The sequence below is a fragment of the Pinus tabuliformis genome, chromosome 6 (genome assembly GCF_031772625.1).
Source record: "Pinus tabuliformis cultivar Carrire ecotype Pingquan chromosome 6, CPIR1, whole genome shotgun sequence".
NCBI classification, from domain to species: Eukaryota; Viridiplantae; Streptophyta; class Pinopsida; order Pinales; family Pinaceae; genus Pinus; species Pinus tabuliformis.
The window spans coordinates 1,833,121,778-1,833,193,866 of record NC_142292.1 but is presented as its reverse complement, the minus strand read 5'-3'; positions in this window follow the sequence as shown (position 1 = coordinate 1,833,193,866).

The window sequence follows — 72,089 nt, the reverse complement described above, 5'->3', positions numbered from 1 at the left end:
ATGCACTTTACCAGGGTGCGGATGATGAACCTCCCATTTTTCATTTGCGGGAACATAGAGAGGATGAAAAATATCATGTAGCATAAGACCCCTCAGCAGCAGCTCAACAGTGTTTATCACTTTTCTCTTATCTGGATTTTGGTGGATCATCAGTTGGGATTGCAGGGCATTGCTTGGGAGGACTTCATCTCCCGTGACTTCTTCAACACTCCACAGGTAGTATCAGAGGCAGAGCATGAGATAGGTGGTCCTTCTCATCAGTATGAGCGCCATGAGACCGCTACTATGCCAGTATTCATCACCTATCAGAGAGGCAGTAGACATTTGTTTGCAGCGGAAAAGTGAGTGTTATCTCCACTCGGGGTGGAAGGGGCCACGCTTCCGGCATCGATGACACAGGAACAGGATAGAGGTAAGGAGCCAATGCATGATGAGGGGCCTTCAAGTGAGCCATCAGGTGAGTGAGAGACAGAATTCGTTCTCCTTCATGATGATGAGACAGATACAGAACCTACAAATGCAGAGCTTAGAGAGATCATCTTGGAGAAGCAATCAGTGATTGAGGCCTTATCCCTTAACTTAGAGAGGGCTAAGTGGAACATGAAATACCTGGAGCAGAGGAACAAACAGCTGGAGGATCAACGGGCGATCATGGAGCTACAAAACATTTGTGAGCATCCCCAAGCTGCACAAAGAAGAAGAGTTGAGCTCACGTCATTGGAGCAAGAGATCAATGAGGATCGGGAGGCCAATCTAGAGAGAGTTAACATGCACTTGGAGAGGCTGCTGGACAAGGCCAACAAGGACCATGCCTTACTGAGACACATGGCTTTCCATTACAGGGCACGAAACATGAGTGCAAGGGCCCGGATAAAGAGCTTGAAGGCAAAATTGAGCAAAGCAACAAAAGAGGCAAAAGAGAAAGATCGGCTTCGAATCTTGGCTGAAGCTTCCTTGGCACAGCATAGCACTTCATAGAGGACCTCCAGCCCAAATTTCAAGAAATTTGGGGAAATTTTGGTCACATGACAAATTTTTGGGCAAAACACAGGTTTTTTCTCCCTGTGCGCCGTGCCACTAGCGCGGCGCTAAAAATTGGGAGCTCCAAATGAAGAATGGTTTGCATTTTTGGATTCAGCATGAAAAATCACGACTACTAGTGCTTGGACAAGAAATTTGGGCAAGATCTGAGTCTCCAGGAGGTCAAAAACACCCAAAAAATGACCTCTCTGCCCCTATTTTGACACACAAGAAGTAGTCTTGGGAGAATGAAGATTTGGAGGGGCAAATGAGCACCAAATTCAGAAATTCCACTTGGGTTAGAAAGTAGATAGGACAGGCTTTCCAACAAGCATAGTTGGGTACATTTTGGACTCCTGCAAGTGCCTCAAAATAGGCTCCAAAGTGGCGCGGCGCATATAGGAAAAAAGCCCAATTTTACCTCCGTTTCGCGAAATTTCGATTCGCGACTTCTCCAAGTGGGCCCGCTCATCTACATTTCGGTTTTTTGGCACCTAAGGCGGCATTTAAAGTATTTTATCTCTAGATTGGCTTCTATCCAAGTGGCGAAGGAAGGCAAACGGTCACCCAAGCCATTTGTCATGTTTGTAACGCTGCACCTGTAGTTAATGGTTGGCTTTCCACTTCCATTTTGTAATGATTCGAGTAACTCCCCAACCCTTGGGCATTCTATCTCTTCATGGCACATTCTATATATTATATGCAAACTATTTGCAAAGGGTTGGTTGGCTTGTAACTTCTGGGAGACTGTGGGAAAGAAACTCTGTTTCTTCACTGTATATTTTTGACAGAGAATTAATGAAAGGCAGCGGCTTTGTTTCATGAGATTCATGTGGTTGTGAGTGTAGTAAATGTGTCTCTTATGTTTCATATGTATTTTTTAATGTTCATAGTTCAATTCATATTCATTTCCAGTGAAATTTTCTGAGTTAGATAAGGTAGAATTCAATTTTATTGCTCTGCCTGTGGGAAAATTTCATGTTCAGTGTTCTTCTTCTGTTGAAAAGGATTCATGTACTTATGCCCTTTTCACTCTCCTAAGCAATCTCTCCATTCCGCGTTATTTCGAACTAAATTGCTACACTTTCCGCCTGTCTTGCCTCACGGAGTAATCTGTGCCTTTGTATTAAATTCTCTGTTCATTGCTGTCCGTTGGTCCCATAACATCCCAGAAGCTCAGTCATTCATAAAAATTGTTTCTTGTATCCATATTCACTTACTAGCCTAAGATAAATATTTCACTGTAAGTCATCTCAGACCGTTTCGTTTATCCATTCACTGAGCGTGACTCGGAGAGAGCCCTCTCCTGTTCTGGTAGGGCTAGCTACCAGACTGAGCGTGGTTTGTGGTTACCCTGAATTTTGCCTTCCTTCAGCCTAGGGCAGATTTAGGTGCTAACAGTTGCCACTATGTTAGCACTTCGTAATTCCTCGAAGTTCAGGAGAGGAACCCAAAGGTAACCACAAACCACTTTAAAACTGGAATCTAGCCCTTTTAGCTTCAAAGAGGGCTCTCTCTATATGGATGTTCAATCACTTGGATGACTGGTTGTCTTAGATTTTAGGCTATATATTGATATCAGAAAGGGATAACTCTTAACAACTTGATGGCAGGGTTGGGTATAGATAGAAGGTCCCATCTAGCCCATGAAAATATTCTCCCAGATTGATTGCCTTTCCAAAGGAATCTGCTGCAAAGGTTCTGAATTCGGTTGAGAATGCCTCTAGGAATCCATGCAAGGGACATCCAATAGACTGGGGTGGCCTCTAGTACCGTTTTGATGAGCACTAGTCGGCCAGCTCTAGAGAGGTGTTTATGATACCATATATTGAGTCTTCTCTCAAGCTTGGTGATCAGCCATATCCAGTCTGCAATCTTATATCCAAGTGGCTTTAATCTGTAACCCAGATATCTAAGGCCTCCATCTATCTAGTTCAGAGAGAAGGGAAACCTTTGAATAGCAAAGTTTATTTCATGGGGGGAACATTTTGAGACTGTTATAGTGGATTTAGAGTTGTTGATGGTCATGCTTGTAGCCATTTTGAAAAGATTGATGGCGTTCTGGATAGTAGTAAGGTCACCGATTCCTCCACTAAGAAACATAAGTACATCATCCACAAAGAGGAGGTGAGTTATAGTACAATCCTCCGATAGTCTGATTCCAGAGAGTCTACCTTCCAAGTTTCCTCTTTATCCTTGAGAATTTTCCCTCTTAAGGTTGTTAATTTAGTGAGCTTGTCCCTAAGCTCGGGTGTAGGGAAGGTGCCTCCACTATTATCCTCAAGGTTGGCTATCTCCAGTTCGATTTCATTCACCTGATGCTCATCTTCGCATCTCTTGTTGTGAGCCCAGATCTTGGATAACCTCTTTAATTCCTTCAGATTGGCCACGAATCCCTCAGTGGTGTACCCATCTCTGGCCGGTGGGTGAGCCTTCCAATAGTCTGTCACAAGGCTGGTGTAGGAGATGTCTTTCAACCATGAGGAGTTGAATTTGAAGGGAGCTCTAGGTTTGTTAATAATGCCACGGATTTCAAGGTGGATAGGTAGATGGTCTGAGAGTCTGCCAGATCCCACCCATTGGCGATATGTGTACCCCTGCTCCAACAGATGTTCCTTGATGAGGAATTAGTCTAGTCTCCTTGCAAGGCTGGCCTCCCCAATTCTTTTGTTCCTCCAAGTGGGGGCTAGTTTGGCCACAGGGATATCAATGAGCTGATGAGAGTTGAGGAGCTGCTCAAAAAAGCCTGCTAAGGGGTCTGCCTATGCCTGGTGCCCCCAGGATTCCGAGTATCCTAGGGAAAAATTTAGGTCTCCTCCTATGATTATATTGTCCGGCTGAAAAATGTTGTATCCCAGAATCCTTTCCCAGAAGTTCTCTCAATGGTGGCAGGGTCCATAAATATTTATCAATCTGATCTCAGATCCCAGCTCAGACGAGTATATGTCAGCCCCTATGAACCCTATGCCCCCCCAGGCTCCCAAAAGTTTGATAGAGCAAGGGTTGTATCCTAGGGCTATGCCACCCAATCGTCCATTAACATCCATGGCATGGAATTGCCAACCTGGGAGCATAGATTCCAATAGAGGAGATATGATAGTTGCTACTCCCAGGGTTTCCTGCAGAAGGACCAAGTCTCCTGGCTCCTTCCGAAGAAGTCTCCTCAGCGCTAGTTTTTTTGTTTTTTGTTTTTTTTGTTTTTTTGTTTTTTTGGTCTAGATATCCCTCCGCAACTGAAGGAGATAGTCTTCATGGGGGAAACACTAGTGGAGGGCTCTGTGCTCTAAGGACCCTATCTAGAGTAAGTTGTTTCCCAGAGACCACCTCCATTCCTGCCTTTTGTTTTTCTTTAGACAGTGAGGAAGGTCTGCCTCGGGTGGGCTTCGGGGCAGAGGAGGAAGGTGTAGTGCTAATGCCGATGGCATCTGACATAGATGCACGGGAGTGAGAACGGAGATGGTATCTATGGGGCTCGGGGTCAATCCCAGGGATGGGGATCTCATGTGGCATAGGAATGGACAATAGCGCGGCTAGATGAGGGACATCCAGCTGTGTATTGAGGGGGCTAGCCCGGTGGCTTGAACAATGATGAGAAGTGTCAAGATTCGGCCCAGGATGCAAAGGGCTAGTTGATGTTGCAGATGTAAAAATAAAGGATGCAGAGTGAGAGGTTGGACAAGACATACCCGAAGATAGCGCTCCACCAGCGGCTACCTTGGACCTGGTCAGAGGAGGTGAAGGTGGCCGAAGGGGTGTAGTCCCACGCTTCTTTGGCATTGTTTTGTCAAGCCTGTGTCCTTCAGGCTTAGAGTCGTTCAATTCGACCCCATCTTCCTTCTGCGACTGTGCTCCCCCTGTAGCTGTGGTTTTTCCTTTGATACCTGATTTTATTTTTGCAAGGAGAGGGCAATCCTTGAAGAGGTGGCCAACTTTATGGCAGTGTTTGCACCGAAAGGGGACCCCCTCATAGTCCAGTATCTGAGTCCGGTTATAATTCCTCCAGCGAAGCGTAACTTTTTCTTGCAAGCCTCCTCTAATGTCTAGGTGCACCAACAGTCTCGCATAGGCCATAACTCCCATGGAGAGATAGGATCTGTCATAATCCAGGTAAGTCCCCAGGGTATTACCAATTCTTCTGAAAATTTCCTCGGTCCAGAAGTGGAGAGGCAGGCCAGGAAGCCGAACCCAGATTGGCCCTGCCCCAAGTTGCTCTATGTCTGGGTCAAACAACGGACTCCATCTCCTAAGCATGACCGGGGCTTGTTCAATGTGCCAGAAGGATGATAGAACCCAGTTGGTGTGTTCGGCTCGCGCGAATCTAAGAGAAAACCAGCCACGAACAAAGGTTTGAACGATAGGTAGATCTGCCAAGTGATGGCCCCAAATTTCAGCTACCCATTGTTTAAGTCTTGCTGCCGTGTAGTTCCTTCCTCTGACTCTGCCTACTAGGACCGTCGCTGCCATATCCATGGTGTCTTGCCACTGGAAATCTTCTTCCCAGTCGATGAAAACATCCTGTGTCCTAGGCTTGACACACCTTTGTTTCTACCCGCAAGTCGGCTCCGCGACCTCAACTTCTTCCGAGTATTCTTCAGAACAAGGGTTTGGGGGGTTAGGGTTAGGGTTAGGGCTAGGGCTTGGAGGCAGTTGTTCAGATCCAAGCGAGTAGGTGTCCGGGAAGGGGGAATGATGGTGTAGCTTCCAGATGGTTGAGCTGCCTCCAGGGGTGGGAAGGATTGTGAAGGGAGGGCTTCACTGAGCGGGGAGCGTGGAGGGTAGTGGGAAGCCGCAGATGGGTGGAGGGAGGATAAGCCAGAGGATCTAGCCTCTTGAGCAGAGGCGAAAGGGTAGGGGCTAGAAAGATGGGGGAACGGCATCAGTGAAGGCATAGAGGAAACCGTCCAGGTCACAGGAATCTCCAGAAGGTCGATCACAGAGCTGGGTTGTCCTGATAGCGACGGAAGTGGAGCGATAACCTCAGTGAGCTCCCTGCTGAATGAAAAATATTCTTCATTGTTTGTCGGTCTACCAAAGATGGAGATGCCCTCGAGGGGGTCCTTCGAATAGTCTATAAGGTCGCCTTCCATGTTGCTTCGGGGTTTATGCCAGCTACTGTCCTAAACCGGTGTAACCGATGCAGGCTGAGACCAAACCCTACAAACACAAAACCACATACGCTAGCTCAAGTCGCCGATCGGGGGGTAAGCAGGATGAGGAGATTAACGGGGTTCCATGGCGGGTTAAGGGCAGACTGCGACGGATAAAACGGACCGTGTCTGCGTCTAAGCCCCAGGTGTACAGCAGGATGACCTACCCCGTGTCAGGCCGTGGTCGTGCCAGCCCTCTCTGCGTCCTTCTCACCATCCGTTGAGTTAACATAAATATTCCATAACACCCAAAAAATAATATTAAACACAAAAGATTAATATTATAAACCCAAAGGATTGATATTATAAACCAAAAGCACTAATAAACCTAAGGGATTAATACTAAAAACCCATGGGATTAATATTGTAAACATATGGTATATAAACCCTAAGATAAATATTATAAACCCTTAAACAAACATTCTTGGCCATGGTTGATTTTCATATTGAGAAAATCTTTGTCACAATGCAATGTTGCACCGTGGTTGACCATGATTTATTTTCATATTAAGGGAATATTTGTTACAATGCTATGTTGGACCCTAGTTGACCATGGATGAACGTGGTTGATTTTCATATTGAGACAAAATTTGTCACAATGTGACCATGGTTGACCACGATTGACCATGGTTGAACATGATTGAATGTGGTTGACCATGGTTGATTTTCATATTGAGGCAATGTTTGTCATAATGTGACGTTGGACCACAATTTACCATGATTGATGTTTATATTGAGACAATCTTTGTCGCAATGTGATGTTGGACCATGGTTGACCATGATTGATTTTCATATTGAGAAAATATTTGTCATAATGCAATTTTGGACCATGGTTGACCATAGTTGACCATGCTTAATTTTCATATTGAGACAATCTTTGTCACAATGTGACGTTGGACAATGGTTGAACATGGTTGATTTTCATATTGAGACAATATTTATCACAATGTGACATTGGACCATGGTTGACCATGATTATAAACCAAAGGGATTTATATTAAACACTAGGATTAATATGATAAACCTTATGAATAATAATATATGCTAGGAATATGAACCCTTATATTAATAAACCCAAGGGAATAATATTAAACCTAAGGGATTAATATTCTAAACCCAAGGTATATAAACCCTAAGATTAATATTATAAACCCTAAAATAAACATGGTTTACCATGGTTGAATTTCATATTGACACGATCTTTGTCACAATGCGACGTTGGCCCATGGTTGATGTTGGGCGCGGGATCCCCCAAGGCAGGTTTTGGGGCTTAGAGCCCAAGTTTTGGCTAAGTCCAATGTAAAGACCCCGTGATTTATGGGCGCGGGATCCCCCAATGCAGGTTTTGGGGCTTAGATCCCAAGTTTTGACTAAGTCCAATGTAAAGACTCCACGATTTATGGGCACGGAGCACGAAGATTGTAATTGAGTCATAGGGTTGTCCACCCTTACTTTTGTAATGTAATGTCGGCTTGAGAGATCTACCCATGGTCCATGGACCATGGGATTGTATAAATAGAGCGAGGCTCTAAGTTATAAAAGGAATCTAATCTAATAGAATAGAATGGACAAATGATCTAGATGGAATAGAAGTCTAAGTGTAAAGTCGTGTCTTTGGGTCGTAGAGTAGGAGAAGGCTCTGCAGCTGAGTGCACAGAGGCCTAGTAGTCCCAGCTGAGTGCGCAGACCCCTGCAACTGAGTGCGCAGGGTGAGTTGAGTCTGTAACCGATTGGAGAATTAATAAAGAGAAGTTTCTTATCATTCTGTGTATCTTTTCCTATTTTGTGCATTAAAGTATATTGGGTATGACTTGCAAGTTTACTGTTTATATGCTGCGTGAACTTATATGAATGTGTTGAATAAGTGAACATAAAATAAGTATCTGTTTATGCGAAGTTAACTAACTCTTATAAGGAAGATAAGTAAGATCTGTGGTATAATTTGGGGAATTAGCACAGATCATTGCCTTAGTAGCGCGACAGCACTGTAGTCCCTAGCTATGGCTGCGCGAAGATATCGCAGGTCAGGAGAGAGCGCGAAGGGACCTGCACGAAGCTAATTCACAGTTGGACTAAAGTGACACCTCAAACATCTCAAGGGTGCGAAAACTTGGTTCCAGCATCCCCCCATACTACTTCGGGTGAGACCTCAGTCTGCTCTCTGCGGGCTGTTTCCGAAAGGGCCAGTAGTACAGGGATTTGTTTGGCTAATTAACTCTGAACTTGGGTCAAGCCTCATCAAGCCAACAATTGACCATGGTTGATTTTCATATTGAGACAATCTTTGGCACAATGTGATGTTGGACCATGGTTGAACATAGATGACCATGGTTGTCATAATGTGACGTTGGTTCAAGAGACAATCTTTGTCATAATGTGACCATTGTTATTGATGATGGTTGACCATGGTTGATTTTCATACTGAGAGAATCTTTGTCACAATGTGACGTTCGACCATTGTTGACTATCGCTAACCATGATTGACCATAATTGACCATGTTTGACCTATGTTAACCATAATTGACCATGGTTGATTTACATATTGATAAAATCCTATGATAACCCCTAAGATAAATATTATAAACCAACATATATAAACCCTATTTTCATATTGAGACAATCTTTGTTAGAATGCGACATTGGACCATGGTTAACCATGGTTGACTATAATTGATTTTCATATTGAGACAATCTTTGCCACAATGCCGCATTGGACCATGGTTGGCAATGGTTAACTGTTAGGCCCCTATACTAATAGTGTAACCCCTTATTGTTATTAGTATAACCCACTTATTATATTGATGTACCCATGTAGTGCCCATATTGTTACTATTATGCCACATAAAAGCCCACCATTGTTACTGTTGTGCCCTACAATATTATTGTTATGTAGGCTTTGATTGTATTGGGACCACTTAGACTCCTATATATAGAAAGGAGGTATTTTCATTTGTATCATCCAAGAATTGTTCATTTATGTAATGTAAAGGAGGTTGCCCCCTTGAAGAGGCTGAATTCTAAGGCGTTGATCTTTCTTTTCTATCTTTTCTTGAGCTGGTTTCATAACATTTGGTATTAGAGCTTTGGATTCTAGGGTTTCGCTGCTCCAAACAGGTCATCGTGGCATTTTCGCTATAACATTTTTTCTGTGACGTTTCAGAAGTCGCAAAAAAAACCCATTTGAGAAGAATTGGCGCTGAACCTTGGGTCCGAATTTCAGAGCTTTTCGCGCTACATTTTCGGAGATATGATCTGCGGAAGTTGGTCTTTTTGCAGACTCCTGAATTACACTCAAAACAGGTGACCTGGGGAAAATCGTCATAACTTTCTTTCTGAGCATCGGATTGAAATTTCGTAAGAAGTTACAGAAAGAGGACGGACTGCAGTTTCTTTTTATATATTTTTCAGAGTCAAAGGTTGAAACAGTGACACGTGGTACTTCATACAAGTTTGCTCTACTGAACTAGTCTATAATCAGGTCACTGCGGGAGATTGTGCATAACTTTTTCTTGGAGAATCCAATTTGGATCAGACTTGTGGCATTGGAAAGAGGACACAGAGGGATACTACAGATCACAAGTTCAGAACTTAAAGATCCGAAAGTACAGAGTTACAGTCGTTTCAAGGTAGAGCTCCTAAAATCAAGAAAAGCAAGATGAGGAAGTTTGATGGCAAGGATCCGGTAAATTGGATACTTCAGATGGAGCAATATTTTGATATACATGGTGTACAACTATTACAAAAGGTATGTATTTCATCTTCATATTTAGAACCAAATTAATTTTTATGGTACAAAGGGCTTTGTTCTCGTAAAAAACTTGTTACATGGTCAATTTTCACGGAGGAAATGATAGCACATTATGAGGATATAAAGAGCAACACCTTCTTTAGAGCAACACCACAACAATTGGAAGGAGTAAAAGGGCTTTGTGACATAATGGAAAGTAAAATTATGGAAACCAGGAAGCATACCCCTCACAACTATAAAGATGGAAGTGTTGTTTCTCCCAGCCTTCCACAACCTACAAGGGTTACACCACAACAATTGGAAGAAAAAAGAGAAAAAGGGCTTTGTTACAATTGTGATAGCAAATGCACTAAAGGTCATAGGTGTGCTGAGAAGAAATTATTTTACATAGAATATGAAGAGGAGGAAGAAAAGGATCAAGAAACATCAAAAGAAGAGGATATACGTCAGGACACCACCCCAGAGAAAGAAGAAATGAATCAGACCATATCTTGTAAAGCATTGGCAAGAATTACCACTCCTCAAACTCTCAAGATAGAAGGACATATCAAGAAGAAAAAGGTGCAAGAAGTGAAAGATCACATCGAGAAAGAAGAAATGAATCCAACCATATCTTGTAATTCAATGGATGAAATTACCACTCCTCAAACTATCAAGATAGAAGGACACATCAAGAAGAAAAATGTTCAAGAAGTGAAAGATCACATCGAGCATCAAGAAATGAATCCGACCATATCTTGTAAAGGACTGGAAGAAATTACCACTCCTCAAAAGATAGAAGGACATATCAAGAAGAAAAAGGTTCAAGTAGAGAAAGATCATATCGAGCATCAACAACAAGTTCTCCAACTTTTAAAGGATAACGCCACTTCGGTGCAAAATCAAATGAAACAACAACATCGTAGTGAAAAATGTTTTGATGTGAGTGATTGGGTATTTTTACTGCTACATCTCAAGCAAGCTATTTATGAGAAGGAAATGTTGGCAATACTACATGCACTTAAAAAATGGCGACCTTACCGAATGGGAAGACGCTTCAAGGATGAGGATGTGGAAGCATTGTTTTGTGCTATTTATATTATCCAACCAAATTGGATAAACGAAGCAACAGATGAATGGAAGAAGAACGAAGAAGTATGGCCACTTATTCAAAAGTTGCAAAAGATCCCAATTCAAGCAATATTGCCAGAAATTGAAGAGGAAGGAAAAATCATATTGGAACCTGGAGCAGTCACAGAAACAAGAACCCGACAGCTACGAAATCGATCAATTTCAGAGTATCTCATCAAGTGGAAGAACTTACCCGCTGAATATTCCACATGGGAGGACAAGAATTTTATATAGAAGCATCAAGAACTACTCAAGCATTGAGGACAACGCTTTTTGAAGGAGAGGGGCATGTTAGGCCCCTATACTAATAGTGTAACCCCTTATTGTTATTAGTATAACCCACTTATTATATTGATGTACCCATGTAGTGCCCATATTGTTACTATTATGCCACATAGAAGCCCACCATTGTTACTGTTGTGCCCTACAATATTATTGTTATGTAGGCTTTGATTGTATTGGGACCACTTAGACTCCTATATATAGAAAGGAGGTATTTTCATTTGTATCATCCAAGAATTGTTCATTTATGTAATGTAAAGGAGGTTGCCCCCTCGAAGAGGCTGAATTCTAAGGCGTTGATCTTTCTTTTCTATCTTTTCTTGAGCTGGTTTCATAACATTAACCATGGTTGATTTTCATATTGAGACAACTTTTGTTACAATGTGATATTGGACCATGGTTGACCATATTTGACCATGATTATAAACCCAAGGGATTTACATTAAACCTTAGGATTAATATTATAAACCCTATAAATAATATTATAACCTAGGAATATGAACCCTTAGATTAATAAACCCAAGGGATTGATATTATAAACCCAATGGAATAATATTAAACCCAAAGGATTAATATTATAAATCCAATGTATAGAAACCCTAAAATAAATATTACAAACCCTAAAATAAATATCAAAAACCCTAAAATGAACATGGTTGACCATGGTTGATTTTCATATTGAGACAATCCTTGTCAAAATGCAATGTTGGACCATGGTTGACCATGATTTATTTTCATATCGAGACAATCTTTGTCACAATATAATGTTCGATCATGGTTGACCATGATTGGTTTTCATATTGAGACAATCTTTGTCACAATGCAACGTTGGACCATGATTGATTTTCAAATTGAGAAAAACCTATTATAAACACTAAGATAAATATTATAAACCAAGGTATATAAACCATATGATAAATATTATAAATGCTAAAATAAACATGGTTGGCCATAGTTGATTTACATATTTAGTTTTGTCGCAATACGACATTGGACCATGGTAAACCATGGTCGACCATGGTGGACCTTGATTGATGATGGTTAACCATGGTTGGCCATTATTGATTTCCATATTGAAAAATATTTGTCACAAAACCAAGGGATTAATATTATAAACCCAAGCAATATAAACCCTAAGATAAATATTATAAACCTGAAAATAAACATTAAACCTTAACATTAATATTATAAGCCTTGGAATTAATATTGTAAACTCAAAGGATTAATATTAAAAACCAAAGGAATTACAAACCCAAGGGAATAACATTGAACCCTAGCATTAATATTAAACCATAGGAATATAAACCTAAGAGATTATTATTATAAACCTACGGGATTAATAAACCCAAGAGATAAATATTTAAAACCCAAGATATTAATATTGAGAACCCATGAGATTAATATTATAAACCCTTGGGATTAATATTATAAACATAAGCGATTATTAATATTTTTTTTCTCAGTAAAAAATAATTCTATTAAGAGGAAGCATGGTACAATAAGAAGTTACAGCCAAGAGAGGCAAGAACACAGGCTGCCGGAAAGGATAGGCTATCCACCTCGGCCCCTAAAAAGAAAAGGAGAAGAGAGCTGTGCTGAGCAAGAAGAAACAAGAAGAACAGATGAGCCAGAGCAGAACAGAGGATTCTACCCAACATGTGTAGAATCAATTATACGACATTTTTTTCCTTTCTTTTTACCAACTTTGACCCAGTCAAGAGGACTTTGCTGAACCGGCATGATTTGCAAACTGAGCTGTGCTGACGGGGAGGACTCCTTGTCTGAATCCGAGGTGGAGGATTCATGATTCCTTTTCTGTGAGATTGGTGGGACAGACGAATCCTCAGTGTCAATCAAGGGCGGATCCTGTTCCAGCTTTGCTTCCATTCCTTCCTCAACCTCTTCCTCTTCATCCGAGCTGAAATCAAAGTCGTCCATGGGGGGAGGATCATGAGGCTTCCAGCTTTTGGATTTCTGCTTAGGACTGAATTTCTTCTTTTGGGCAGGCATCGTGGGACAAGAGCCCTTAAGGTGCCCTGTGTGATGGAAGTTACAGCAGCAAAAGGCTGTGTTCTCATAGTCCAGGGCTTGATTCCAATGGAAGTCTCCAATTTTGAGATTGATCTGGTCAGGGAGACCTTTGCTCATGCCTATTTCTGCACAGATTCTAGCAAAGGTATATATTCGCTTTTCCCCTCTAGAGACGTCTGTGTCTAGAAGGCGACCTAGAGAATTTCCGATCCCTTGGAATACTGCAAAATGCCATAGGTGCGCTGGGAGATTTGGAAGTCTGACCCAGATGGGGAGCTTGGTGATGACTGCTGTAGTGGGATCAAAATCTGGGAACCAAGGGGTGAGGAATAAACCTGCTGAGCCCCAGAACCATGGGCCTGTAGTTAAAGCTTTCTGGTAGTCCTCATCTAGAACGAACACTACAATGAAGAAGCCCTTTGAGCATAACAACACCTTGCAATTGTTGGTCCAGTTAGAGTGAATCCATTGGTAGAGGTCTGCTGTGCGCGGCCATAGCCCATTGAACCTGCAAATAATGGCTTGTTCTGCAAACGTTTGGGTTTGCTCATCCAGCGTTGGATGCATGATTTCAATGGAGGGGGTTTCCTCCAGTTTGTCCACCAGAAAAGGCTTGGGTGCCTGAACTGGTGGAGCTGTTTTCTTAGGCATCTGAGCATGGACAGCGTCTTTGTATGAAAACGTCTTAGCTGAGGATGACTGTCCAACAGCTCCCCCTCTCAAGCGAAGGGTAAAAGTAATGGATGCATTTCTCTTAATGCTGTAAAAAGACAGGGGGAGAGGATCCTCAAGTTGTTTACCTTCATGGAGAAGTCGTTGAGCTGCAGAGGGAATCCCCAACTTGAGATCCAGAGCATGCTTGAGGTCTTGCACAAGATCCGACGAGCTCACCCAACGCAGAAGAGTTTTGCCGAAAATAAGCCTGATCTGGATCTGGAACGCGGCAGAAAGATCAGGGTTCTACTTTCCTTTGCAGATCCAAGACGAGAGAAGGCTGGAGCTTTGAAGGGCCTTCTCCACCTGAACTTGCCGTAGGGGTTTGTGAGGATAAGAGGAGAGGGTCCAAATATCATTGAATCTGTCAATGCGTTCCGCCCAGAAGAGCTTCCAGATGATCTGTCCAGGCAGATCCAGAAAACTTAAAAAACTCTGAAGATCTAGAACAGAGTATTGGCTATTATGGGGGGACAGAGAAGGCATTGATATGAAAGAGTAGCCTTCCAAAGCAGAGTATTTCTTCCCAGGAGCCACCGCCTGAGGAGAGACGAGAGTGTATTCTGCGCGTTCATCCTTAGCCACTACATTTGCATTCTGATGGAGGCGGCTGGCACAAGATGCGGCAGTAGAGGTCCAAGATCTGGCGGCTTCAAGGCCAAAAGCGAAACAAATGAGGGGGAGGGGAGCTTTCAGAATATATGTTATGCTCTTAACCTGCAAAATGATACTCAAATACAGAAAATGCGAAGAAAAGATACCTAGAACACAGAATAGCAATGATTTTATTATTCAGAGAGTAATGTTCACTTGCCTCTTCGAGGGGGCAACCTCCAATAGAGCAGAGCTCGATTACAAAATAAGACACGATGCTCCTCGCAGGGAGTCTCTGTCCTTTATATATGACTCATACATGCAATACCACGGGCCAATACCGTGGGTTTTATTAATACCATCTATCTAATACTACGACCCATTTGCAACTAACCGTGGTTCCGTCATTAATTGCAGATTAACCACTTACAATTTTTAATATGGGCTTTATTGACTCTTGACTATGACGTGATCCCATTACATAAATAAGGGGGTTAGGGTGGGACCCTAACATGACCTCCCCCTTAAGACTAGCCTTGTCCTCAAGGCTGAAGCTGCGGAAACTGCTGAAGAATAGTGGTTGGTTCCCAAGTTGCATCTTCCGGAGAGGTGTCTTTCCATTTGACGAGGACTTCCTTAATCATGCGGCCGCGCAGTTGCTTGTCTCGTGTGTCTAGGACCTGTTCGGGTTGAAGCCAGATGGACCCTTCTTCGTCCAATTCAGGTAGATTGGTCAGAATTCTGCAATTGTTCCCAATCACTTTCTTGAGGCATGAGACATGGAAAACTGGATGGATTTTTGCAGTAGGTGGCAAGGTCAACTTGTAGGCCACTTCTCCAATGTGCTGAACTACTTGATATGGTCCGTAGAATTTGGGAGAGAGTTTGACACCCCTTGTCTTTGAGTGATGTTTGCTTATATGGTTGTAGCCGTAAAAAGACCTGATCCCCTTCTTGAAATTGGCGCTCTGAGCGATGCTGATCTACCTGTTGCTTCATGCGGTTTTGAGCTTGATGAAGATTTTCTCGAAGATGGGCGAGCATGGTTGTGCGGTGTTGTAGGAGTTGATCCACTACTTGTACTTTTGAGCATCCCTTGAGATACGAAGTAGGTGAAGGCGGGAGTTGACCATATACTGCTTCATAGGGAGTCATTTTGGTGGTGGCATGATAGTTGGTGTTATACCACCATTCAGCCAGAGGTAACCACTGTACCCAAAGGTGTTGTTTTTCTAAAGTGAAACACCTAAGGTAGGTTTCTAGACATTTGTTGACGGCTTTGGTTTGACCATCTGTTTGCGGATGATAGGAAGTACTGAGTTTTAGTTGAGTGCCTTGTATTCTGAAGAGTTCCTGCCAAAAATTACTGGTGAAGATCGGGTCGTGGTCGGACACAATGGAAGTGGGCATGCCATGCAATTTGAAGATCTGATCCATGAAAGATTGAGCAACCAAAGTTGGTGTAAATGGGTGGGGTAGGGCACAGAAATGAGCATACTTCGACAGTCGGTCCACAACCACCATGATGACTGACTTGTTCCCTGACTTTGGAAGACCTGTAATGAAATCCATAGAAACCTTCGTCCAAATTGATGTCGGAATGGGCAATGGTTGTAATGTGCCTGGTGTGTTGACGGTTTCCCCTTTGTGGCGTTGACAGACATCGCATTCTGCTACGAAAGTAAGGATGTCCTTTTTCATGCCTGTCCAAAAAAATGATCTTCTGGTGCGAGCATACGTCTTCTGAAAGCCTGAATGTCCTGCAATGGGAGATGAGTGCAATTATGCCAAAATGCGACTTTTGAGGGTGGATGTTGGTGATATTACGACTCTGTCCTTATAGCGAAGAATATCATCCTGCCACAAGTAGCCCTTGGTGGAATTTGGATCTACCTGCAATTGAGAAATGAGTTGGGAGAGCCCGGGGTGTGAAAACCATTCCCTACGAGCCTCTTCAATCCATTCTGGAATGGGGAGGGAAATTGCTAGAAGAGTACTTTCCTCCTCAAATTGGCGAGATAATGCATCTGCTACACTATTGTCTTTCCCTTTCTTGTAAATGATCTCATAATCATATCCCAGCATTTTTGCGAGCCATTTATTTTGTTGTGGGGAGGATAGGTGTTGCTCCAAAAAATATTTAAGAATGTGATGATCTGTGCGGATTTGGAAACGTCGACCCAATAAGTAAGGTCGCCAAGTCTCGACTGCATGTAAGATGGCCATCATTTCCTTCTCGTAGGTAGATTGGCCCAGATTCCTCCCACTGAGTTGTTGGCTTGTGAAGGCCAACGGTCGCCCTTCCTGCATTAAGACCGCCCCAATACCTGTACCCGAAGCATCACATTCAATGACAAAAGATTTGGTGAAGTCAGGTAGTGCTAAGACTGGAGTGGAACAAATGGCATTTTTTAGAGCTGTAAAGGCCTGTTGTGCTTCCTCATTCTAGAAGAATGAATTTTTCTTTAGGAGTTGGGTGAGGGGCTTCGCTATGCGACCATAGTTGCAGACAAATTTACGATAATAGCCTGTGAGACCCAAAAATCCTCTCAAGCTCTTCAAGGTCTTAGGTTGAGGCCATTCCTGCATTACCTGGATCTTTTTGGGGTCCACCTTTACACCTTCACGCCCCACAATGTGGCCCAAATACTCTACTTCTGCCATGCCAAACGAACACTTGGACATCTTGACAAATAATTTATGCTTGCGGAGCAGTTGCAAGAGTAGATCTACATGCTGAAGATGTGCGACCCAAGTGCAACTATAGATGAGGATGTCATTGAAGAAGACAAGGACAAATTTCCTGAGATATGGTTTGAGAATATGGTTCATAAGGCTCTGAAAAGTAGAGGGGGCATTACAAAGACCAAATGGCATGACCAGGAATTCATAATGGCTTTCATGAGTTCTGAAAGCAGTCTTGGGAATGTCGACTTCCTTCATGCGAATTTGGTGGTAGCCTGAGCGAAGATCCAGCTTAGTGAAGAATTGAGCCCCATTGAGTTCATCCAGCAAATCATCAACCACCGGGATGGGAAATTTATCTTTGACTATCAACTTATTGAGGGCCCTGAAGTCGGGACACATCCGCCACTCCCCATCTTTCTTGAGCACCATGACCACTGGGGATGAATATGGACTAATGCTGGGACGAATGACACCTGCTTCCAAAAGTTCCTTGATGATTTTTTCTATTTCATTCTTTTGGGTGAACGTATATCTGTATGGGCGCACATTTGGGGGTTGGGCCCCTGGAACCAAGGTGATGCTATGATCATGTTCCCCTCGCGAGGGTGGAAGCTCATGAGGCTTGTCAAAGACCGACAGATGGTTATTTAAAATCTGTTGCATCTCAGGATGAATTGGCAGAGGCTTGGTTTCGACTGCCTGGATGGCATTAAATTGAGCTACAACTCCATGATTGCCCTTTTTTAACAATTTTTCCATCCTATGCGAACTAATGATAGAGGGGGCTCCCGCTTGGAGTCCACAGAGGGTATGTGTGTAGTTGTTCTACTTAAAACTCATATATAACTCCTGGAAATCCATTGTGATTGGCCCAAGAGTGTGGAGCCATTCAGCGCCGAGGACAATGTCGCAACCCCCCATGTGTATGGCAAACATGTGGGTTTTCAACTGATAATCCCCCATTTGAAGTTTGACATTTTCACAGCGGCCTTCACATTTCATTGTGCCTCCGTCCGCAATTTGAACTTGGAAGTTAGAAACTGCTCATACAAAACAATGCATTGCTTCTGCAACTTTTTGATGGATGAAATTATGTGTACTTCCACTATCAATCAAGACTACTACTGGGTGATGTTTAATAAAACCTCTGATTTTGAGAGTTTGAGGGGAAGAAATTCCTGCCAAAGCATGCAACGAAATAACTGGTTCGTCAGAGGCATTGTCCTTTTGGTTGTCTTCTTTTAGCGGCTCATGTTCCTCCAGTGGTGGATCTTCCTCTGTTGAGCTGTAGTCAGTGGCATCAATTTGAAAAAATTTGGGCTCCTTGCATTTATGACCTGGGGAGTATTTTTCATCACAGTAGTGACATAGGCCTTGCTTTCTTCTTTCGGCCATTTCCGCAGGTGACACCTTTTGGACCTTAAGTGTTTGAGTCGTGTTGTGAGCCTGTGGGGGGCGACCTTTAGCGGAGAAATTTGGGCGACTGTATTGGGCTGCTAATGCACGTTCCACGTTACGAGCTACCTTGCAAGCCTCCGTCCATGTGGGAGGGTGGTGCAGTAGGACTTGGGCTTTGATAGTTTCTTTAAGACCACTGATAAAACATTCCGTGTAGAACACATCTGAGAGACCCCAAGTGCGGAAGGCTAAGGCTTCAAAAGCTGTAGTATATTCATCCACTGTACCAGTCTGTCGAAGCTTAGTAAGACAACCCAAAAAAGATGATTCCTGGTCAAAGCGGTCTTGAAGAGCTTTGGTGAATTTGGTCCAAGTCCTAAAAGGTCTAGTGCAACGTTGATGCCATTCCCACCATTGCCACCTTTCATTGTCCAAGTACATGCTCCCCAACATAAGTTGAGTCTCATCATCGAAGATGTGATTCAGTTTGAAATACTACTCCATTTGTGTTATCCATGCCGACGGGTGAGAACCGTCAAATTTATGCATATCCAACTTGGGAGGTCGCTGACTGGGTTGTTGGTGGGTGTGCCAGATGTGAGGAGAGTGGCTAGACTCACCCTCATTGTGTTCATTGCCATTATACGCCTCCTCGTGGGCTTGCTCCTTGCCCTTCGGGATTATTTTCTCGACCATGCTACATAGTCCGCTAAGCTGAATGTGGAGGGATTGCACTGATTCTTCAAGTTTTTGCATCCTTTCATTGGCCATCGCTTGAGCTCTAGTTTCTACCATACACCAACCTGATTTTTTTGAAAATTGGGACCGCCTAAAAAAAAATTCACGAAGAAGTGAATGGTACCACCGTGCTCAGCTCGTCGTCCTGATTTTGATGGGCTAGGTCACCAACTCCTAACGAAGTTTTACTCCTTCCTTATCAATACTGCAGTGGCCAAATCCTCAAAATGTCAATGCGGCCAAAAGTCTTGCGAAAATTATACCCTGGTATAGGAACCCTTCACAACGACTCCGATCTGGTGGATCTGAGAGATCTGAATGGCGGATCTGATAGCTCTGGGCGGTGGAATAGACTACTTCTGCGGATCTGATGGATCTAATAGATCGAAATGGCTGATCTGCGAACTCGAGACTGCGGGACTGATGTCTGCTGCTGCTGCACCCCTTTGCACAAGTGGATCTGAAAGAGATGATGTGTGATCCCCTGATAGAAAAGGGAACTATGGTCTTGAGGAGTGTCAGGTGCTACAGATCGCAATATACATAAGGGTCTGGCAGTAGTACTCGGCCCAATGTTTCAGGGCTCTAACTAAGGAGGATCGACCGTACCCTTAGCCGTACAACCCGACTACCCTATCGTACGGGCGAGTAATCTCTCCGAGTGCTGTTAACGGTGTACTGTAGCCGCAAGACGGCCGACGGTTTATCTATGGCGAGGTTTCAAGGGAGCCTAGGGGGCTTCCTATATACCCAGAGGGTACGTGGAAGACAGTCCGTGCGTGGTTCTGTCTAATGCGCTACTACTTGAAGGGGTACCCATAGGGGTTACAAGGGAGTCCAACAGACGTGACCACCTCTTGTATTTCCTGCGTGCATACCTCCCCAAATCCGCAGGTTTATGCGCTCAACAACAGATCCCGTGGTTTAAAGACGCCAGAACACGTCTCTAGCCAAAAAAAATAAAAATTTGCTAAGAAATGGAGATCCCACCGGCCCTGGAAAGTGCTCTGATACCACTTGTTATGCTCTTAACCTGCAAAATGATACCCAAATACAGAATATGCGAAGAAAAGATACCCAGAACACAGAATAGCAATGATTTTATTATTCAGAGAGTAATGTTCACTTGCCTCTTCGAGGGGGTAACTTCCAATAGAGCAGAGCTCGATTACAAGATAAGACACGATGCTCCTCGCAGGGAGTCTCTATCCTTTATATATGACTCATACATGCTATACCACGGGCCAATACCGTGGGCTTTATTAATACCATCTATCTAATACTATGACCCATTTGCAACTAACTGTGGTTCCGTCATTAATTGCGGATTAACCACTTACAATTATTAATATGGGTTTTATTGACTCTTGACTATGACGTGATCCCATTACATAAATAAGGGGGTTAGGGTGGGACCCTAACAATATATTGGAAAACATGCGTATCAAAGATGAAATAGACCGGTAATCCTTGCTTGAATCGCACATCTCCTACATCGACAGGGCTGACCAGAGGCCAGACGGCGGCCGAAGGCGAGGAGGCGGCGACAATGCAAATAGGGTTCATCTTCGGCTCCGCTCCAATCTCCGTCAAGCGATTATTAATATTATAAATCCAAGGAATTTATATTATAAAACCAATGGATTATAAACCCAAGGTATTTATATTAAACCATAATATTAATATTATAAACTTTATCAATAATATTATACCCTAGGAATACACCCAAGTGATTAATACTAAAAACTCAAGGGATTAATATTGTAAATCCAAGGTATACAAACCCTAAAACAAACATGTTGACTAAATTGATTTTCATATTGAGAGTATCTTTGTCACAATGCAACATCAAACCCTGGTTGACCATGGTTGACCATGGTTGACAATGGTTGACCATGGTTGATTTTCATATTGAGACAATATTTGTCACAATGTGATGTTGGACCATGAGACAATATTTGTCACAATTGACTATGGTTATTGAACATGGTTGATTTTCATAATGAGACAATCTTTATCACAATGTGACCATGGTTATTAAACATGGCTGATGTTCATATTGAAACAATCTTTGTCACAATGTGACATTGGACCATGGTTGAACATGATTGACCAAGGTTTACCATGATTGGTTTTCATATTGAGACAATCTTTGTCACAATGCGACGTTAGACCATGGTTGACCGTGATTAAATATGGTTGATTTTCATATTGAGACAATCTTTGTCACAACATGACATTGGACCATGGTTGAACATGGTTGATTTTCATATTGAGGCATTCTTTGTCACAATTTGACACTTGATCATGGTTGACCATGATTATAAACCCAAGGGATTTATATTAAACCCTACGATTAATATTATAACCCTATGAATAATATTATAACCTAGGAATATGAACCCTTAGATTAATACACCCAAGGGGACTAATAAACCCAATGGATTAATACTAAAAACTTAAGGGATTATAAACTTGAGGGAACAATATTAAACCCAAGGAATTAATATTATAAACCAACGACATATAACCCCTAATGTTATAGACATATTTGGGCACTGCAACCCCAACCACATATGTCCATAAACCCAGGGCTTCTAAGTCCCTAAAAGTGTTGTTTCATACCCTAAAGGAGCAAGGTCAGTTGATTACATTATCTCCTAGAAGTTCTCCATGAAAAACTACTCAGAACTGGTCAAAGCAGGACCATACAGACTGCCCAGTGCTAAGGGTGCAATGCATCTCACCTGCCACATGCAAAAAGTGCGATGCATACTGGAAAGCCCTTCTGTAGGGTGCGATGAGTGAGAGTAGACAAATGGCACAAGAAGTTTTCTAAGTGGAGACCCTAAGAATCTTCTAGAACCTGCTCATTTGACACTTGCCTCCTTGAATTCGCTCAAAGATGAGTAAGAGATCATGGAATCTCCAAGTGGAACCAAGAATTATCAGAGAGATGACACTAATCAAAATCCCAGAAGCTGACTCACCCCTCTGCAAACATCTATATATGGATCCCTCATCCCAGAGATCCAGAGGTTGGAATTTGGTAATTTGCAAAGAAGTGTTGTTGGTTTCTCTTTGAAGACATTGTTGGGTGATCTTGCTTTGTATGAGGTGAAGAGGGCTTTCAAGCTGGGAGGATGGTGTTGGGTCAGACCAAGTGGTTGTAATCCTCTCTTCTACTACTTCTATCAATAAAGCTATTTGAGTTTTCCTCCATATTCTTGTGTATCTCTGAATATTGTGTTGATATATGCATTCGTATGGTCAATATATATCTGATCCTATATTGTTTACAGTGATAGATCTCTATGCTTTGATGGTATTATGCTGCTGTGACTCTACAGGTGCTCTTTGAAGCGGGACAAGTAAGGAAGCAGTGGCAAGATTCTGTCGAAGGGGAAAGGAAACAAGCAAGGAGCCAAGCAAAACACTGAGGTTGGTACTCTCTGCTTCTTTCTCATCTATCTCTCATAAAGGAAAACACAAGTGACTTTAGTTCGTTTGTTTCTAAGATAGCTACCCATCTTAGTGGGACTAGCAGTTCTGAATAGACACTAGTTTTCCATAACAAAATGGCAACTCCACTGGGGAGTGAATAGTTTGACTGCTTGTGCCTATTTTTTTGATTCATAAACCACAGACGGAGCCTGAAGTTAAGCCAGCTAGCCTTCGAACTGCATTTGCTATGCAAGTGCAAAGTAGATCAACGCTGCTTCGGTCAATCTTCGGGTTTGTTTATGAACTGAACAATTGACTTGCAAACATTCTAAGTACCCTAGAGGTAGCTCAAGTAACCTCATTATATCATCCCCTATACTTTGTAGTTACTGACTATCATTAGCTCAGCCTAAATTCCTGAACTAAGCTGCAAATTGTGACCAAAAACCAAGTTAAAGTCTCGTTCCTGGACCATCGCACTGTCTCCTTTTGGCAGACTGGATGCATCACACCTCCTGTGTGCAGTAGGTGGGATGCATCCCTGTTTCCCTGTGTTACAGGTGCGATGATCAGGTACAACTGTTTCTGCCTCCAGATTTTGGTTTTTTCTTCACAGTCTTCAGCTTTATTCAGGAGTTTTGCTATCTGTGATTAGTAGACCACTGTTGAAACCCCCTTCCTTTGCATCATCCAGCCTCCATTGTACAAAGAATTGTGAATGTTTTTTTTTTTTTTTTTTTTTTAATGTATTTTTCTCCATTTACAGTTCTCCTTTAGAAAATAGTAGCTTAATCGAAATGTCGTTTGAAAGTGTCGCAAGTGTCGTTTTTAGTCAAAGAAAATAATCCTCCTGTTTTTGATAGGCGATTACACCATTACTCTTGTATTTGATCTGAATTTATAGTATTTCAAGTGTCGAAATTAGTTTTCAATTCAAAATCGCAAAGTGTCGTCTTGCCTTCCTGTCGTTTTTTGAAAAGAAAATAGTTAGTACTGTCGCTTTGAAAGAAGAAATAATTAAGAGTTGTACCTAGCATTCTTTTTGTCATTCACACATTAAGGAAGCGGAAAACAAATACATGCATGTGCATTTGCATTTAGACTGCTTGTTGATTTTGATTTAGGACAATGCATCTAGTGTGTGCTCTCTGCTCTATGTTGAAAGGATTTCGCTTCTCTTTCCTTAGTAGCTAGGATTTTCATTGCAAAAAGAAGAGTAAACGACTGTTTATCATCTTAGATTGCATATTTAGGAGTTGTATATCTACATCACGTGGTGAACCTTAAAGGCAAACTTCTTAAGAAAGATCAACTGTAAAATAAATTCAATGAACATAAAAACGCTTTGGAACCTAACGCACAACATCTAGAAGTCTAGGCTAGAGACGTATTCCGGCGTCGTAAAGCCTAGTAACTATCGCTTTCATCGTAGGTTGGGTGATTCCTCCTCTTTGAGATGACAAGTGCTAGTACGGACTTGTGCTCCCATGTACCGTCGAGTATATATTGGGAGACCACAATAGGCTATATCCTTTATCCTTAGGAAGCCGTGTCTGCCGCCCTATCGATCGCAATGCACTGAACACAACATTCGGGAAGATTGACTGCCGTACCATAAATTATTCTGTAGTTTTGCGATTGGTTTGGTAATCCCTCTGTCTAGATTTCCAAAGTAGTCTCTTTCATTCCTTTTCAGACTCCTTAAAGGAAAAGGTCCATCTGAGCACTTGTCACTTTAGGCTCATTAAAAATCAAAGGCGACTAGAGTCATCTTTAGCTTTTTCTTGACTCTTAAAAATTGAAAAAGCAAGTTGTGTCAAAGCGTCTAAAAATTATTTTAATCGGAATTACGTCATTGTTCCCTCGTTGATCTTAGGTTGAGAAAATGGAGTCCACCAACTAAGGCCTAGTCCTTTCTCCTCTTGGGGAGATGTTGGTGCACCTCATATGGCCACATTGTCCCTTCCAGGACTGACAATTGGCCTGCTAGTATGGCTTTTCTCGACCTCTGTCGTTCAAAGCACCGTGATTCCTGAGCAATCAAATCAGCAACTAGATGATAATAAGGTTACCCCCAAACCTTCTACTTCGTTTGTTTCTCTCTCTCCTTCTTCCTCTTCGCTTGGTGATATCAAAACTAAAAACCAAGTAACTGAGAAGAAGAAGAAGAAAGGGAAGGAGAAGAAGAAGAAGGAGCCAACGACAAAAAGGGGCAACCGTACATCGTCTAGCGAAAATCCACACACTGCACCATCCAAACCTAAATCTCCATGTGTGATCTGCAAAGAGGACCACTATCGTCGATATTGTCCTTGCATTCCACGGATCTTAAGGGACTGGTCCCCCCGCTTGCGCAATCCAGTGTCATCAACCTCTGACGATCATGTTGAGAGTACACCGTTAACTAGTGAAAACGAAGTCACCGGACATATATCAAAATCTAAATTTCCTTGTAGACTGTGTGAAGGCGATCATGCCCTCCACCATTGTCCCTTCCTGGATGAAGCTAAAAGAGTCTTGGATAACCATCTTGCATCACCACAGCAACTCCCTCCTGGATACAAGAAACTCTTGCCGAATCCATTACTAGTTGAAAATCTGACTGACGCACCTTTGTTGTCGGTCGAAGCACCTATCATTGAAAAAGAACCCTATGAGTCCACATCAGACCAAAGTCAACAGGTCGAGACGGTAGTCGACCCCATCTTGTCTTCAGAGGATCTACCTTCAGATGATACAGTTACCAAAGAGAATGAGAACGACATCGTTCAAATTCTTTTCGTAAACACAGACTCCGATGAACAAGGGGCCAATCTACCCATTCCTTTACCGCAGGAAGGAAGTTTGTTAGAGATGTATCTGGCCGTTTATTTGGTCCCACCTCCAAGCAACCTAGTTGTCTCCTTCGATTGGAATCTACTAGGCAGACCCCGATTACCATCTAATGTACCATTCTGAATCATAGTGCAAACTTACCGAATGGTCATGGTTGGTACCATCATAGATGAAGGGGCTTCTGTGAGTATCCTTTCCTCAACTGCTTAGAAAGAAAATATTCTTATGGAATTGCACACTTCTCAAGAAAAGATAGAAAAGATAGATCAACACCTTAGAATTCAGCCTCTTCGAGGGGGCAACCTCCTTTACATTACATAAATGAACAATTCTTGGATGATACAAATGAAAAGACCTCCTTTCTATATATAGGAGTCTAAGGGGTCATAACATAATGAGAGCCGACATAACAATAATAATTTAAGGGCACAATAATAACAATAGTGGGCTTCTATGGGGCACAATAGTAACAATATGGGCACTACATGGGTACATCAATATAATAAGGGGGTTGTACTAATAACAATAAGGAGTTACACTAGTAGTATAGGGGCCTAAGATGCCCCTCTCCTTCAAAAAGCATTGTCCTCAATGCTTGAGTAGTTCTTGATGCTTCTGTATAAAATTCTTGTCCTCCCATGTGGAATCTTCAGTAGGTAAGTTCTTCCAAATGATGAGATACTCTGAAATTGATCGAATTCGTAGCTGTCGGGTTCTTGTTTCTGTGACTACTCCAGGTTCCAATATGATTTTTCCTTCCTCTTCAATTTCTGACAATATTGTTTGAATTGGGATCTTTTGCAACTTTTGAATAAGTGGCCATACTTCTTTGTCCTTCTTCCATTCATCCCTTGCTTTGTTTATCCAATCTAGTTGGATAATAGAAATAGCACAAAACAATTCTTCCGCATCCTCATCTTTGAAGAGTCTTCCCATTTGGTAAGGTCGCCATTTTTTAAGTGCATGTAGTATTGCCAACATTTCCTTCTCATAAATAGCTTGCTTTAGATGTAGTAGTAAAAATACCCAATCACCTACATCAAAACATTTTTCACTATGATGTTGATCTACCTGTTGTTTCATTAGATTTTGCACCAAAGTGGCATTATCCTTTAAAAGTTGGAGAACTTGTTGTTGATGCTCAATGTGATCTTTCACTGCTTGAACCTTTTTCTTCTTGATATGTCCTTCTATCTTTAGATTTTGAGGAGTGGTAATTTCTTCCAATCCTTTACAAAATATGGTCAAATTCATTTCTTGACGCTCGATGTGATCCTTCACTTCTTGAACATTTTTCTTCTTGATATGTCCTTCTATCTTGATAGTTTGAGGAGTGGTAATTCCGACCAATGAATTGCAAGATATGGTTGGATTCATTTCTTCTTTCTTGATGTGATCTTTCACTTCTTGCACCTTTTTCTTCTTGATATGTCCTTCTATCTTGAGAGTTTTAGAAGTGGTCATTCTTGCCAATAGTTTACAAGATATGGTCTGATTCATTTCTTTTTTCTCTGGGGTTGGTTCCTGGAATATATCCTCTTCTTTTGATGTTTCTTGATCCTTTTCTTCCTCCTCTTCATACTCTATGTAAAATAATTTCTTCTCAGCACACTTATGACCTTTAGTGCATTTGCTATCACAATTGTAACAAAGCCCTTTTTCTCTTTTTTCTTCCAATTGTTGTGGTGTAACCCTTGTAGGTTGTGGAAGGCTAGGAGAAACAACACTTCCATCTTTATAGTTGTGAGGGGTAGACTTCCTTGTTGCCATAATTTTACTTTCCAATATGTCACAAAACCCTTTTACTCTTTCCAATTGTTGTGGTGTTGCTGTAAAGAAGGTGTTTCTCTTTGTATCTTCATAATGTGTTATCATTTCCTCCGTGAGAATTGACCACGTAACAAGTTGTTTACGAGAACAAAGCCATTTATACCATAAAAATTGATCTGGTTCTAAATAAGAAGATGCAATACATACCTTTTGTAACAATGGTACACCATGTAGATCAAAATATTGCTCCATCTGAAGTATCCAATTTACCGGATCCTTGCCATCAAACTTCCTCATCTTGCTTTTTCTTGATTTTAGGACCTCGGTCTTGAAACGACTATAACGCTGTACCTTCAGATATTTAAGTTCCAAAATTGCTACCTGTAGTAGCCCTCTGTGTCCTCTTTCCAATGCCACCAGTTTGATCCAAATTGGATTCTCCAAGAAAGAGTTATGCACAATCTCCCAAGATGACTTGATTATAGACCTTTCCAGAAGAGCGAACTTGTATGAAGTGCCACGTGTCAATTTTTCGACCTTTGGCTCTGAAAAATATATAAAAGAAACTACAGTCCATTCTCTTTCTGTACCTTCTTACGAAATTTCAATCCGATGCTCAGATAGAAAGTTATGATGATTTTCCCCAGGTCACCTGTTTGGAATGTAATTCAGGAGTCTATAAAAAAGACCAACTTCCTCAGATCATATCTCCGCGAATATAGCGCAAAAATCTCTGAAATTCAGACCCAATATTTAGCGCGATTTCTTCTCAAATGGGTTTTTTTTTAAACTTCTGAAACGCCGCAAAAAAAAAGTTATAGCGAAAATGCCACGATGTCCTGTTTGGAGCAGCGAAACCCTAGAATCCAAAGCTCTGATACCAAATGTTATGAAACCAGCTCAAGAAAAGATAGAAAAGATAGATCAACGCCTTAGAATTCAGCCTCTTCGAGGGGGAAACCTCCTTTACATTACATAAATGAACAATTATTGGATGATACAAATGAAAAGACCTCCTTTCTATATATAAGAATCTAAGGGGTCATAACATAATCAAAGCCGACATAACAATAATAATGTAAGGGCACAATAATAACAATAGGGGGCTTCTATGTGGCACAATAGTAACAATATGGGCACTGCTTGGGTACATCAATATAATAAGTGGGTTGTACTAATAACAATAAGGGGTTACACTAGTAGTATAGGGGCCTAACATGCCCCTCTCCTTCAAAAAGCGTTTTCCTCAACGCCTCAGTAGTTCTTGATGCTTTTGTATAAAATTCTTGTCCTCCCATGTGGAATCTTTAGTGGGTAAGTTCTTCCACTTGATGAGATACTATGGAATTGATAGATTTCGTAGCTTTCGGGTTCTTGTTTCTGTGACTGCTCCAGGTCCCAATATGATTTTTCCTTCCTCTTCAATTTCTGGCAATATTGTTTGAATTGGGATCTTTTGCAACTTTTGAATAAGTGGCCATACTTCTTCGTCCTTCTTCCATTCATCACTTGCTTCGTTTATCCAATCTGGTTGGATAATAGAAATAGCACAAAACAATGCTTCCACATCCTCATCCTTGAAGAGTCTTCCCATTCGGTAAGGTCGCCATTTTTTAAGTGCATGTAGTATTGCCAACATTTCCTTCTCATAAATAGCTTGCTTGAGATGTAGCAGTGAAAATACCCAATCACCTACGTCAAAACATTTTTCACTACGATGTTGATCTACCTGTTGTTTCGTTTGATTTTGCACCGAAGTGGCGTTATCCTTTAAAAGTTGGAGAACTTCTTATTGATGCTCGATGTGATCTTTCTCTGCTTGAACCTTTTTCGTCTTGATATGTCCTTCTATCTCTAGAGTTTGAGGAGTGGTAATTTCTTCCAATCCTTTACAATATATGGTCGGATTCATTTCTTGATGCTCGATGTGATCTTTCACTTCATGAACATTTTTCTTCTTGATATGTCCTTCTATCTTGATAGTTTTAGGAGTGGTAATTCTTGCCAATGCTTTACAAGATATGGTCTGATTCATTTCTTCTTTCTCTGGGATGGGGTCCTGGCGTATATCCTCTTCTTTTGATGTTTCTTGATCCTTTTCTTCCTCCTCTTCATATTCTATGTAAAATAATTTCTTCTCAGCACACTTATGACCTTTAGTGCATTTGCTATCACAATTGTAACAAAGCCCTTTTTCTCTTTTTTCTTCCAATTGTTGTGGTGTAACCCTTGTAGGTTGTGGAAGGCTAGGAGAAGCAACACTTCCATCTTTATAGTTGTGAGGGGTATGCTTCGTGGTTTCCATAATTTTTCTTTCCATTATGTCACAAAGCCCTTTTACTCTTTCTAGTTGTTGTGGTGTTGCTCTAAAGAAGGTGTTGCTCTTCGTATCCTCATAATGTGCTATCATTTCCTTCGTGAAAATTGACCACGTAAAAAGTTGTTTACGAGAACAAAGCCCTTTATACCATAAAAATTGATCTGGTTCTAAATATGAATATGCAATACATACCTTTTGTAACAATGCTACACCATGTAGATCAAAATATTGCTCCATCTAAAGTATCCAATTACCCGGATCCTTGCCATCAAACTTCCTCATCTTTCTTTTTCTTGATTTTAGGAGCTCGATCTTGAAATGACTGTAAATCTGTACTTTCAGATATTTAAGTTCTGAAATTGCGACCTATAGTAGCCCTCTGTGTCCTCTTTCCAATGCCACCAGTCTGAGCCAAATTGGATTCTCCAAGAAAGAGATATGCCAAACCTCCCACAGTGACTTGATTATAGACTAGTTCAGTAGAGCGAACTTGTACGACGTGCAACGAGTCACTGTTTCAACCTTTGGCTCTGAAAAATATCTACAATAAACTATAGTCCATCCTCTTTTTTTAACTTACGAAATTTCAATCCGATGCTTAGAGAGAAAGTTATAACGATTTTCCCAGGTCACCAGTTTGGAATGTAATTCAGGAGTTTGCAAAAAGACCAAATTCCTCAGCTCATATATTTGCAAATATAGCGCGAAAAGCTCTGAAACTTGGACCCGAGGTTCAATGCGATGTCTTCTCAAATGGATTTTTTTTTAGCTTATGAAACGTCGCAGAAAAAAAGTTATAGCGAAAATGCCACTATGACCTGTTTGGAGCAGCGAAACCCTAGAATCCAAAGCTCTGATACCAAATGTTATGAAACCAACTCAAGAAAAGATAGAAAAGATAGATCAATGCCTTAGAATTCAGCCTCTTCAAGGGGGCAACCTCCTTTACATTACATAAATGAACAATTCTTTGATGATACAAATGAAAAGACCTCCTTTCTATATATAGGAGTCTAAGGGGTCATAACATAATCAGAGCCGACATAACAATAATAAGTTAAGGGCACAATAATAACAATAGTGGGCTTCTATGGGGCACAATAGTAACAATATGGGCACTACATGGGTACATCAATATAATAAGTGGGTTATACTAATAACAATAAGGGGTTACACTAGTAGTATAGGGGCCTAACATGCCCCTCTCCTTCAAAAAGTGTTGTCCTCAACGCTTGAGTAGTTCTTGATGCTTCTGTATAAAATTCTTGTCCTCCCATGTGGAATATTCAACGGGTAAGTTCTTCCACTTGATGAGATACTCTGAAATTGATCGATTTCGTACCTGTCGGGTTCTTGTTTCTGTGACTGCTCCAGGTTCCAATATGATTTTTCCTTCCTATTCAATTTCTGGCAATATTATTTGAATTGGGATTTTTTGCAACTTTTGAATAAGTGGCCATACTTCTTCGTCCTTCTTCCATTCATCCCTTGCTTCGTTTATCCAATATGGTTGGATAATATAAATAGCACAAAACAATGCTTCCACATCCTCATCCTTGAAGAGTCTTCCCATTCGGTAAGGTTGCCATTTTTTAAGTGCATGTAGTATTGCCAACATTTCCTTCTCATAAATTGCTTGCTTGAGATGTAGCAGTAAAAATACCCAATCACCTACATCAAAACATTTTTCACTACGATGTTGATCTACCTGTTGTTTCGTTTGATTTTGCACCAAAGTGGCGTTATCCTTTAAAAGTTGGAGAACTTGTTGTTGATGCTCGATGTGATCTTTCACTGCTTGAACCTTTTTCTTCTTGATATGTCCTTCTATCTCTAGAGTTTGTGGAGTGGTAATTTCTTCCAATCCTTTACAATATATGGTTGGTTTCATTTCTTGATGCTTGATGTGATCTTTCACTTCTTGAACATTTTTCTTCTTGATATGTCCTTCTATCTTGATAGTTTGACGAGTGGTAATTTCAAACAATGAATTACAAGATATGGTTGGATTCATTTCTTCTTTCTCGATGTGATCTTTCACTTCTTGCACCTTTTTCTTCTTGATATGTCCTTCTATCTTGAGAGTTTGAGGAGTGGTAATTCTTGCCAATGCTTTACAAGATATGGTTTGATTCATTTCTTCTTTCTCTAGGGTGGGGTCCTGGCGTATATCTTCTTCTTTTGATGTTTCTTGATCCTTTTCTTCCTCTTCTTCATATTCTATGTAAAATAATTTCTTCTCAGCACACTTATGACCTTTAGTGCATTTGCTATCACAATTGTAACAAAGCCCTTTTTCTCTTTTTTCTTCCAATTGTTGTGGTGTAACCCTTGTAGGTTGTGGAAGGCTAGGAGAAACAACACTTCCATCTTTATAGTTGTGAGTGGTACTCTTCCTGGTTTCCATAATTTTGCTTTCCACTATGTCACAAAGCCCTTTTACTCTTTCCAATTGTTGTGGTGTTGCTCTTTGTATCCTCATAATGTGCTATCATTTCCTCTGTGAAAATTGACCACGTAACAAGTTGTTTACGAGAACAAAGCCCTTTGTACCATAAAAATTGATCTGGTTCTAAATATGAAGATGCAATACATACCTTTTGTAACAGTTGTACACCATGTATATCAAAATATTGCTCCATCTGAAGTATCCAATTTACCGGATCCTTGCCATCAAACTTCCTCATCTTGCTTTTTCTTGATTTTAGGAGATCGACCTTGAAACGACTGTAACTCTGTACTTTTGGATCTTTAAGTTCTGAAATTGCAATCTATAGTAGCCCTTTGTGTCCTCTTTCCAATGCCACCAGTCTGATCCAAATTGGATTCTCTAAGAAAGAGTTATGCACAATCTCCCAAGATGACCTGATTACAGACCTTTCCAGAAGAGCGAACTTGTATGAAGTGCCACGTGTCACTGTTTCGACCTTTGGATCTGAAAAATTTATACAAGAAACTATAGTCTGTCCTCTTTCTGTAAATTCTTACGAAATTTCAATCCGATCCCCAGAGAGAAAGTTATGACGATTTTCCCCAGGTCACTTGTTTAGAATGTAATTCAGCAGTCTGCAAAAAGACCAACTTTCTCAGATCATATCTCCGCAAATATAGCACGAAAAGCTCTGAAATTCGGACTTGAGGTTCAGTGCGATTTCTTCTCAAATGGGTTTTTTTTGAAACTTCTGAAACGTCGTATAAAAAAAGTTATAGTGAAATTTCCACGATGACCCGTTTGGAGCAGTGAAACCCTAGAATCCAAAGCTCTGATACCAAATGTTATGAAACCAGCTCAAGAAAAGATAGAAAAGATAGATCAACGCCTTAGAATTCAGCCTCTTCGAGGGGGCAACCTCCTTTACATTACATAAATGAACAATTCTTTGATGATACAAATGAAAAGACCTCCTTTCTATATATAGGAGTCTAAGGGGTCATAACGTAATCAGAGCCAACATAACAATAATAATGTAAGGGCACAATAATAACAATAGTGGGATTCTATGGGGCACAATAGTAACAATATGGGCACTACATGGGTACATCAATATAATAAGTGGGTTATACTAATAACAATAAGGGGTTACACTAGTAGTATATGGGCCTAACATGCTTGGTTCGCCATCGCTTTTGCCTGAGATGTGAAATCTGACAGGCTTCGACAAAGGAACCAATCGACCGTTAGGGATCCTTCCAAATTTGCCTATAACTTTGAGAAGGAAAACCGTTTATCTGAACGTGATGGTAGTCCAAGGACCTTTAGATTACAATCTACACCTTGGGCGTGACTACATTTATTTTCCTCACTCTTCTGAGTGATGTGTTTTCCGCATGAAGGCAGAGTGATCCAGCTCATAGACCAGCTTTCATTCCCCGGTTCACACATAAATAATAGTCAAATTCCATCCCTAACAGGTCCTTTTGTGCAAGAAATGTCTCATCAATCTCCATTCCGTCCACCTGATGAGCGCGACTGATTTGGTGGTTGTGACTGAAACCCAGGGGGCATGCACCCTGGTTTGCTTCGGCAAGAAAAATTCAGGTATAAGGTAGGTTTCCGCGGAGGATATATGACTGGTTTGACACACCCGACCGTTTAGGAAAATGGGATTAGACCAGAATAAGATACCCCCGTCAGAAGGTATGTCTTTCCCGACAGACCAAATGTTTTGTTTGCAAATTGAAGGGTAACCTGGAAACTCTACTTCGCTATACCTGGGGGCATGCAAACATTTTTTCATGAAAGTGAAAAGCGGCCATTTATTTTCCTAGTTTGTAGATTCTTAACCCTTTAAACTCGTAGGATTGGTCATTCCTAGCTTACATAATAAAAGGAGTCGGAGCAAAATTTCGAATGGTGCAAGCTCCCTAAAAAATGAACCTATCAATGAGACATCCTTATTATACGACTGGCACGAGCAGTTTTACGCAAAGTTCAAGCTCGTTAAAAATTAAACCTAGCAATGAGCATATGTTCCACCAGAGTTTAAGCTCATTAAAAAATGAACCCACCTCCAGTAAATAACCATTGTGAACGCATTATCATTAGCTTTTGAGCCTTGGTCGTGTTCTTACTATCACCTCCACTCTGTTTTAGCCGATCATACGCCTCCATTTGATTGTTTACCCCTTTTGAGGAACAGCTGCGACGAGTGATTCTGTTAGCCATCTTCTTAACACTGCCATGATTGGAAAGTTCCAACCCTCACTTGGAACTAGCTGCTACCCGAAAATATCACTCGTTCCTAAAAAACAAGTCTCCTTTAAGCTCTTTTCATCTGACTCGTAAAATATGAAAAGATTGTCGAGCAATTGGCCTCTCCAGCTCGTTAAAGTGATTGGAAGTGCCATCCCTCCTCTAGATTTTAATCTTTTTGGACCTAAGGGATTATTACATAAAAAGATCGAACATTTGTCTTGTTCAGCTCGTTAAAACTATTGAAAAGTCATCCCTTTCGCATTGTTTTATACTTTTTCGGACTTAAGGGATTATACTACGAAAAAGGAATATTGGAGTTTCCTTTCCATCTCTTTTCAGACTCTCTAAAAATTGAAAAGGACCGAGTTATCCTTGTCGTTAAACTCGTTAAAACAATAGCGACAAACTTGTCCATTCAGACAAGAGCGAGTTTCACTGTCGCTAGGCTCGTTAAAACATAGTGACGGGTTTGCCTGAAGGGAAAATTATAGAACAAGCATATGTTATCCTCCTCAAGCTTGAAAAAAATAAAGAGGTGCTGGTCAGAAATTACTGGGGAAAATTGGGAAGAAAACTTGAAGAAACTTTATTGGTAGCAGGTCACTCTTGAACATGACACTTTCACTCCATCACCATGATTGAGTCGGGTTGGGTTATTTCGTTCATTGGTCATATCACCATTGGTCCACCGTACCATCCATTTTTGGGGTTAATGCTACCAATCCATTTCAGTGTCGCCGATATGTTCAAGAAGTTTCTCAGAGAATTCACCAACCCAGCTTGTGTCTCATTCGCTGCAATACCTTCACGCTTCATTCTTTCATGACCGCCACCCTGAACCTTGTATCATCAGATCGTTTTCACCTCCACAAAGTCATTTGCTCCATTCCATGTCGTAGATGTGGGATTCATTAATGCCCTCCTACGACGGGTCACTTCTTGTCGACATCAGCTCATTATCCAAGAAGCCGACCTAGGAACAACCCTTTCAGTACTTTGAAGCTTGCATGCCTCAATGGCAAGTTTCTCACTTCCGGCGATAGGTTTACATTAATGGCCTTCGACCGAAAGATTTTGCGTGGTGTTCGACATTGACTCATGTATTCACACCACATGAATTGCATTACAATACCTTGAGGGTCATCATAATCATCAGTGATTTCTCTCACACCAGTTAACAACTTACATCATTGGCTGGTAATCAGGCGATGTCTTTCCATGTTCGACATCAGAACATCTTTTCACATGGATCGACTTGTACTTTCGGGTGAAGATTGAACGAGTTTTGAAGACCTCGGATCTAGTTTCATCCATCCGGGCTGCGATATATTCAGGAAAATAAAGACATCAAAGATACATCATTGCTGCACAGATAATCATCCAAACTAAGGGATGATGGCTCTACCAGAATCATCAGTCTGCATAAAGACGATTGTCTGTCCTGTGTACATGAAAATGAATTTAACAAGCTGAGCATGGGAATGCCCGCCTCAGCTAAGATCATGAAAATATTATGAAGATAATGTATTGTATTGTATCTTATTACAGGTCACCTTCCAGTTCGAAAAACCTCGGATCCTCATTATAAAGCATTTCACCCGACATCAAAAAGATTTACGAGCTCATGCTTTAGGGGGCAACTGTTATAGACATATTTGGGCACTGCAACCCCAATCACATATGTCCATAAACCGAGGGCTTCTATGTCCCTAAAAGTGTTATTTCATACCCTAAAGGAGCAAGGTCAGCTGATTACATCATCTCCTAGAAGTTCTCCATGAAAAACTACTCAGAACTGGTCAAAGCAGGACCATATAGATTGCCCAGTGCTAAGGGTGCGATGCATCTCACCTGCCACATGAAAAAAGTGCGATGCATACTGGAAAGCCCTTTTGTAGGGTTCGATGAGCGAGAGAAGACAAATGGCACAAGCAGTTTGCTAAGTGGAGACCCTGAGAGTCTTCTAAAAGATGCTCATTTGACACTTGCCTCCTTGAATTCGCCCAAAGATGAGTAAGAGATCATGGAATCTCCAAGTGGAACCAAGAACTATCAGAGAGATGACACTAATCAAAATCCCAGAAGCTGACTCACCCCTCTGCAAACATCTATATATGGGTCCCTCATCCCAGAGATCTAGAGGTGGGAATTTGGTAATTTGCAAAGAAGTGCTGTTGGTTTCTCTTTGAAGACATTGTTGGGTGATCTTGCTTTGTATGAGGTGAAGAGGGCTTTCAAGCCGGGAGGATGGCGTTGGGTCAAACCAAGTGGTTGTAATCCTCTTTTCTACTACTTCTATCAATAAAGCTATTTGAGTTTTCCTCCATATTCTTGTGTATCTCTGAATATTGTGTTGATATATGCATTCGTATGGTCAATATATATCTGATCTTATATTGTTTACAGTGATAGATCTCTATGCTTTGATGGTATTATGCTGCTGTGACTCTACAGGTGCTCTTTGAAGCGGGACAAGTAAGGAAGCAGTGGCAGATTCTGTCGAAGGGGAAAGGAAACAAGCAAGGAGCCAAGCGAAAGATTGAGGTTGGTACTCTCTGCTTCTTTCTCATCTATCTCTCGTAAAGGAAAACACGAGTGACTTTAGTTTGTTTGTTTCTAAGATAGCTACCCGTCTTAGTGGGACTAGCAGTTCTGAATAGACACTAGTTTTCCCGATAACACTTAAGATAAATATTGTAAACCCTAAAATAAACATGGTTGACCATGGTTGATTTTCATATTGACACAATATTTGTAACAATCCATGTTGGACCATGGTGTTTTTGGAATTTTTAGTGTCTATAGATAAACACTTAAAACCCTAGACTAGTAGCTAAGTCCAGAACAAGAGTTTAAAGAGTTCTCTACTTTTCCTATGTTCAATAGATTAAATAAGAGGCAAAGAAGCCTACCTGTAGCCTTTGCTTGCTCCTTATATCCCTTGATCGATTCTGTCGCTTCTCTCCGTACTTAATCTGCTTGAAGAGTACCTGCACACAGATAGAAGACAACAACCAATCAAAGCATATGATAATGATCTATTGATTAAACATAGCATGGAATCAAGTACATGATACACATATGAAAGCATAAATGAATAACATAAGCATATGGAAAAAACTTTGAACACTTTTTTAGTAAAAGGAAGAGTTACAACCCATTGCTCGATTCAGCATCACTCCTCCAGTTCAATACCATCCTCTCCTCATAACAAGCAAGACATTTTGACATCATTATAATACTTGAAATCAACTCAAGTCTCATACTAACAACATCTCCCTATAATTCAATAAATTACCACCCCTGATCACTTAGATGAGTGGTCTTTTTATAGGTAAATGAAGGAAGTTATGCCATAAATGGTGATCATGAATGCCCTCCCAAACTTAGAATTTAGTTCCATGGAGGAAGGGATACGGGATTGATGTTCCTTAACTCCCTTCCTCATTCAAATACGAGCTCAAAGGAGTAGATAGGTTTGAGAAACTTCTAGAGGCATCCAATGGATAAGGAATCTTTCAAACCCCAACGGAAATTCGCTAAAATTCGCTCAGCACAGGCTAAAGAGAGACCAAGTGCACTGCATAGCACCCTCTCAGTGTATGGTATGCATTGCAACGCACCCTAATGAAGTCCTACCTGCACTGATCTTCTTAGAGACAGTTTCTGGATGATTTTGGTTATGGAACTTCTTGGGAAGCTAGGCATTCTGATGGTTGAATTCTTTAGGGCATGTAACAACTGACTTAGGGGTTGATGAGCCCTAATAGTACTGATCTGTAAGTTGGGGTTGATGTGCCCAAATGGATCTGTAACAATGGTATACCATTATTATATTATTATACAATGTGGTTATAAAAACGTAACATTGCAACAAGGTTTCTGACATTTCAACTTTGGTAATAATTTTGTACCATTGTGACATCACAATATTAATACTAAGGTTGAACAATTATGATTATATTGACCATATTCTAAATATTCACAATGTGGTTGACCATACTCTAAATTGTTTTTATTGCTTGTCACATTGAAATAATGTTTGTTGCAATGCGATGCTAGATAGTTTTTTGAACCATTTTAATGTCACAACATCAAACCTAAATACAAAACCCTAACATTATAAAACCCAATATAATAAACCCTAAGATTATTATTATAAACCCTAACATTATAAACCCTAAATTTAATATATTAAACCCCATGATTAATATTATAAACCTCAGGATTAATATCATTAACCCTAGTCATCCACTATAAGCCTCCATGGTCAGTGATGGATATCAACTATGGTTCACTATAGCTCACTTTTAAATAGAACATGATTCCTGAGGTAAATATGGTTCACCATGGTAGTCATGTTGACTATTGTTGACTATGATATCTGTGTTGACTATAGTCGATCATGTCAACAATCAACCATATTTAACATATGTTACTATATACATATTATAAACCCTAACATGGTCAATCACATTTATCCCTTTGGTTCTTAATATTAATCCCCATGGGTTTATAATAGATATATATATATATATATATATATATATATATATATATATATATATATATATATATATATATATATATATATATATATATATATATATATATATATTGTGTGTAAGCTTGGTAGTTCTTCTCTTTTCTATTAATTTTCCATAAACAGGTAGTAATATATGTCTTTCAAAATATACCTGGTGGCCTCAACCTGCCTGCAGGAAACCAGGTCTGTTGGCCACCGGTCGGCATCAAAGGTTGTCCAAAATTTAAACAGTTTAATTCTTATCATCCAGGCTACATTTGCTGCTATGTCTATTATATGCTTAATTCTTGAAAAGTAAATGCTATTCGACATCATAACAAAATTTAACTAACAATATCATTGTTTCATTCATCTGAAGAATCTATTGGAGCCAGATCTTTTGCACTTGACTTGGGCACTTCACTCTGTAGCAGTGTCTGAATCTATTTTTCCATTCTCTTTAAGTTTAAGTTATGGTGGTATTGCTGCATCTGTACTGATTGGATCTCCTTTTGGATGTCTTTTAAGCTGAGCTCTTCCTGTCTGTCCTCTTCTGGCTCCTCTCTATCTTTATACGTTGTCATTGCCTTTGCCAGAAGATTTTTCATGACCCAATATAGCTGAATGGTCTGTCGGAATAATGTTTGGCACCCGTGGGTGTGTCCCGTATCCTAAATTATGTGCTCCCAGCTAGATTCTGGGATTTCTTCATTTACCACGTTGGCATTGAGCTCCACTTCCCATGAAGCTATCACTGCCTTAACCTCTGCTAGGGTTCCTACATGGTAGGCATGCATTAGATTTTGCATGCTCTCCTTTCCTGTCCATCTTCCTCTTTTCCTCAAAGGTCTGCTCGTGGATGCCTCACTGGTGGTCTTATTTCCTGTTCTGCCTCCCCTTTTTCGTCCCTGTATTCCGGCTTTTACCATTTTCTCCTTTTCTTTCCAAACACGATCTCTGCTTACCTGCAACTTTTCGTGTTTGCGTTTCCAACATTCCAAGGACCGGTGAGCACTTAGGTTAATGATACATGTAATGTGAACTAGTATTAGTTTATTAAAACCAATAATTTTATCATCTGTAATATTCTGCCATTGTTTTTTGATTTGGTTTTATGCCTTCTCGTTCTCAGTTTGCTCTTTAATCGCTCTTTCTCCCTCCCATTGAGGCCTCTCTAATGTTTCCTCACTCCTCTGCTCACTTCCCTCCCCAATTCTGATTCCCCAAGGCTTCCCTAGGTATCCTCTTTCCCTGTCATGGTCAAACGGGCTGGAGGTTTTCTTGCTGTCCTCGTAGGAGTTATGGTTTTCTTGCCAATTCGCTACCTAGACGAACCCCCACTAGATCATTTTCCCATGCTCAGGAGATTAAAATACCTTTAGTCTCCTTTCTATCTCTCCCCCCATATGGATTTTTTGCCTCCCCCCTCCCTGGTTCTGGGGGAAGTAGCTTTCCTTGCAGCTCACAAAAGTTTCGGGGTTTTTTCTCTGCTCGCTTTGACCACAAGTTCTAGCGGCAGGCAATCTCGTTTTCTCTCTGGTTTCAGAATTCATTATAGGTTTCTCCCAAGTCCCAAGTTATCGCCCTCACACCCCTCCACGGTGGCCAACCAAGTATACCTAAACACTGTCAGGAAACAATTATAATTGAAACCACTAGATTTACCACGACTTTCCCCTGCGACGAGACCAGACAATCTTATGTTGCCCCGAGACCAGCTAGGCCCCTTGTAGGGTTCGAAATGCCCCCCCACCCTTCCAGGAATTCTATCCACTCAAACCCATATATCATAATCAAGAAATTATACTTAAACCTACGGAGTTTTCCATTTCTTTCCTTAACTGAACTAGACATTCTTATCTTAAGAAAGACCAGACATTCTTTCCTTATTTTCCACATTCTTCTCCATTTGCAAGGCATTTCTACTCTATAACCACAAGAGGGAGATGTAACTACATACCCGTTTCTACCGACGAATTCCAGTTGTTGTTCGTCACCTTCCTTCTCCTGGTTTTCACCACCTTCTTCGTTCGCGCGATCACCCTGTATGCAAATTTCCTGTTGCCTTGCCATCTTTTCCTTTAACTTGCTCCCCCACTTACCTGTCCTCATTACTAAGGTACCTGCCCCTTTCCCTTTTTTAATTTCCACCTCCTCTTCCTCTGTGTGAGGTCCTCGATTAAGGCGCCCACCTCCCGTCCATTGATTGCCCTCCGTCATTTCCTTCCTTTCTCCGGCTACTCTAGCCACCTTCTTTTCCCCCGTTCCTTTTGCCACCTGTCCCGTCCTCCTTCCATCTATCCCAGACTTCCTCCACCTGCTGGCTCCCATGTCCCTACGCACCCCGATCGGGGATCCTCGGGTTTATCATATATATATATATATATATATATATTTAACAAGTTCGGGTAGTTTATATATTACCAAAAGCTTTGATGGAGCAAGCTCCTATTACATAGACTGTATCATGAAAAACCTAAAATCCATGAGATAGGAACGCAATCTCTTCTCCTAGGCTTATATTAAAGACTTCCTAAGTTTTTTTGTGGATTTTAATGTATTGTCTAATGAACTGACCTACTAGAAATAAAAATTTACAAGTCATGAGCTCTGTGATAGATGTTCAAAGCTTAAAGACTGAATGCTCCTGATTTGACTAGTTCCTCTTAACAAAAATTGTCCAAGCTCTCTCCTTCATTGTTCAAAGATTTCTCTCCTTTATTATGTTGGATACCATGTGATTTGTATGCTTGTTCTTCCCATGTCTCTGCTTTCTTCTCCAGGTTTTGCTATAAATCTTTGGTTGTGGGTTGCCTGAGATGCTTCTTCTTTTGCTACGGTTGTCCACTTTCCTTTTTGCATAAACGACGACCGTTAGGTGAGCCAACGGACGAGGTTGTCAGAGGATTAGCAGCCAAGGTTAAGACGCAGAGGTTGGGATTAGAGGTTGTGCGGAAGGGATAAACCAGTGGCACTGATGGCTAGAGGGTCCGTCGCGACTGTCGATGGCTGAGATCGACAGTTCACAGGCGCAAACAAGTCCACAAGTTAACCGAGCAGAATGGTAGTATTAAACGCGGAGGTGGTATATCGGACAGGATAAAAACCGTAAGCGGTAAAAGGGGGGGTCGCCCCATTCCATTGATTGAGTGACACGTAGCATTAGAGGAGAGAGAAAATATCGCTTTTCGGGCAGGTAATCTCCGTGCTTGTTGACCGCCCAAAATTGGTGAGAGCCATCCAATCCTATGTGTACAAATCGACGGTGAGGGTGGTTCGCGCAGATTTGGATGGTCGAGCTAAACAGTGACTGTCGGATCGAGCTCCCGATCAATGGTCCTGATTTGATCGGAAGTGTGGACCCGACGGTAGTAATAGGTGCAAATGAAAGGTTTTTTGAAATTTGGTTGAGACGTGGGTAAAAAAGGGATGGAGGCTTAAGATGATGTTTGCACACTGTGAAGAGGAAACACTGCTGGCAATGAGATAGGACAGGGGGGATCTTGGAGACCAAAGAATCACTATAATAACACGAAATATGGGAATTTCCTTGCTGAGATTGTTGCTACAATTTTTATGAATGTACCCTTTGTTATTATTGTTATTTATCTCAACTCGAAACCTGTCTTCGATGAGATATATTGCAGTGTAGTTCTTGTGACTTGGATCGATGCCTTCATTCCTGCTGTTGCTCTTGTGAAAGCCTGAAGTTTCATGCTTTTTCTTTTTCTTTCCCATGTTTTCCTGGCTGTTGCTGTGGTATTGTGTCCTTTGTTGATTTGTAACTGTTATTTTTTGATTTATTGCTTTCTCATTGTGATTTTCCTTTGGATTTGGTTAACCTTACACATAAGTCTTTTGCTGGTTATTAAGGAACTGAGCTATGGTATTCCTCCTGGTTTTCACGAATAAGCCCTTCATTTTTTTCACTACTTGGTTTGCAAAGTAATCTGCCTGTTGATTGTGAATTCTCAAGACATGTCTGTAGATTACATCACCAGAGCCTTCCAAGTTCTTCTTGATTCTTCTAAATATTCTATTCATGTGCTCATTGCTTGGTTTTTGTTTCTTGCCATTGCCTCTATTATTATGGCTGAATCTCCTATGATGATGGGATTTTGAATATATATATATATATATATATATATATATATTTAATTATTCTTGTTCCCATCAACAAACTGTATGCTTCTGCCTTGTTATTTGAAATTTGTCCCAAGCCCCATTCATAAGTGACATTTTCTTTCCCATCAAGATCGAGGATTATTCCTCCTGCCCCTGCCTTTCCCGGATTATGCTTTGAAGCCCCATCAAAGTATAGACAATATCTATTTTGGTTTTTCCTCCAGTTTGTCAGTTCCTCTTCACTCATTCTTATTTTCCATGTACCTCATGTGCTTATCTTCTTCTGTCCTCTTTGCCCATTATTATTTATTATGGCTTTGCTTAGCCAATCCATCTCTTCCTGTTGAAGGATTTGATTGTCAGTTGGAGTTGTTCCTTTGACATTGAGTATTTCAGAGGTTAGACCCCAAGTTTTTGAAAGGGTCTTCCCTATCCTTGGAATTTGATTTTTCAAAATGCACTTGTTTCTTATTAACCAAATTTGCCAACATAGAACCACTGGAATACATTTCCATATCCTCTGAATTGTGGCTTTTTCTTTGTTGTGTATGGGTAGGCTTTCTCAAAGGTCTGAAGAAAATCTGGCAAGGGCTTTTCGAAATTTATTCTTATTTACAAAGGACTTATCAGCTACTGCCAACATTCTTTGGCGAAGATACATTCTTGGAAAGATGCTGAATATTTTCTTCAGCCTGCATGCATAATGGGCACCGTGTTGGACCTTGAAAGCCTTTTTTTCTTAAGTTTTCACTAGTCAATACTCTCCCTTTCAAAAGAGCCTAGATGAACATTTTTATCTTAGGCAGGCTTTCTGATTTCCATGCTATTTTCCAAGAATCCCACTCTTGTTGATTTGGTTGTTCTTGAAGGATTTTGTATCCAGTCCTAACTGTATAATGTCCACCGCTTGGATCCTAGAGATATTCATCTTCCTCATCATGATGGATTGGCGCTGCCCCTTTTAAGAGCTGCCTGATTTTGCTCCATTTCCCTTCTAGGTCTACCAGAATTGCTGAGATTTTCCAGTCTTACCACTCGTTTTAGTTCCATAAAGAGATTGAGTGTAAAGTGTTAAAACCTTTACCTTTCATCCACTCTTGTATGTCTTCAATTTCTGGATGGGTCTGAAGTGGTTCTTTTCCCATGGTTTCGTCCTCCCAGATTGAGATTGTTTTTCCATTACTTGGGATTTTAGAAATGTATCTGCTCATTAATGGAATTGTTTTTTTAACTAGCTTCCAAACTTGGGTACATTGTCTAATTGGGATATTTCCCTTGTGCCATCCATATATTTTGATAAGAGAGTCTTTTTCCACCAACTCTCTTTTCCTGTAATTAGTCTCCATATTATTTTCATTCCCAGTGCTTCATTCATAAGCCCAAGTATCTGAATTGATAGTCCTCCTTGTTCATAAGGAAGAACTACTTTCTCCCACCTAACCAGGCTAAATTTTTTGTTTTCTTGCTTCCCCCCTGCCACAAGAAACTTCTTAAGACTAATTCCATTTGTTTGTGTGCACTTGCTGGAGCCATGATTATTGCATATTGGTAGATACGTAGAGCTGCAAGGAGTGATTTGATTAGAATTACCCTTCTTGCCATATTCAACCACATCATACCCCAGCTTTGTATTTTGTTTTTCATTTTTTCAATTTGTCTAGTCCATATTTCTGTCTTCGTGTTCTCTTTTGAGATTGGAAATCCCAGATAGAAGAAGTGTGTCCATTTTTCCTGTACAAGGATGTTTAAGATTTGTGAGATCCTTTGCATAGTTCTTGGGGGGGTATTCCATCCATATATCTTGCATTTTGCATTATTTAATAGCCCACCTGATACCTGTAGGAAATCATATAGAACTTTTTTGAACCTCCTTGCTATTATTGTTGAAGCCCCTCCCAACAGCAATGTATTGTCAGCAAAAATAGAGTGGTTTATTGTTTTAACTCCTCTTGCTATTCTAATCCCTGCGATGCTTCTTTCCTTTCTTTGGTTTTCCAAAACCCTACTTAAAGTTTCTGCCATTATAATATATAGTAAGGGAGAGAGAGGACAACCTTGCCTAAGACCTCTTGTGCTTTGGAAGAAATCAATGGGCCTTCCATTTATAAGGGGGGCAATCCAAGGGGTAGAGATGCATGCCTATATGACTTCCCTTATTTCTCTTGAGAAACCAAGTTTCTTGAGGACAACCATTAGATATGGATGGCTGACTCTATCAAAAGCATTAGCCATATCTAGCTTGATTATGAGGCCTTTCTCTTGGCTTAGCATACTAGAGTGAACAACTTCCTGTACAATAATGGCATTATCTATGATTTGCCTATTGGGCACGAAACCTCCTTGATTTTCAGATATGATTATTGGGAGTACTTCCTTGATTCTATTTGCAATTATTTTTGTTATTATCTTGTAAGAAGAATTGCAAAGAAAGATATGGTGAAACCTATTGAAAGTTGAGGGGTTTGCTTCCTTTGGGATTAGAGCAAGATAGGAGGATTTTGTGTTGCGTCCTATCTTGGGTTTTTAATATTAATCCTTTAGGTTTATTAATATTAATCCTTTAGGTTTATTAATATTAATAATCCCTTGAGTTTATAATATTAATCCTTTCGATTTAATATTGTTTTTTTAGATTTATTAATTCATTAGATTTATAATATGAATAATTTGTTAATATTAATATTAACATTTATCCCTTGAGTTTATGATATTAGTTATCCTTTACTAACACCTATATTAAATTTTTTTAGTAAATTAAATTAATTGTAAATATAAATTACTAAAACATGTAATTTAAATATAATTTAAACACTAAATAATGAAAACAAATGAATCACCCACATAAATTTTATTTAAAATGAAGAGGCATTTAAGGTAGTTGTGTATACAAATGGCCACAGTCTAAATCAACTAAATGGGTGGAGGTATCCTTTGGCAACAAACAAAGGCAAATTCAAATGACAAATTCAACTTTCGGCAACTCCTTAAAAAGTGAGCACGTGGCATCCAATTAAAAGCAATGCTAAGAACATTTAAATTTATTATCATTATATTTATCTTTGACCCTGGTTGTTCAATGTAGTTGGTGGCTATTTATCTTTGAGCACGGTTGTTCAATGTTCTAAAATATCTTGATGCATGTCCCAGTTATGGCGGTGGTAATTCACAGCCGCTAAAAGAATATAGCAAAAGATTGATTCACTTTTATAAAATTTTATTTAATTTATTATATATAGATATATTATTTTTTTTAATTTTTATTTTGGGTAGATATGAGTAAAATTTCAATTTTGATGACCAATGATCGACAACGTTACACATTATACTGAGCTGTAGAATGAACTTCTCGCCTCCAGTTTCATTGTATCTTTTGTTGTAATTTTTATTAATAAACGAATCAAAGTAAGAAGCAAAAACATGTGGTGATTTCGTTTAAATTCAGAGTCTCTACATGCGACTTACCGTCAATCATATAAGCCGGTCACGAATTAAGTCGCCCACCATTACAATCTTATATTGTATGTATTTGATGACATATTCAGTGTTAACTTTAATTTCAGGCTAAATTTTCATCACTACCAACATTACCAATTTGACAGGTATTAAAATTATAAAATAATTTTGTTTTAGTAATTGACGAAAAATTATTTTCCCCACATCGTTGTGCACCATTACAATCTTATATTAACACATTAAAATTATTTTCTTCGATGATGGGCAACTCTCTGAATTCAAGATATATATTTAAGTTATTTTCCACTAATTAGCCAAAGGCTTTCTTATTTCAACCCTAGGTGGATGCGCTGGTGTTGACTTTTTTTTTTAATATTTTTTTTTTAATGGATAAGATTAAATCTGAAGAAAATATGCTTTGTGTACGAATGAGATTAAATATTGCACGAATATGTTTAGTCTCAGAAATATATCTATGACTATGCAGTGATGGAACATAAAGTGACGCACTGAAAAAGGTGTATAAGTTAGTAAAATTTCACACTCTTATTAGTCCCTACCATCTGGCAATGGCATGGGACTATAGTAATTGGAAACGAGGTGGTTACTATTAGTTGAGTTGTTTATTAGGGCCGGTTAATCTGGTATAATCAAAGTTTTCAGGCATATAGTCATTTATCGTCTTATTTGGCCTCTTCTTGAGGCGGGGAGGCAAAAACATTACATTATAATTATTTATTTGTTTTTGATCATGGTTAGACAAGTGTGATAAGCACAATGTTAGCTTAATGCTAACATTAATTCTCATATCGTCTTATTTGGCCTCTTCCCGAGGCAAGGAGGCAAAAACATTACATTATAATTATTTATTTGTTTCTGATCATGGTTAGACAAGTGCAACAAGCACAATGTTAGCTTAATGCTAACATTAATTCCCAGACATTTAATGTTTGGGATAATGTTCACTGATATCTCATATCATTTTGTGGAGACAAATGATATATTGTTGTCTTATTTCAGACAGGTGGCCTGCATGAAAATGCACGTGGCGAGACTGCATGAAAATGCTGGCGAGACTACCGTGGCGAGAGTGGCGAGTGTGCAACAACTACCAGCTACCAGCAACAACTACTAGCTTATGCAGATGATTATCTATAGCACAAACATATGACATGCCACAAACATGCCACTAGACCTGTTATAGATCTAACCCATGAATATATGATAATATAAATAAACCCAAGAATAACAATATCTGAATATAAATAGAAATGATTCACTTTATTAATCAAACCCTTAAGGTAGCGCAACACCATACATTCACTCCTTAAGGAAGGAGAACACTCCATAAGCCATATGCTTGTTCATACAATATTCCTTGACATCTCTCCATGTGGAGTCTCTAGCCTCTATATAAGCCTCATACATATAATACCATGGGTCATTACCATGGTTCCCTCATACCATCGAACTAATACCATGGGCCCATTACCTTATTACTAACTACTTGTGGTTCTTTACATGATAAAGGTTAACCACCTTATTTATTACCATGGCCCATCCTATTATTACATTATTCTCTTGGGTACCTCCCTTTGTACCCCACATTATCCCCCCTAGGTATATAACATTCCACCCCCCTTAGCATGTTTCGTCCTCAAAACATGGGAAGACCATAAATAATAAGATCTACTCAAAAGAGTAGTCCACTGGTACCATGCACGTGCATTTAGGCATCCAAGAGAAAGGTGAACCCTCGATCTCGCTCGTGCCTCGCTCGCTTGAGATGGAAGTTGACCATGGCAGCTCTTCTGTGTTGATGTGTAGTAGGTGGATCTTCGCTCTGCTCTATCTGTCATGCAAAGGTTGTTGTCCTTGTGGCTAATTGGTTGCCATCTTGTTGGTTGTTGTCTTGCGGGGTGATGTGGGTGATGATATGTTGAAGTTTTAACCCACGGTGTCTTTTTCTTTAATTCACCCTTTACTAGAGCCTAATTGTTATCTGGTGCATGTTGGGGTGCTTGCTGTGGTGTCTTATCTTCCAATATTACTTCAACCACTGAGCCCTCATCTAATGGATAAGCACCTGTAACCTTTTCTGTTTTAGCCTCTGTTTGTGTTTGATTGTGAATCATCACTGGCTCATCATCTGATATGTCAGTCCTTGGAACATTTTCTGCTTCAGCGTCCATGTACTCTACCCGTTTATTGATGGAAATATCCTGTAATGTAATTTTCTTCTTTTTATACCAGAGCTTCAGGAATTTCTTCTGCACATTAATATTGATAGTACCCACAGATTCCATCCAAGGATATCCCAAAACAACATCCATATTATCCATCTCTGAAGTATAAAAATCACTTTGCAACACATACTTATCTATAGAAATCTTCAAATCCTTATACACTTGAACATCCTCATCATCCACCTATGTGTTTTCAATGTGTTTTGCTGGAACTTGCATTTTTTTTGCCAAATTAACATTGATAAAATTATGCTTGCAACTAGGATTTATAGAAACAATGATATTCTCCTTTTGAATCAACCCATGAACCTGTAATAAGGATATACCAGTAGGAAATAACTCCACATGTTCCCTTTATCTTTTTTTTTAGTCAGAGACCATTTGTCCATAAGGAGTTTTTTCAACTCTTCATTCGAAAATTTGGATAAGTCTTTGATGCCAAGTGAGTTCCACCATATGGTGGCCTCTTCTTTCAAACCAATTGGTACTATATACTTCCAAAATACCCCATATATGCTCTTTAGTTTTTGTATGAATTCTTCAATAGTAGGGCTATCATCTTTTCCTGTAAAATTTTCCATGAAGAGGGTTTGAGAAAAATTCACTTACTTGGCGAAAATTTGAAATGGCCACAATTCCGTCAATATTGCTCAGAATCCCTATTATGACCTGTTTTTGGAAATGGAACAACCATTCTGCATCTGCCCATGTGATAGAAATCTTGATCTAGACATTGGAATTTCAGATCTGCACTACAACTCTCCCGCTGTCACCAAAATTTATGAAAAAAGAGCTGATTTTAAATCAACGATATCTCCCTCATCCGGACTCTGATTCCACTTTTTTTTTTTTTTTTTTTTTTTTTTAAATTGGGTAATTTTTCTCAAACAATCCAGATATGCAATTAGATTTTGTAGATATTGCACCAAGATGTCCAGATCTGCGCCGCAAACTCGCTGCCCCAAAAAATTGTCTGCAACACCACTGATTTTTAGATTAGCGATATCTCCTTCATTCGGACTCCGATTCGGCTGAGTTTTTTTTTGAAATCGGGTATTTTTTTCGCAAAGAATCCAGATATACAGTTAGATTTTGAATATTTTCCCCAAAACATACAGATCTGATCTACAAACTCGCCGCCCCAGAAAGTTCCTGCAAAAAATTAAAAAAAAAAAAAATTTCTCTGCTTTGCCCAAGAAAGTGCTCTGATTCCACTTGTTATAACTCTGATACCAATTTTTATAGATTTGATTAAAAAATATAAGACAATAGAAATAAACCCAAGAATAACAAGATTTGAATATAGAAATGCTTCTTCTTTATTGATATCAAAACCCTTAAGGTAGGGCAACACCATACATTCACTCCTTGAGGAAGGAGAACACTCCACAAGCCATATGCCTGTTCATACAATATTCCTTGACATCTCTCCATGTGGAGTCTCTAGCCTCTATATAAATCTTATACATACAATACCATGGGTCATTACCATGGTTCCCTCATACCATCGAACTAATACCATGGGCCCATTACATTATTACTAACTACTTGTGGTCCCTTATATGATATGGGTTAACCTCCTTATTTATTACTATGGCCTATCCCATTATTACATTATTACCTTGGGTACCTCCCTTTGTACCCCATATTATCCCCCCTAGGTATATAACAAGACCAAATAGAATGGCACCATACCACATGACTCTGTGCATGTACTGGCTCATCTTTTTGCAACATGAATCATCAATGAGTTGGCTCATCTTTCTGCAACATGAATCATTAATGAGTTTGAAGAACATGGACTCTTTTGATGGGTAGGATAAAACTTCGGTGCTCGTCGTCCGATCTTCTGGATCTTTGGGAGGTCAAGTTTAGTATTATCAACGTTATTCCGAGCTCCTCCACCAGTGCAAGAGAGGGAAAACAGGGGTGGCTGTGATTGGGTGAGATAGTACTATACCATTGCTTGATAGTTATATTAATAGTACTATACCATACTTTGCGCGACAGTTATATTAAGGCATTCACAGGTTGAAGGATCGGTGGATGGAAGGTAGTTGGCAGTGCACTGGAACTGACTAAGGCTATCCATACCATAAGGCTAGCACTCGGCGATGCACTCTAAGTCTGGATGCAGACAACCACTGTAAGGCTAGCACTCGACGACGCACTCTAAGTTTGGATGTAGACAATGACGTCCAGGCTAGCACTCTATGGACAATGACAAGCAATTTCTCTCTATGAATTGGTGGAAACCTAACCCCCCACCTCCACCTTGAACATCGACCCTAGAATTTGACCCCCCATCCTTGGGTTCATAATTGATGAGCTCACAAGAAGATTTGTCCATTTTTCATCATGGGATACAAAGGCTCTTTTTGGACGAACCGGAATATAAATGCAAATAGGCTCTTCTTGGTCAGGCTCCTCCAGATGCAACATATCGTACTTACACCCATGACATTCATTCCTAGTGTTACAATAGCTTTGAGGGACTTTTGCATCTTTTAAAATATCGTATTTCAGTACTGACTGCACATCATGGGAATTGTATATGTACTCCATGAATTGCTTATAGAAGAATTGCTCATACCTGCCGAATTTGAGAACATTACAGCATAAGCCTCTTCAATATTAAAGGTGGTGCATTGTCCAATTAACTGTTTCTGAAGCCACCTTCTTAAAAAGCTTGTACTAAAAATTGTAGGTGAAGCCGCATTATTAAAAAGCTGCTACTAAAAACTGTCGATTTTCGGATGCAAGTAACATTTTTCATTGACTTCTCATTCTCATACTCCTCCGTGGATATGGAACAACCTATGATGACAGCCAAAAAATCCATGGCACCCATCTCTAGATGAAGCCGCTTTCTCAAAAAACTTGTAATAAAAACTGCTAGATTTCCTAGGCTAGTCATTTGAAAACTAGCAAAACTGCTACTCATATCGCCGATTGTGCCACTTATCTCTAGCTATTCTAGTGCCACACAAGACAACAATCCAAACCAAATGCCCAGCTGTGTAATCAAGAATTTCTTCATGTTTCAGATTCACACTCATATACAAACGTTTAGTGTGAAGAACTGACACGTGGTTTGCATGCAAGCCTCAAGAAGGAACGCTTTATTTTTTATATTAGTTAGTAATTCTTATGTTAGGTTAGTTTAAATATATTTATTTTAAAAAAATTATAGTAATATATTTCCGGTTTATTTTAGGAGATATCATCAAATCTAAGGGATGCAATTTACAAATTCGAATTAATGAAATGCTAAATAATATTGAGCTGACTCTTTAAACCACCATAGCTAACCATCTCAGCTGCTATTCTAGCTATTCGTCAACTTCATCAATATTTTCAGGCATTAGGAGTGTCGTCTCCCTATTCCGTGGAGGACATTAGGCCGGAAAGGTTCGATGTTATAAAGTGGCTCGATACAACCAGCCTGCGATGAGAGCGACAAAGGCAAAACAAGATGGCACAAGACTGTTAAAACGAGACCAGTGCTGGTTAATGGGAAACAAAAGGGTTGTAATTTTTTTTAGGTACTATACACTCATTTTCGGAAGCATGAGAAACTCGAGAAAATAGACTGGGTGATGGAAAAACTAAACTGCCTTGAGTAAGGTATACACGAATTCGCTATAACATAATTTATAATGGAGCTATGCTTTTGTCCATAACCTCTATATTCACAATGATGAACTTGTTAACAATACACGAGCTTTATCAAGAGTGTATCTGTATTCATTCCATTAGTAATCATGTTGGGATTGGCTCCTTAACCATAGGATTCGCGCCTCGATATGGAATTAAATCACAAGCAACTGGTAGAGTCACTAGGTAAACCACCCCTACGGATGGTGATAGATTAACTGCGTTTGCTAACATGTAAGGGAAATTGAGATAGGAACTGCGTATGGATCGATTGGTTATCCAACGGGATCAACGAATGGCCTCGTCTTTGATGTAGCTTTTTATTCCACCTCTCAGGTCTTTGATCCTGCTTCTTGCTGCTTAAACCCCTACCGAAGCTCTATCCGCCTCTCCTACCTCTTCAAGGTCAACATATGGCATTGGATGCAAGACTAGTTCTAGGTAAACAAGGTAACTCGAATCTGGAATGAATGCTGGGTCTAAAACCTGTAGCTTTACTACTATTGGCATGGGAACTTAATTTCCAATGGGTGGATCCCAATGTCAGTTATTGAATTTGGGATTGGCAGATTTGCATATGGATCATTCACTGCTTATAGCTAAACTGAGTCCTCTAGTATGGGATCCCACTTTAGAATAGGATCTTAGTAAACAAGATCAACTGATTCAACCGTTGCTTTCGGTGCTGCTACCTCCTCTCTTGTGGGTAGTTCCAGATGAACTGAATCAAGGTCAATCGCAGGCGCTACCCCCGCCTTAGCTAATGATGGTGAAACGGTTGCTATATTCATCTTCGGTTTATAGGTCTGTTCACTCTGAATCTTAACCTAGAACTGAGTCAACCGCTACTGTTGCTGGAATTGACTTTGCAATGGCTGGTGCCAATATGGATTTGATTTAGGTGGATCAATTGATGCTCGCTCTACCTGTGATTATTCCTATAAGCTATTGTCTCTGCTGCCTATGTTGGTCATAAATCAACAAGAGAGGATTTGTCATTGTTTCTACTACATCTGGAGAAACTACTGGACCACCTGGAATTGCAACTACCAATGCCTTTGCTTTCGTTGTTGGGGATCGATCTGGAACATCCCAATCTTGATCTCGAACAACTGTTGGTGGCAGTGGGTAAGCTAGTGAGGGTGCTGGATATAATGAAGGTAAGAATCAACGGCTGTTGGGTCTACTACTGTTGGCTCTGCTACTAGTGGATCTGGATTGACTTATGCTACTGCTGGATCGACTGGAGGATTTGGGACTAGGTATGGAACTGCTACTGTTGCTGCTGGAACTAGTGCTTTAGTATGTTCCCCACGCTTTCATCAAAGAAAATATGCAGTAACACATATAGCCTTATCCCAAAAGTGCTTACTAAGAAGAGCAGGCACTTGTTGCTTGCAACCCTCTCGTTGATTATAAAGATGGGTTCATTAACATAATACTTTATATTTCAACGCTTCAGCACATCCATGATCCCACCCACCGGTTTAAATAAATGCAGGAATATGAGATGTTTGATTTCTTTAAGCAAATACTCGTCTTGCTTTTGTCGTATTGTATCTCTTTATGTAACTTCTCTCTACTATGCATATCTTTGTATATATTTTAATAATTTCTCACCACTATGTATATGTATATATTAAAAAATGTATATGTATATAAACTTGTGATTAACTGTTTCATGTGTTTAAATTATGTTGTTGATGTTAAATGTAAAAAATATATCATGTATAAATATATTTGAATATATAAAAATGGATATATATGAAAATGGGGAAGTGTATAGAGTTATTTAGTTCATGTAGTTGTTTGTTTTGAATTTCATACAAGATGCTTTGAATTTCATATAGGAAAAAGTGACAGTGAAACAAAACAACAGAAGTAACAAAGACCACAACTAAAAGGGCCAAAAGCACTAGAAGACAAGCAAGATACATAAAACGCTTGATATCATATCAATTGTCAGAAGTGATGGATGCTGGGTTGTCCGGGGCTATTCCAATAGGTGGAGGAGGGCAAAAGGCACATTTCACATGCTCTTCGAAATGGGCCATCCAGGCCTCCAACTTTTCAACTTTCTCAGAGAGTAGATTCTGGCCACGCCAGACCACCACCACATGTTCCTGAGTATGGCACTGAAAATAGTGCATCTTGTTCAGTGTTGCGATAAGCTCTGCATGTTCCTCTTGCCTCACACGCTCTGCGGTAGCCAATCTATCCATAATTGTCTGGATGAGGTCCCGACAATGATCCATGCAACATGTCTGTTGCTGCCCCCTTCCTCCATGGCATGCCATCCCTAACTCCTTCCTCCTCCACGACGAGTAGAACCTCCTTAGTGCTGACCTCTCATGGTGTGGCCACCTCAGCCACCAATTGAAACTCCTGGGCCTCTGCCTCCCCGAACCTCCGAACCATCCTTGCAATTTCTGCCAAATCTTCTGCCCCCATGACTTGCTAAAGGTGACGAGTGAAGACAACCACTCTTAGAACCACAGCGTCCTATGTGTTTTCCATTGGATGCCGGTGCCATCAGGGATGGGCTCTTGCCACCCACAGGGTCTGCCGAATTAGGCTTCAGATGGGATGACCTGTGCGAAATGTGAGGTGCTGACCTCATTCAAATCCACCAGAAAACACTGACCGAAAGAGAAATGGAGGGCTTCCCTCCTACCACCCCCAAGACCATTTGCCTACTATCCGAGCTGAGCTATTTGGCACTCGGTCTCACCACCAACAACATAGAGCCACTGATGTGTAAGGGGAAAATGTTGCTCACCACCCAGTCTTCCAACCACGGTGTGCTACACAACCAGGATGAAATTACCCTAGTTGAAGGACCACTGAGGGCGTTAAGAACAAAGTTTCTCTATGCCCAAACACGCACCTCCTTACCCCAATTGCTCGACAAAAGAATTCCCCACCCTCTGGTGAAGCACCATTGCTCCAAGATAAATGAATTATCCCATCAGCTACTCCAGCCCACTAAACGTATGTGTAGGCTTAACCAATACTTCACCAGGATATACCCTTGTGGGAGTCGGAAGGGCCGTCGACGACAAATATGCCACCTTTCCCACACTAATCGCGCTCGCGACTTAGCGATTTCCACCTACAACCTCACACTCCAGGAGCCGTAATAACACCATTCACCATGAAAGATTTCGAAATTGAGCCAAGCCCTGTCCAAGTTATAACAGGCCTCCTCCTTGGCCATGAACGCTCCCCTGATGCCACCACCTGCAATGTACCCTTCGAGAAAATGATTCACACACTTAAGGTTCAGTGCCCCCGATCTCAAGGTACTTCGAGAAGGCTTGGGAGCAGGCCTTCGTCCCTGCATCCACGTGCCCATCATCAATCCCCACGTGGTCCTTCAGGGCTTGCAATCACATCATTCAACACCCCCATTAGGGAAATAATAATTAATCATTATTAAATCATAAGGATTCTTAAATCAAAAGTTAATTATCAATTAAGTTGATATTATTTTTAATCTATTAATAATTTTAATAATATTTACTAATAATAATAATAATAAATAATGATAATTTTTAATAATAATACTTTAAATATATAACAATATTCTATTAATGAGCTTAAATGAATAATTAATTAATTAATTAATTAATACTACTTAATAAATTAATAAAAAAAATTAATAAATTAATAAAATTGAATATGGTCAACCATGGTTGAATTCGGCCAAACATGCTCAACCATGTTTAACCATTGCCAATCAATGTCAAACATCGTCTACCATGATTAACAATGATCTTCCATGGTCAAGAATGCTCCACTGTCATCAACCATGGTCATAATGATTAATCAATGTGATATGAAATTAGATTAAGTGATTTCTTCCTCTTTTCCAAAATCAAATAAAACAAAAAATAGGACTGTGTTAATGCTTTGCAAGTTTAAAAATGGGTTTTGAAACAACAGGTTTTTCAAATGTCTCTTCTTGTCATGAATTAGTCTTCATATGTAATTTAACATAATGAACATAACAACACATTATCCATGGAGGCATATGTCTAGTCAATTTAATGTCTTAAATTGCTCTACATAAATTATCAATCCGGGTATCGTAAACTGATGAAGTGTGGTGCACTGTATGTGCTTAGTTAACCTTTCTCTTACTTCGTTGTTTTATAGTTTATGTTGTTTTTGGGGTTTCGTTCTTGTTGGTTTTCTAAAGTGTTTAATGCAAATGGAAATCCTATTCTAAGGTCTTAAGAATACTTTTAAAGGACAAGTATGGATAAAGATTTCAAGACAAGGCCTATGTCCCTAATGGTGACTTCCAAAACTTAGCACTTCAAAAGAACTTAAAACATGTTATTGATGGAGTTAGTATTTAAACAAAAGTGTGAATATACAACTAGTTCAATCGAAATAAAATGCAATAATCAAATAATGAGAGAATGACTATGAGACCCAGTATCCTTGCTGCTTCAGAAAAAGGACAAGATGATTCTATCACGTCATTAGTTCATTAAAAGGCTATGTGCATCACTAATCTACAATCAACTTGAAAGCAATTTATGTACAACTAATATACATGAGAAAAATGTAAAACAACAGTAATCAAAAAGCTTTGTTATGTACAGCTAATATACATGGTGAAATAAAATGCAAAAATAAAATGACAACTATACAAGGCAGGGGCCCTCTACCACCTATGAAATCAAAGCAAAATTAAACACACTTGCATGAATTAAAATTGCATGAATGGAAAATCTAATCTACCTTACATTCTACAAAGCAATATTTACAAAATGAAATCTACTCTACCTTACATCCTAATATGCTCCATGACATCTACTTCACATCTCCTTCCATGTTGAGAACATCAAAGCTTTATTCAAATTCTTCAAAAGTACAAAGTACAACAAAGTTCTTCAAAAGCCATCAAGGAAGAACTACAAACTTAAGAACTAGGAACTAAAAGACTAACAAATGAAGGAGAGAGATCTCCTATTTATACAAAAAGATGAGAGCCATCTCATTAATGATAGTCCATGAATCTCTCCCTCTACCTCTAGAGTCCTAATCAAAATAGGAACTGATAAGACACATGTCTTTTTAGAGTTACAATACAATTAGGAGATGTGACACATATCCTCATTATCCCATGATTCTTTCCACTCAAATTCGAATTTGGCCTTAGAGTGCCACATAAGGGTCTTCTAGAAGTCTCCTTTCAACCTACACATGTCAACAACCTCAACCCATTTGTTAGGTATAAGCATATGCACATTATTTTCTAATTTTTAACCACAAATTCACTTAAAAGGCTTAGAAATAATAAATATTGGAAAAACATAAAGGTGGCCCAATGATAATGAAAGTGGGATGAATGTGGTGACATAGTAGTGAAATGGAGGTGAAATGGAGGTGATATAATAGACATAATAGTGAAAGTGTAATGGAAATGAATAACATTTTCAAGACTCAACAGCATAAAGGAGAGCAAAATAAAAGGTTTTTTAACGGAGTTCACCCCTCCTTGGCTACATCTCTGGGCCTGTCAACATGACTAGACCACTCATATATTCAGTATCAATGAAGTACATAAACATTTATTGTAGGTAAATATGTGGCTATTACCCCTACAAGGTAATGTTCTCCTACAAATAACTCTCACAACAGCAACAACTCAAAGCATATCCTACAAAGATGACCTACTCCAACTGAAATGAGCTAAAACAAGCATGTGAACACTTCAATTCCACATTGAAGCACATAAACAAAACTTCATGATAAGAGAATTTGAACCTAAGTTGAACCCTATTGGTTACAGCTGCTGCAATAGCCTTCTGAAAGTGAGAATACCCCTACAAGGTCTTCTCCATGTCCAAATACCTTCCATAACTGTTTCCAAACCCTGAATGATTCATACACCTTTAGTCTCAAACCTTAAAAAATACTTTGTAGATGTACTCAAAGCAAAAATTAGAGGCTACCAATGGATTTGGAACTTCCAAAAACCCCTAATTAGCCTCTTTTTGAGCTCAATTTCGATAAAAACTCAAAAAGTTATGAGTTTCCAAGCTCTCTTGTGAATTTCACTACTAACCATCCTACAAATTCGACCTTCTATCAAACTGTTCTACAAATCTGCCCTGAAAATTACTATCAGAGCAACAATTTTGCTCCACACTGGTGCATTATGTTGCTTGATTTAATTTACCAATAAGGCCTTGGGCGGAAAACTAGGGCCACATGGGCTACCTAGGGCCAAGGGCTAGGCCTTAACGCCCGCCCCCACCGGTTAAGCCCTTAGAATTTGAGAGATGAGGTCATGTGTGGCGCCATGGGGCCAAGGGCTGGGCCTTAATGCCCACCCTCATCGGTTAAGCCCTTAGAATTTGGGGGATGAGGTCACGTGTAACGCCATGGGGCCGAGGGTTGGGCTAATTGCCCACCCTACCCATAAGAGCCTCCAATCCATAGGCATGCGGCCACGTTGGTTGCATATGACCTTAGGCTTGGCCCCTTGCTGCAAGCTCCTCCACCAAGCACCAAACATCGGGCTTGTAGTCATGTCAAGGGCCATGTGGGATAGGGCTGACCCCCTTTTCGGGCGCCTAGGGGCTGGCCCCTCCTTGTAGCCTCCGTTGTGGTTTTTAACCTGGGGTTGGGGCTAATCTTTGACCCTTGGTCTCGCCCCATGGTTTCGTGGGTGCGGGGACGACGGCTGGGGCTTAGCCCTGACCCAAACCCCAAACTAGTTTTGCACCAATGTTAAATAGAATATGGGAGCCATATGTGGTAAGAAACATGGTGCGATGTGGCAGTAAGGCTCCTCGTTGTTTGGTTAGAGGTCTTGTGTTCGACCCCGGTGCAGTCCATTCAACCCATAACAAATTTTAATGCATCCTCGGGAGGCCACATGGCAACCATCCATTGGCCCACGTGACTTTCATACATTGGACCATGAAACCACAACCACAACCAATCATAACTCAATAGAATTCGACCAATCCAAATAGGACAAGTGGAAGCCTGCCATTGGCCCACATTGTACACTCAGCCTATCCAGTCATCTTGCCCAGTTAGCGTACGAATTGCACAATCAGCGTACCTGCAAAACTTTTGCATGTTTGGGAAAATGATCAGAATGCAATATCGGGAGCATATGATATCTGTTTTGAGTGATTCAAGTTGTGTTGAATTCATATCGGTGAGCTCTTCGATTTGGCATTGGTTTCAAGAAGTTCTAGGTACTTTAAATTTTGATCTTAAAATTGATCACCTGATCACACCTCCCCACTAGGAACTTTTGGACTCCAAAAGTTTACTTCCCTAGTCAATATAAAGAGGCTCGAACTCAAAAATACCCAAAAAATCAATCCAAAATGAAATTTTTTCAATTGGTTCCCTTCAATCCCCAATCAAGGCACTTCACTTATCATCCTCATGAAGACCTGCTATTCTGTTAAGAGTTGAGCCATCATTCTTATCATTGTTACAGGAACAAAATAGTGATGAGTGGAATCTAAGCATTCTCTCTACTCTCATCTTTGAACAGCTCCTAAAACATTTCATCTTGAAGTTTAAGTTGTTGAAGACAAACTTGACCCCATCTTGGAAATAAAAAACAAAATAAACTTGCTTTAACATCTTCAAGCTAAGCTTGTTCATAAAAAATACACTGCTGCAAAATTTTCCATGATATGATTGACCTTGCCTATAATATATAGTCATCTTATACAATCTTAAAAACAAATATTCAATTCACACAATTTTCAAATTGAATACTTGTATTAGTGAACATATAACAATTTGTACACAACTTTGAATGACAATCTTGTACATTCACAAAAGTCCTTAACATGTGGACTATAACAAGTCAATACCTACATCAATGAAAAACATCTACTTGTTGAACATAGATACAATGAATTTTCACTTTACAAAAGTACCTAAACAGGTAATGAAAACAAGTATTTACAAAACAACTTCACAATAAGTGTACCCAAGCCTTTCCACTCCTAGGCTTGTGGGTTCTCTTCTTACACCATATTGTCTTTAAGGTCACTTAGGATTGTGGAGAGTCCTCTTTACCACTTTTTGTTTCCCTTGCATTATGAAGCATAATATCTTTACCTTTCTTTGAATGAAGTTCTGGATGCAACTTCCAACATCGTTCTGTGTCATGTCCATGCACTTTGCAATGAGCGTAGAAAAACTTCTCCTTGTTTGCCGACATAGAAGTTATCTCATGCGAAAGAAATTCATTATGCCTGATGCCCAAAATTTGGTTCATTCGTTTAACCATTATCATACATTGCTCATATACAACCGCGCAATGGTCAATAACATCAAAAAATGTACAAGGGTACTGATTCCACAAGTATTCAAAATTTCCATGCACTGGAAAAAACTCTTGAGAGTTATACCTGTCTCCAGAGTTGCAACTTTGATGGTTGTCACATGGTAGTGATATCTCATGCTCAGATTTTTGATGTACCTCAAGCTATTTGGAGAATTCCCCAAACTATCTTCGACCATATCCCAATCCCATATACTTTGGTCTCTCCTCAACCATAATTGGATTGGTAATACCTTGGCCATTTATGTCGAGGCCTCCACCTTCATATCCCATCTTGGAAAGAAACTTCATACCTATGCCTTTGGTATGTTGCTCGAACGCTGCAAAAGAGTTGTTATGCATATAAACGGAAGGAGTGGAACTTGAGATGCTAATTACCTCCTTAAACTTGTCATTCATCCTTTCAACTTTTGATGATGACGATGATGGCCAACTTGTAGATGACTCTAGCCACCCACTCTTATCCACTGGCATATGGTGTGCTTCTTGAAGATGTTTGCAAAATGTACATGCAACATCTTCCACATATGGTCCAAAACCACTATTTGAACCATGACCACATACTGGCCTCATGTTGGAGGTTTCTCTTGCTGGTATAGGAGTAGAGCTTTCTGCAACTTGCTCATCAAGCACTTGTTGCAAAACAAAGTGCATGTGTCTCTTCTCCTCTTCAATTATCTCTAACATCCTTCTCAATTATATGTTCTCCATCTGAAGAGCCAAATTCTACTCCTCTAGCTCTTGAAGACTCTTTTTGCTTCCCATTCTTGTAACTTGGTTAACTGGTGCTCTGATACCAAACTAATCTAAAATTGGATTAGGTGATTTCTTCCTCTTTTCCAAAATCAAATAAAACAAAAATTAGGACTGTGTCAATGCTTTGCAAGGTTAAAAATGGGTCTTGAAACAATAGATTTTTCAAATGTCTCTTCTCATCATGAATTAGTCTTCATATGTAATTTAACATAATGAACATAACAACACATAATCCATGTAGGCATAAAAGAGAGTAAAACAAAATGTTTGTTAATGGAGTTCACCCCTCTTGGGCTACATTTTTGGGCCTGTCAACATGACTAGACCACTCATATATTTAGTACCAATGAAGTACATAAACATTTGATGTAGTTAAATATGTGGCTATTACCCTTACAAGGTAATGTTCTCCTACAAATAACTCTCACAACAACAACAACTCAAAGCATCTCCTACAAAGATGACATACTACAACTGAAATGAGCTAAAACAAGCATGTGAACACTTCAATTCGACATTGAAGCACATAAACCAAAATTCATGATAAGAGAATTTGAACCTGAGCTGAACCCTACTAGTTACAATTGTTGTACTAGCCTTTTGAAAGTGAGAATACCCCTTCTTCTCCATGTCCAAATACTTTCCAAAATTGCTTCCAAACCTTGACTGATCCATACACCTTTAGTCTAAAACATTCAAAAAATGCTCTATAGATGTGCCCAAATTAGAATTAGAGGTTACCAATGGATTCAGAACATCCACAAACCCCTAAGTAGCCTCTTTCTGAGCCAATTTGGATAAAAACTCAAAAAGTTATGAGCTTCCAAGTTCTCTTGTGAATTTCACTGCTAACCATCCTAAAAATTTGACCTTTTGTCAAACTGTTCTACAAATCTGCCTCAAAAATCACTAACGGAGCGACAATTTCGCTCCACACTAGTGCATTCTGTTGCTTGGTTTAATTGCCCAATAAGGCCTTGGGCAGAAAACCATGGCCACATGGGCCACATAAGGCCAAGGGCTAGGCTAACTACCCACCCTACCAATCGGAGCCCCCAATCCACAAGCGCACAATCACATTGGCAACATATGACCTTGAGGTTGGCCCCTTGCTACAAGCTCCTCTGCCTAGCACCAAATGCTGAGCTTGTGGTTATGTCAAGGATCATGTGGCATGGGGTTGGCCCCCTTTCTAGGCACCTAGGGGTTTTCCCCTCGTAGCCTTTGACGTAGTTATATGTTGGGGTCTGTAACCTGGGGCTGGGGCTAAGCCCTAGCCCTTGGTCCTGCCCTGTGGTTTTGTGGGCACAAGGACCAGGAATGGGGCTTAGCCCCGACCCAACCCCCAAACGAGTTTTGTGCCAATGTTAAATAGAATATGGGAGCCATATGTGGTAAGAAACATGGTGCAATTTGGCGGTAAGTCTCCTCATTGTTTGGTTGGAGGTCTTGTGTTTGACCCCAGTGCAGTCCATTCGACCCATAATAAATTTTAATGCATCCCCAGGAGGCCATGTGGCAACTGTCCATTGGAATCTGAGACTTCCATCCATTTGACCATGAAACTAAAACCACAACCAATCAGAACTGAACAGAATTCGACAAATTCGGAGAGGACAAGTGGTAGCCTGCCATTGGCCCACATTGTATAGTCATCTTGTCCAATCACCTTGCCCAGTCAGCATACAAATTGCACAGTCAGCGTACCTGCAAAAATTTTGCTTGTTTGGGAAAATGATCAGAACGTGATATTGCGAGCATATGATATCAACTTTGAGCGATTCAAGTTGAGTTGGATTATGATTGGCAAGCTCTTTGATTTGGCGTTGGTTTCAAGAATTTCTAGGCACTTTTATTTTTGAGCTTAAAATTGATCACTTGATCAAAATGTCTCTACAGTGAACCATGATCAACGATCATTAATCATGCTTGAATATGGTTGACCTTAGTCAATGTCTTTATGGTCAACCATAGTCAACCATGGTCAAGCATGATTAGCCATGGTAAACAAGGGTCAACCATGATTATCCATGGTTGAATTTCATCAACCATGATCAACCTTGATTAAATTCTTTTCGATCACTATCAACAGTGATGGTCAACCATGGATAATCATGTGCAAATATGGACAACCATGGTCAAAGGTCACATTTGACAAAGATTATCTCGATATAAAAATAAACCATGGTGAACCATGGTCCAACATCGTATTGTGACAAGGAGTGTCTCAATATGAAGACAACCATGGTCAACCATGTTTATTTTAGTGTTTATAATATTTATCTTAGGGTTTATATACCTTGGGTTTATAATATTAGTCCCTTGGGTTTAATATTATTCCCTTGGGGTTTAGTATTAATCCCTTGGGTTTATAAGATCAATCCCTTAGGTTTACTATTACCTTAGCTTTATAATATCAATCATGGTCAAATATTGTCAATCATAGCCAACCATGGTCGAATATCACATTGTGATATGGATTGTCTCAATATGAAAATCAACCATGTTTATTTTAGTGTTTATAATATTTATCTTAGGGTTTATATACCTTGGGTTTATAATATTGGTCCCTTGGGTTTAATATTATTCCCTTGTGTTCATAATCCCTTGGGGTTTTATTATTAATCCCTTGGGTTTATAATATCAAACCCTTGGGTTTATTATTCCGTTGGGTTTATAATGTCAATCATGGTCAATTATGTTCAATCATAGCCAAATATGGTCAACCATGGTCACCCATGGTCGAATGTCACACTGCGACAAAAATTGTCTCCATATGAAAATCATGGACAATCATGGACGTTCATGGTCAACCATGGTAAATCATGTTCAACCATGGCCAGTCATGGTCAACCATCGCCGAATGTCACATTGTGACAAATATTGTCTCGATATGAAAATAAACCATGGTCAACCATGGTCCAACATCGCATTGTGACAAAGATTGTCTCCATATGAAAATAAAGCATGGTCAACCATGGTCCAACGTCACATTGTGATAATGATTGTCTCAATATGAAAAACAACCATGGTCAACCATGTTTATTTTAGTGTTCATAATATTTATCTTAGGGTTTATATACCTTGGGGTTTATAATATTAGTCCCTTGGGTTAATTTCTTATTCTCTTTGGTTTATAATATCAATCCCTGGGGTTTATTATTTCCTTGGGTTTATAATATCAATCATGCTCAACCATGGTCAATCATAGGCAACCATGGTAAACCATAGTCGAATGTCATGTTGTGACAAAGATTGTCTCAATATGGAAATCAACTAGGGTTAGCCATGGTCGAACGTTGCATTCTGAAAAAGTTTTTCTCGATATGAAAATCAATCATGGAAAACCATGGTCCAACGTTGCATTATGACAAGGATTGTCTCAATATGGAAATCAACCATGGTCAACCATGTTTATTTTAGGGTTTATAATATTTATGTTAGGATTTATATAGCTTGGGTTTATAATTTTTATCCCTTGGGTTTATAATATCAATCCCCTTGGCTTATTTATATAAGAGTTCATATTCCTAGGGTTTAGTATTATTCCCTTAGGTTTATAGTCCCTCGAGTTTTTAGTATTTATCCCTAGGGTTTATTATTCCCTTGGGTTTATAATATCAATTATGGTCAACCATGGTCAACCATAGTCAACAATTTTCTACCATGTTTTTATAAATTCAATAATTGTCAACCATGGCCCAACATCACAATGTGACAAATATTGTCTTAATATGAGAATCAACCATGGTAAGCCATGGTGCATTGTCGCATTGTGACAAGGATTTTTTCAATATGAAAATCAACCATCGTCAACCATGTTTTCTTAGTGTTTATAATATTTATATTAGGGTTTATATACCTTGGATTTATAATAGTAGTCCCTTGGGTTTAATATTATTCAACTATGGTCAACATGTTTTATAAAATAAATTGTGGTCAACCATAGTTAATCATGGTCAACCAATGTCCAACATTTCATTATGACAAAGATTGTCTCAATATGAAAATTAATCATTGTCTCAACCATGGCCCAACGTCGCATTATGACAAAGATTGTCTCAATATGATAATCATGGTCAACCTTGGTCAACCATTTTTTTAAATTCAAACATGGTCAACCTTGGTCAACCATGTTTTATAAAGCCAAACATGGCCATCCACGGTCAATCATGGTCAACCATGGTCGAACATCGCATTGTGACAAAGATTGTCTTGATATGAAAATCAACCATGGTTAAGCATGGTCAACCATGGTCCAATGTCACATTGTGACAAGAATTGTCTCTATATGAAAATCAACCATGGTCAACCATGTTTATTTTAGTGTTTACAATATTTATCTCAAGGTTTATATGCCTCGGGTTTATAATATTAGTCCCTTGGGTTCATAATCCCTTGGGGTTTTAGTATTATTCCCTTGGGTTTATGATATCAATTCGTTGGGTTTATTATTCCCTTGGGTTTATAATATCAATCGTGATAAACCATGGTCAATCATAGCCAACCATGTTCAACCATGGTTAAATGTCCCATTGTCACAAAGATTGTCCCAATATGAAAATCAACCATGGTTAAATGTCGCATTGTGACAAAGATTGTCCCAATATGAAAATCAACCATGGTTCAATGTCGCATTGTGACAAAGATTGTCTTGACATGAAAGTCAATCATGGTCAACCATGGTTCAATGTCGCATTGTGAGAAGGATTGTTTCAATATGGAAATCAACCATGGTCAACCATGTTTATATTAGGGTTTATAATATTTATCTTAGGGTTTATATATGGGTTTATAATTTTTATCCCTTGGGTTTATTTTCTTTTTTCCCCAGGAAAAATCGTAATCTTCCATTAATTTGAAAAATTACATGTAGTAGATGCCATAGGCATATGCATAACTGTTGGTTGAAACCAGGTTTATAGTTGTCAAAAAATAATATATGTGCCGAAGCCATAACAATTAGAGTGTTGTACATATTCACCACACATGGTGTTCAGAGTTTAGTGAAAGATACATTAACATCATAAATATATACATATATAAAAAAAAACTGTGCTGCTATTCCCATCAAAAATTTTGTGCCTGCTGCCTCCGAGGATACGATATGTTGATGTAAGGTCGGTGGTAGAACTGATATTTTTCTATTCCATGTTGTTCTTGTATCATCCACAGTCCTCTGGGTTGTGTCGTGGCCTCCTTGGATAACTTGTCGGCACCCTCATTATATTCCCTGTAAATGTGTTGGCAAATGATAGAGTTAAATTGAGCTTTGAAAACCATAATCTCATCCAGAATGTTGCTGAGGGAATGTGCATGACAGGTATTTAAGCTGTTGAACCAGTTTATGATGATTTTGGAATCCCCAAAAATTTGTATGTTATTGCATGAGTGTGCAAGTGCAAAGTGTAATAAATTTCTGAGAGTAATCAGTTCTGCAAAATTGTTTGTACCCTCCCCAAACCCATTTTGATTTGGTAACAGTGTTGATTAGAAAGGTAAAGAAGTGAGCCTCCCCCACATCCATGAGATTGGGTTGCTCCATCGAAATATGCCCATGGGATAGTTCAATCTATAATTTCGGGGGCATGAGGACGTGCTGTAGTGGACTGTGTCTCTTTGGGCATTTCATGATATGCAGCTATAATTTTTGCAGTGATGAGTGGCCATCGTGCCGGAGATCCTTGGAAGATGATTTTGTTTCTAGTCAACCAAATCTTCTAGCATACGAGGAGGGGTATTGTTACCGGGATATCTAGTGTCTATTCAGAACTGCTAATCCCACTAAGACGGGTAGCTATCTTAGAAACAAACAAACTAAAGTCACTTGTTTTTCCTTTATGAGAGAGAGATGAGAAAGAAGCAGAGAGTACCAACCTCAGTATTTCGCTTGGTTCCTTGCTTGTTTCATTTCCCCTTTGACAGAATCTCGCCACTGCTTCCTTACTTGTTTCGCTTCAAAGGGCACCTATAGAGTCACAACAGCATAATACCATCAAAGCATAGAGATATATCAATGTAAACAATATAGGATCAAATATATATTGACCATACAAATGCATATATCAACACAATATTCAAAGATACACAAGAATATGGAGGAAAACTCAAATAGCTTTATTGATGAAAGTAGTAGAAGAGAGGATTACAACCACTTGGTCTGACCCAACGCCATCCTCCCAGCTTGAAAGCCCTCTTCACGTCATACAAAGCAAGATCACCCAACAATGCCTTCAAAGAGAAACCAGCAACACCTCTTTGCAAATTACCCAATTCCCAACCTATGGATCCCTGGGATGAGGGATCCATATATAGATATTTGCAGGGGGGTGACTCAGCTTCTGGGATTTTGATTAGTGTCATCTCTCTGATAGTTCTCTGTTCCACTTGGAGATTTCATGATCTCTTACTCATCCTTGGGCGAATTCAGGGAGGCAAGTGTCAAATGAACAGTTTCTAGAAGATTCTCAGGGTCTCCACCTAGCAAACTGCTTGTGCCATTTGTCTGCTCTCGCTCATCACACCCTACAGAAGGGCTTTCCAGTATGCATTGCACTTTTTGCATGTGGCAGGTGAGATGCATCACACCCTTTGCTCTGGGTAGTCTGTATGGTCCTGTTTTGACCAGTTCTGAGTGGTTTTTCATGGAGAACTTCTGGGAGATGATGTAATCAGCTGACCTTGCTCCTTTAGGGTATGAAACAACACTTTTAGGGACTTAGAAGCCCTTGGTTTATGGACATATGTGATTGGGGTTGCAGTGCCCAAATATGTCTATAACAGGTATGCATCGAGTCTTGTTGTCCAAATGCACTCTATTCCAATTATTCCGTGCCTCAACGATCGACAGTCCATGCCAACTGCCTTGTTTATTGAGGAGGTGTATTATTTGTTGCCACAACTGAACAGTGAGAGGGCAGGTTAAAAAAAGGTGTTCATTAGTCTCTGCTGCCTGATTTCCATGCTATTTTCCAAGAATCCCACTCTTGTTGATTTGGTTGTTCTTGAAGGATTTTGTATCCAGTCCTAACTGTATAATGTCCACTGCTTGGATCCCAAAGATATTCATCTTCCTCATCATGATGGATTGGCGCTACCCCTTTTAAGAGCTGCCTGATTTTGCTCCATTTCCCTTCCAGGTCTGCCGGAATTGCTAAGATTTTTCAGTCTTACCACTCGTTTTAGTTCCATAAAGAGATTGAGTGTAAAGTGTTAAAACCTTTACCTTTCATCCACTCTTGTATGTCTTCAATTTCTAGATGGGTCTGAAGTGGTTCTTTTCCCATGATTCTGTCCTCCCAGATTGAGATTGTTTTTCCATTACTTGGGATTTTAGAAATGTATCTGCTCATTAATGGAATTGTTTTTTTAACTAGCTTCCAAACTTGGGTACATTGTCTAATTGGGATATTTCCCTGGTGCCATCCATATATTTTGATAAGAGAGTCTTTTTCCACCAACTCTCTTTTCCTGTAATTAGTCTCCATATTATTTTCATTCCCAGTGCTTCATTCATAAACCCAAGTATCTGAATTGATAGTCCTCCTTGTTCATAAGGAAGAACTACTTTCTCCCACCTAACCAGACTAATTTTTTTGTTTTCTTGCTTCCCCCCTGCCACAAGAAACTTCTTAAGACTAATTCCATTTGTTTGTGTGCACTTGCTGGAGCCATGATTATTGCATATTGGTAGATACGTAGAGTTGCAAGGGGTGATTTGATTAGAATTACCGTTCTTGCCATATTCAACCACATCATACCCCAGCTTTGTATTTTGTTTTTCATTTTTTCAATTTGTCTAGTCCATATTTCTGTCTTCATGTTCTCTTTTGAGATTGGAAGTCCCAAATAGAAGAAGTGTGTCCATTTTTCCTGTACAGGGATGTCTAAGATTTGTGAGATCCTTTGCATAGTTCTTGGGGGGGTATTCCATCCATATATCTTGCATTTTGCATTATTTAATAGCCCACCTGATACTTGTAGGAAATCATATATAACTTTTTTGAACCTCCTTGCTATTATTGTTGAAGCCCTCCCAACAGCAATGTATTGTCAACAAAAAGAGAGTGGTTTATTGTTTTAACTCCTCTTGCTATTCTAATCCCTGTGATGCTTCTTTCCTTTCTTTGGTTTTCCAAAACCCTACTTAAAGTTTCTGCCATTATAATATGTAGGAAGGGAGAGAGAGGACAACCTTGCCTAAGGCCTCTTGTGCTTTGGAAGAAATCACTGGGCCTTCCATTTATAAGGGGGGAAATCCAAGGGGTAGAGATGCATGCTTATATGACTTCCCTTATTTCTCTTGAGAAACCAAGTTTCTGGAGGACAACCATTAGATATGGATGACTGACCCTATCAAAAGCATTAGCCATATCTAGCTTGATTATGAGGCCTTTCTCTTGCCTTAGCATACTAGAGTGAACAACTTCCTATACAATAATGACATTATCTATGATTTGCCTATTGGGCACGAAACCTCCTTGATTTTCAGATATGATTATTGGGAGTACTTCCTTGATTCTATTTGCAATTATTCTTGTTATTATCTTGTAAGAAGAATTGCAAAGAAAGATAGGGCGAAACCTATTGAAAGTTGAGGGGTTTGCTTCCTTTGAGATTAGAGCAAGATAGGAGGATTTTGTGTTACCTCCTATCGTGGGTTTTTAATATTAATCCTTTAGGTTTATTAATATTAATAATCCCTTGAATTTATAATATTAATCCCTTCGGTTTAATTTTGTTTTTTTAGATTTATTAATTCATTAGATTTATAATATGAATAATCCCTTAATATTAATATTAACATTTCTCCCTTGAGTTTATGATATTAGTTATCCTTTACTAACACCTTGAGTTTATGATATTAGTTATCCTTTACTAACACCTAAATTAAATTTTTTTGGTAAATTAAATTAATTGTAAATATAAATTACTAAAACATGTAATTTAAATATAATTTACACACTAAATAATGAAAACAAATGAATAACCCACATAAATTTTATTTAAAATGAAGAGGCATTTAACGTAGTTGTGTATACAAATGGCGACAGTCTAAATCAACTAAATGGGTGGAGGTATCCTTTGGCAAATTCAAATGACAAATTCAACTTTCGGCAACTCCTTAAAAAGTGAGCACGTGGCATCCAATTAAAAGCAATGCTAAGAACATTTAAATTTATTATCATTATATTTATCTTTGACCCTGGTTGTTCAATGTAGTTGGTGGCTATTTATCTTTGAGCACGGTTGTTCAATGTTCTAAAATATTTCGATGCATGTCCCAGTTATGGCGGTGGTAATTCACAGCCGCTAAAAGAATATAGCAAAAGATTGATTCACTTTTATAAAATTTTATTTAATTTATTTTATATATATATATATTATTTTTTTTAATTTTTATTTTGGGTAGATATTAGCAAAATATCAACTTTGATGATCAATGATCGACAATGTTACACATTTTACTGAGCTGTAGAATAAACTTCTTGCCTCCAGTTTCATTGTATCTTTTGTTGTAATTTTTATTAATAAACGAATCAAAGTAAGAAGCAAAAACATGTGGTGATTTCGTTTAAATTCAGAGTCTCTGCATGTGACTTACCGTCAATAATATAAGCCGGTCACGAATTAAGTCACCCACCATTACAATCTTATATTGTATGTATTTGATGACATATTCAGTTAAGCCGGTCACGAATTAAGTCGCCCACCATTACAATCTTATATTGTATGTATTTGATGACATATTCAGTGTTAACTTTAATTTCAGGCTAAATTTTCATCACTACCAACATTACCAATTTGACCGGTATTAAAATTATAAAATAATTTTGTTTTAGTAATTGACGAAAAATTATTTTCCCCGCATCGTTGTGCACCATTACAATCTTATATTAACACATTAAAATTATTTTCTTCGATGATGGGCAACTACCTGAATTCAAGATATATATTTAAGTTATTTTCCACTAATTAGCCAAAGGCTTTCTTATTTCTACCCTAGGTGGAGGAGCCCGTGTTGACTTCTTTTCTTCTTCTTTTTTTTGGTTAAGATTAAATATGAAGAAAATATGCTTTGTGTAAGGATTGTTGTATTTTGCAACAGCAATTCTATATGCGGAAAAACTTAAAGAATCGTAAAACTTAACGCCCAGAAAAATAAATTACCTCCAGCCATTGATAACTTTCTTGATGCAAACCACAGTCCACTTGCTTCTTTACTGAAAACAACGCTCCAGCTTCTATCCAAGAAAAAGAAAAGAATGCAGAAAGTCTGAAGGCACTTCCAAGCTCTGCTCTCTCAGCTAGATGGTGTAAAAAAACTGAAGGGGATTGAGATACAAGCTTGGGGACCAAACAGATAAATTTATAGCCAAGCTTCCATCAAGCTTCTGATGGCTATGTGTCAGGTGTTCCACAGATCAAGGTAGAGAACTCCAGATGGAGTA